The sequence below is a fragment of the Coregonus clupeaformis genome, unplaced genomic scaffold, assembly GCF_020615455.1.
Source record: "Coregonus clupeaformis isolate EN_2021a unplaced genomic scaffold, ASM2061545v1 scaf1477, whole genome shotgun sequence".
Classification (NCBI taxonomy): Eukaryota; Metazoa; Chordata; class Actinopteri; order Salmoniformes; family Salmonidae; genus Coregonus; species Coregonus clupeaformis.
The window spans coordinates 63,260-135,348 of NW_025534931.1; the positions used below are offsets into that span (position 1 = coordinate 63,260).

The 72,089-nt window shown below is 44.5% G+C and overlaps 1 protein-coding gene and 1 pseudogene across 1 annotated transcript; both read left to right on the forward strand.

Moving 5' to 3' along the window:
* The first annotated feature begins 11,633 nt into the window (after window positions 1–11,633).
* LOC123487130 lies at window positions 11,634–49,993 on the forward strand (annotated as a pseudogene).
* An 8,400-nt stretch (window positions 49,994–58,393) lies between these two features.
* On the forward strand, window positions 58,394–59,386 carry LOC123487131 (A disintegrin and metalloproteinase with thrombospondin motifs 5-like; the record flags this gene model as incomplete). The annotated part of the gene is made up of 1 exon (XM_045218286.1): window positions 58,394–59,386. A coding segment is annotated over exon 1 (993 nt), but the record flags the coding sequence as incomplete, so codon positions are not given.
* Between the last annotated feature and the right edge of the window lie 12,703 nt (window positions 59,387–72,089).

Consider the following 72,089-nt stretch of genomic DNA (forward strand, 5'->3'; position numbering starts at 1 on the left):
AACCAAATAAAATGCTTTTGGTTTTAGATGTATTTAAGACCAGTTTATTGTTAATTATCCATTCTGACACTGACTGTAACTCTTTGCTAAGAGTCTCAGTGAGCTCAATGGCTGTAGGTGCTGATGTGTAGAGTGTGCAATCATCATCATACATAGTGATTTTAGCTTCGTGTAAGACAAGTGGCAAATCGTTTGTAAAAATAGAGAAGAGTAACAGCCCAAGGCAACTGCCCTGAGGGATACCACACTGTACATATCTGATGTTAGAGAAGCTTCCATTGAAGAATCCTCTCTGAGTTCTACTGGATAAGTAACTCTCCAACCATGTGATGGCAGGTGATGCAAAGCCATAACAAGTGAGTTTTTTTCAATAACAAATTATGATCAATAACATCAAAGAATTGAAATCTAACAATACAGCTCCAACTATCATCTTATTATACAATTCTATTAGCCAATCATCAGTCATCTGAATCAGTGCAGTACAAGTTGAGTGCCCTTCTTTATATGCATTCTGAAAGTTATGTTATGTTATGTATGATGATTGTGAGGCGCTATACAAATTCCACAGTCACAAGACGGGGACTTCAAATTGGCCTATGGCACATCAAAGGAACTGTAGCCTACTGTTCAGATGGGTTAAATTGAAACTGAAATCTGGACACTGACTGTAGGTCTATAACCTCTCACATAGCCATAATATTAACTCATGCAGAATTAAGCATTTGTTGCAGTAAAATGATACAGCACACCAAATTTAGGCTACATTTTTACTCGAGAATAGCAGTGGAGAAATATTATTTTTTTCAGCATCTTGAGAGAATGCAAATGCACAGTTAGATACTGTCTGTAGAGATGCTATCTTTACCAGCATCATAAAAGCTGATAGTATTTCAACAACATAAAATACTGTAATGACAGAAGAGAAGCTGCATGTATCTAATTATAGACAAGTTGACTGACAAATAGCCTACCAAAATGTCGGAAGTTATAAGCAGAAACATAGCCTATCTATATCAGGCCAAAATAAATCCTGCACAGGTTGGAGGATTCCAGATTTCCTGCTTATTCCCTCATGATTCCGGGAAACATCCAGCCGTGATTTTGGGAAAACCAGGGAATTTATTGAAAATTCCAGGAATTTTGCAACCCTAAGTGTGTTTGCATGTCTGTAGTCTATATAGGAGCTCTAGTACCAGTAATATACGACACTCATGTTCTTTCTTGATAGTCCATGCATTAGTTCATGATTTAGGCATCTACAATGCCTTCAGAAAGTATTCATACCCATTAACTTATTCCTAATTTTATTGTGTTACAGCCTGTAAATGTATTGAAAATGAAATACAGAAATATCTGATTTACATAAGTATTCACACCCCTGAGTCAATACATGTTAGAATCACCTTTGGCAGGGATTACAGTTGTGAGTCTTTCTGGGTAAGTCTCTAAGAGCTTTGCACACCTGGATTGTACAATATTTGCACATTGTTATTAAAAAAATTATTCAAGCTCAAGATGGTTGTTAATCATCGTTGGACAGCCATTGCAAATGACTAGGTGTATCGATACACCATCCAAAGTGTAATTAATAGCTATACTTATGTAAATTAGATATTTATGTATTTAATTTTCAATACATTTGCAAACATTTCTAAAAACATGTTTTCACTTTTTCATTTTGGGGTATTGTGTGTAGATGGGTGAGAGAAAAAAAATATTTAATCAATTTTGAATTCAGCCTGTAACACAACAAAATGTGGAATAAGTCAAGGGTTATATATAATTTCAGAAGGCACTGTATATATACTCAGTCAAGGCAAAGAAAGAACCTTGAATAATTTTTTGTCTCACAAAAGTAGTGCACTGGGGCTTTACTAGTACTGTATTAGCGGACAGATATAGCGGTATGTAGCGCTGGCAAAAAAATACATCTGCACCGCCGCAGGGAGTTGAGCCGAAAGGTGGCTGTTATAATTGCTATTATAAACAGGTTACCAACTTAATTAGAACAGTAAACAATACGTTTTTGCGTCATACCCATGGTATATTGTGTCATATACCACGGCTTTCAGACAATCAGCATCCAGGGCTTGAACGTCGCGGAATATAATTAAGCAATAAGGCACGAGGCGGTGTGGTACATGGCCAATATACTACAGCTAAGGGCTGTTCTTACGCACTGACGCAGCGTGGAGTGCCTGGATACAGCCCATAGCCGTGGTACATTGGCCATATACCACAAACCCCCGAGGTGCCCTATTGCTGTTATAAACTGGTTACCAAAGTAATTAGAGCAGTAAAAATAAATGTTTTGTCATAACCGTGGTATACGGTCTGCTATACAACGGCTGTCAGCCAATCAGCATTCAGGGCTCGAACCACCCAGTTTATAATACATTTTATAAACTGGGTGGTTCGAGCCCTGAATGCTAATTGGCTGAAAGCCATGGCATATCAGATCGTATCACGGGTCTGACAAAACATTTATTTTTACTGCTCTAATTGCAAGCGCTAGAACCCTTTTTAGTTCTATAAGGATTTTTTTCTAAGAGTGTAGTGTAAACTAATCTGGCCTCGCTCAACCTCAAGAATGTAATTTTCTGAATGGAGATTTTGAGCAGATTATGGGCAGGAGTCTTGGTTTTACAGTGCCTATAAAAAGCAGGCTGAATGAGCACAGCCAATGACACAGCTTGTTAACTTGTTGAGAATTGCCTGGGATGGCGTAAATGGCAAAGACAGCCTAAACTAGGAGGAATTTATTAAGAATTTCTCAATTTATAGTTAGCTTATACAGTGCATTCGGAAAGTATTCGGACCACTTCCCCTTTTCCACATTTTGTTCCGTTACAAAAAAATCTCATGAATCTACACACAATACCTCATATTGACAAAGCGAAAACAGGTTTTTAGACATTTTTGCTAATTTATAAAAAATAAAAAAACAGAAATACCTTATATACGTAAGTATTCAGACCCATTGCTATGAGACTCGAAATTGAGCTCAGGTGCATCCTGTTTCCATTGATCATCCTTGAGATGTTTCTACAACTTGATTGGAGTCCACCTGTGGTCAATTCAATTGATTGGACATGATTAGGAAATGCACACACCTGTCTGTATAAGGTCCCACAGTTTACAGTGCATGTCAGAGCAAAAACCAAGCCATGAGGTCAAATAATTGTCCGTAGAGCTCCAAGACAAGATTGTGTCGAGGCACAGATCTGGGGAAGGGTACCCAAATAATTCTGCAGCATTGAAGGTCCCCAAGAACACAGTGGCCTCCATCATTCTTCAATGGAAGAAGTTTGGAACTACCAAGACTCTTCCTAGAGCTGGCTGCCCTGCCAAACTGAGCAATCGCAGGAGAAGAGCCTTGGTCAGGGAGGTGACCAAGAACCCGATGGTCACTTTGACAGAGCTCCAGAATTCCTCTGTGGAGATGGGAGAACCTTCCAGAAGGACAACCATCTCTGCAGCACTCCACCAATCAGGCCTTTATGGTAGAGTGGCCAGCCACTCCTCAGTAAAAGGCACATGACAGCCCGCATGGAGTTTGCCAAAAGGCACCTAAAGGACTCAGACCATGAGAAACAAGATTCTCTGGTCTGATGAAATCAAGATTGAACTCTTTGGCTTGAATAACAAGCGTCACGTCTGAAGGAAATCTGGCACCATTCCTACGGTGAAGCATGGTGGTGGCAGCATCGGTTTTTTTTTTTATGCAGTGGGGATGTGTTTTCAGCGGCAGGGACTGGGAGACTAGTCGGGATCAAGGGAAAGATGAACAGAGCAAAGTACAGAGAGATCCTTGATGAAAACCTGCTCCAGAGCGCTCAGGACCTCAGACTGGGGCGAAGGTTCACCTTACAACAGGACAACGACCCTAAGCACCACGACCAAGACAACGCAGGAGTGGCTTCGGGACAAGTCTATGAATGTCCTTGAGTGGCCCAGACAGAGCCCGGACTTAAACCTGATCGAACATCTCTGGAGAAACCTGAAAATAGCTGTGCAGCGACGCTCCCCATCTAACCTGACAGAGCTTGAGAGGATCTGCAGAGAAGAATGGGAGAAACTCCCCAAATACAGGTGTGCCAAGCTTTTAGCGTCATACCCAAGAAGACTCTAGGCTGTGATCGCTGCCAAACGTGCTTCAACAAAGTACTGAGTAAAGGGTCTGAATACTAATGAAAATGTAATTTTTCAGTTGTTGTTTTTTTATACATTTGCTAAAATTTATAAAAATCTGTTTTTGCTTTGTCATTATGGGGTATTGTCATGATCGTCATGAAAAGTGGACCAAGGCGCAGCGTGATAGGCGTACATCTTTTTAATGAGTACTTTTACATCAACAAAACGAAACGTGAAGTCCTCGGTTAACAAAACACAAACCTACACGGAACAAGATCCCACAAAACACAAGTGCACAACAGGCTGCCTAAGTATGGTTCCCAATCAGAGACAACAAGCAACAGCTGATTCACGTTGCCTCTGATTGAGAACCACCCCGGCCAACATAGAAACACATAACCTAGAACAGAACATAGAAAACAAAACATAGACACTACACAAAGAAACTAACACCCTGGCTCAACATACAAGAGTCCCCAGAGCCAGGGCTTCACAGGTATTGTGTGAAGATTGATGAGGAGGAAAAAACTATTTAATCAATTTTAGAATAAGGCTGTAACGTAACAAAATTTGGAAAAAGTCAAGGGGTCTGAATACTTTCCGAATGCACCGTAGCTAGCTTTGTCTTCACAGATGGATGACTTTTTATTCTCAACCCATCAGATTGGAGATGGCGTTCCTCTCTCATCTATTTGGCTTCTCTCCAGTCCTATTATTTTGCTTAATTTAATAGGAATGGAGACAGTTTTAGCACTGAGGCTAGCAATTAGCATCCCAGGCAATCTGACAGCTTGGGATGGTGAGACGATAACAGCTCAGAATGGTGAGGGCCCCATATGACAGATCCCTGTTGTAAACAGCCAATGATAAAACCGTGTATTAAAGAGTAGATGACAGACTTGTAACAAGGAGCCGATGATAGATCAGAATAGTGATGTGAAAGAATGATTGTGTAACACATCTAAGGTGGTCAGTGGCTCGTGTGTGTGTGTGTGTGTGTGTGTGTGTGTGTGTGTGTGTGTGTGTGTGTGTGTGTGTGTGTGTGTGTACGTGTGTGTGGGTGCATGTGTACGTGTGTGTGCATGCGTGTGTTACAAGCAAGTCCACCCTCACAGTACAAACAAGTCCACAAGCCTGAGCAGGCAGATGGAATTTATGAAGCTATGTGTGCTTTTCTAAAATAAGACCAACTGACATGGAAATAACAACTGCAGTCGAAGTTGGAAGTGCATTTTGGTACATTGGTTCTCTCTCTCTCTCTCTCTCTCTCTCTCATGTTCCTTCAGTCCCAGGAGGAAGGAGGCCAGTGTTGACATTGGGGATGGCGGTGGCGGGAGGCCGTGACAGCTAGGCTGCTAAGGTCACCTGTGTTTGATGTAGCTGTGGCATGTTATGCTAGGTGCACTAGGGATGGAATGTAAGATCACACTGAAGCTAGTATAATGAACACCAGACATGACTCAGCTTAGAATCATCATCAGCAAAAAAAGCATGACCAATTCAGCAGAGAATGTATGCAAAACTTGGAAAGGCAGATATTTATGTTGTTAAAAACTAAGTTTTTTGTTCTACTCAAATGGGTAATGGGTGTCTCGGAAGTCTTACACACAACTGGGGATACCTGCAGGAGAATGCCGTTGACACTAAAAATGTCTAGGCACTATCTAACCTACAACACCATAGTCTAGTCAGAACCTTTTGTTCATTTCCTATGCAGGTGCCCAAAGTGGCAAAAACTGGATAAAGCTACAGGCGGCAGCGACATTTACATTTACATTTACATTACATTTTCGTCATTTAGCAGACGCTCTTATCCAGAACGACTTACAAATTGGTGCATTCACCTTATGATAGCCAGTGGGACAACCATTTTATAATATATTTTAAAAAACGTCCTTTTAGCCTTAACACTTCGTTCAGCTGTTGCTTAACCTACATCCATCCACCAAGATTATTGTACTTTTGTGATGGCTTTTGGGTGGGCTATGATCTATTCTGAATGAATAGAAAGGTTGTCATATATGGTTACTTTAATATTGAATAAACACACTTTATTGCATGTGGACTTTGAGTCAAGAAACTAAGTAATCAATTTAAGGTCTTCATCGTGGATGAATAAAATGGGTAAGGCTATGCACTGGTCAATACATTTTAGAGCCTACAAGGCTATAAGCTTTGCATTCTTGGGGAATGGGGGAGGAGTGCAAATACAGAAATGTTTGAGGCTTATACTTGAATCTACTCAGTGCACAGTTATACAGGCCTTTTCACACTGCATTGTTCTTAGCCCCTGGCTTGCCTTAGCCCTAGGCTAAGACTGGCCCTGGGCTAGCTTAGCCTGTGTTCACACAAGCAGGGCTAACTGAAACCGACTGTCACATTTCTGGGTAGAATATTGAAATTAGGTGACTGTGATTGGCTAGCCCTGGGTTAAGGTTGGTCCTATCCTACATTAATATGTGCAAGTGTAAGCATCGCTTAGCACTGGGCTAAAAGCTCTCTTAGTCCAGGGAATAAGTGCACAGTGAACAGTATTGACAATTGCATGACAACTGGAAAAAATAGAAAAGTGAGAAGAAAAAAAACATTTACACTACTGGTCAAGGTTTTAGAACACCTACTCATTCAAGGGTTTTTCTTTATTTTTACTATTTTCTACATTGCAGAATAATAGTGAAGACATCAAAACTATGAAATAACACATATGGAATCATGCTAGTAACCAAAATAGTGTTAAACAAATCAAAATATATTTTATATTTGAGATTCTTCAAATAGCCACTCTTTGCCTTGATGACAGCTTTGCACACTCTTGGCATTCTCTCAACCAGATTCACCTGGAATGCTTTTCCAACAGTCTTGAAGGAGTTCCCACATATGCTGAGTACTTGTTGGCTGCTTTTCCTTCACTCTGCCGTCCGAATCATCCCAAACCATCTCAATTTGGTTGAGACGGGGGATTGTGGAAGCCAGGTCATCTGATGCAGCACTCCATCACTCTCCTTCTTGGTAAAATAGCCCTTACACAGCCTGTAAGTGTGTTGGGTCATTGTCCTGTTGAAAAACAAATTATAGTCCCACTAAGCCCAAACCAGATGTGATGGCATATCGCTGCAGAATGCTGTGCTAGCCATGCTGGTTAAGTGTGCCTTAAATTCTAAATAAATCACAGACAGTGTCACCAGCAAAGCACCCCCACACCATAACACCTCCTCCTCCATGCTTTACAGTGGGAAATCACATCGTAGATCATCCGTTCACTCACGCGTCTCACAAAGACACAGTGATTGGAACAAAAAATCTCCAATTTGGACTCCAGACCAAGACAAATTTCCACCGGTCTAATGTCCATTGCTCGTGTTTCTTGGCCAAGCAAGTCTCTTCTTCTTATTGGTGTCCTTTAGTAGTGGTTTCTTTGCAGCAATTCGACCATGAATGGCCAGGTCGCAGTTGTAAATGAGAACTTGTTCTCAACTGGTTACCTGGTTAAATAAAGGTGAAATAAAAATAAATAAAAATGAAGGCCTGATTCACATAGTCTCCTCTGAACAGTTGATGTTGAGATGTGTCTGTGACTTGAACTCTGTGAAGCATTTATTTGGGCTGCAATTTATGAGGCTGGTAACTCTAATGAACTTATCCTCTGCAGCAGAGGTAACTCTGGGTCTTCCATTCCTGTGGGTCCTCATGAGAGCCAGTTTCATCATAGCGCTTGATGGTTTTGCGGCTGCACTTGAAGAAACTTTCAAAGTTCTTGAAATTTTCCGGACTGACTGACCTTCATGTCTTAAAGTAATGGTGGACTGTCATTTCTCTTTCCTTATTTGAGCTGTTCTTGCCATAATATGACTTGGTCTTTTAAATAGGGCTATCTTCTGTATACCCCCTACCTTGTCACAACACAACTGATTGGCTCAAACGCATTAAGAAGGAAAGAAATTCCACAAATTAACTTTTAAGAAGGCACACCTGTTAGTTGAAATGCATTCCAGGTGACTATCTCATGAAGCTGGTTGAGAGAATGCCAAGAGTGTGCAAAGCTGTCATCAAGGCAAAGGGGGCTATTTGAACAATCTCAAATTGAAAATATATTTTCATTTGTTTAACACTTTTTGGTTACTATGTGATTCCATATTGTTATTTACATTTTAGTCATTTAGCAGATGCTCTTATCCAGAGCGACTTACAGTTAGTGCATACATTTTTATTTTTATACTGGAATCGAACCCACAACCCTGGCGTTGCAAACACCATGCTCTACCAACTGAGCTACATCCCTGCGGCCATTCCCTCCCCTACCCTGGACAACGCTGGGCCAATTGTGCGCCGCCCCATGGGTCTCCGGTCGCGGCCAGCTACGGCAGAGCCTGGATTCGAACCAGGATCTCTAGTGGCACAGACCACTGCGCCACTCGGGAGGACATATTTCATAGTTTTGATTTCTTCACTATTATTCCACAATGTAGAAAATAGTAAAAATAAAGAATAAAGAAAAACAATTGAATGAGTAGGTGTTCTACTTAGTCTTGTATGTATTGGGGGTATTACTAGCTCTGTGTGTGTGTGTGTGTGTGTGTGTGTGTGTGTGTGTGTGTGTGTGTGTGTGTGTGTGTGTGTGTGTGTGTGTGTGTGTGTGTGTGTGTGTGCGGGTGCGGGTGCGGGTGTGCGTGCGTGTGTGTTTTAATGTCTACAATTAAAGTATCGGACTAGTTGTGCATTCACTTATGGTCCATCGAAGATCACCTGTGCTGTCTACTGCAGTAAGTTTGCAAGTCAACTGTACTTTAACTGTGGTTATTTTGCAGTTAGACTGCAATTATACTGTAGTCATATTCTGTTACTGAGCTTAATACCTGCAAGATTTTTCTTTGAGGGGAGAATTTAAAAATGTCGTCTGCTGTGCACTGTCTTCGGGGATTTAGCAGGCAAAAGGACCCCCAACAAGACTCATTATTCCCTTTGTAACACATACCTATCCATTGAATGGCAACCTAATATCGCCTTGAATGATTTCTAGCATTGGCGACTGTTGCTTTGTGACAGAGGTGTACGCGCTTCTATTGCCGTGTTCAAGTCCTAGTCGGAACTAGGAAACTCAGACAAACCCCGACTTGCTCCGTGTTTGAACGCGGCGCGTGTATAACTACAACCGGTTAGCGAGTCGGACATTTATGTGTTTCCTAGTTCCGACTAGCGTTTGGACGCGGCAAACGTCTAGGCTACTCTTCGGAATTCCATTGGCTAAAATAACCGCGGTTGTTATACACGAAGGGAACACTTGGCGAAAGGGACTTCAAACCTGCCGTAATCGTTGTGCAATGCTAAATGTTGTGCACGAAAAAACGCATTGTTTTTAAGCTATTTATTTGTGTGGTTTCATTCGCGCCGTGCTCTGTTGAATGTCATAGGAAAGTTTTTGCTTACCCTACCAAATTAAACCTGATTATTATAAATATATTATAAACCTAATAATTCTAAAGTTCACCGTTTACATTCGTTCGCATATGCTCACATAATTATTTGTGTTGCCCATGAGGTGTGCTATGAAAGGCACAAGGAAGACCATGTTCCTCAATCTAGGCAGTGGAGATCCGTCATTGTAGGCTATCATACCAGGTATCGTAGGCAACGTTGTTTTCACTTACTACTTTTGCACTTGATAGGGAAGCTAAGCAAATGTCATCTTTGTGTATCGTTAACGGTAAAATGCGAACTGTTACAGATAATAGTGTAGCTCGGCGGCTACACTGTAGTCCAAAATAATTGCAAGCCAAACCTCTATAGCCTAGCTACAGCGGCTACACTGTAGTCCAAAATAATTGCAGGATACGCCTCTATAGCCTCCTGCATCTGGGTTGTAAAAATGGGACCTTGTCTTCTGGCTAGGCTACTGCATAGTCCATTGTAAGCGGTGAAAAGCCTCCTAAAGTTGACATGTGTCTTTGCTCTCTCTGTCCCTCAGTCTATATGATTCCTGGAAAGGTTATATCAGAGACCGTAAAAAACAGGGTTATATACGTGAACTTGACTTACATCACTATCTCCCGAGACACACGTAACAACCAAAGACTGTGGTAACAACACCTAGTAGTCACATGACAGTTGCAGTTTGAGTAACCCAGCTGACAATGAAAGCAATAGTAATGGTGTCTTGTCTAGGCATTAAGTCTGCCATGGTTCGTTAAACAAAGCCTATTGGAAAATGAATGGAGTTTTTTGTAGGGTTTTTGGATAAACGCTGAAAATAAGGTCTGTGGTAAACACAGGTTTAGGAGATCTTACGTTTTGTTCTATGAGATTACCTTCATCAGCTAACATAACTTTTTGTGAATTTTGAAGCATTTATTTAATACAAAAAACAACGCACATAAAGGCTTTATAATTATTAAAGATCATGCTCTGGCTGATATTTTCTCACAGAACAAAACGTATAAGATCTCATATGCCTGTGTTAATATTATAATATTTCACATTTAGCGGACGCTTTTATCTAAAGCGACTTACATTCATGCGTGCATACATTTTAAGTATGGGTGGTCCCGGGAATCGAACCCACTACCCTAGCGTTACAAGCAGCATGCTCTCTCTACCAACTGAGCTACAAAGGACCTCAAACCGTGTTTTTGGCATTTATTCCAAAACCATTTTGCCAATAGGAATGGCTGATCGAAACCAGAGGTAAATCATTTCCGTTTTTCTTGGGCTACAGTCCAAAGTGAGCTCTAAGGTGTCGATGGGGTGGGATGGGATAGGAGGAGGGGGTTTAGGAATGGAGTTGCTCACGTTTAATACAAACAGACTGCAGAATTGATGTGTGGCACAGGAGCACCAGTCTACGACTTGTACGAGTATTTAAATGACGATTTACAGTCCCGCCCTTAGTTGTTGACACCCCGAAACACCAAACACACATACACACACACCTTCTAGACCTTGGTGCGTCCCAAATGGTGCCTTATTTCCTACTTTTGAACAGAGCCCTATAAGGAATAGGGTGCCATTTGGAACGTAGGCCTTGCGTAGACCTTGCGTAGCCTGGGGGAAGTCAGATAGCAGACACACACCCCCACACAGGGCTGGCCCTGAGAAGGGGCGGTACAGATAAGTTACGCAGGCAGGCCAACTGTCAGGGAAGCACCCTACTAAGGTAGTTGGTCACTCCATCGCAAGCTGCAGAGATGTAAGCACTCGTGTAAACCCTCTCTCTCGCACGCTCTCTCTTTCTCTCGCTCTCTCCCATTGTGTAGCCAAATTCATATTTTTCCTTTGTTTTTCCCCCCTAATGGCTCCTCAATTGTCATTCATCTTCGCTGTTACAGAGATGCAAGCTCCCTGCCACTCTCTCTCTCTCGCTCTCTCTCTCTCTCTATCTCTATCTCTATCACTATCTCACTCTCACTAACTCTAGCCTGATTCATATTTTTCCCTTATGACTGCCTTATTCTCATCCATCCCCCTCTCTTTCTGTAGGGGTGTGTGTGTATCCTTACAGATCCTGTCATGTCAGCCCAGCCTGCTCCGGAGCAGGGTGGTGTGTTGCTGAACGGTGGCCTGCACGTGAAGAGCAAGAAGGGGCTGGAGGCCGGGGAGGTGGAAGGCCTGCAGGCCCCGGGGCCAGTGGGCCAGCAAGGCAGAGTTCCTGCTGGCTGTGGCAGGACAGATCATAGGCCTGGGCAACGTGTGGAGATTCCCCTACCTGTGCTACAAGAACGGAGGAGGTGAGAAACTAAATTTGAAGGAAAGCGCTACCACAGATGTCAGAGCTAACTGTACTCTTTTAATCATAACATTCAACATTAAGTTGAATGCACCAATTGTAAGTCGCTCTGGATAAATGATGTAAATGTAAATGTATAGCGTCAATGGAACAATACAGAAAGTGGGCGCCATAAATTAACCCTAGGGTCAACCACTGTAACAATAACATCTTGCTTGACTGTCCTACTGTACAAGTATTGTTGCAAAAGTATTCACCTTCTGTTCTTTTGTTTAGGCAGGCCCTAAATTAGTTCAGGAGTACAATTTGGCTTAAGAATCACATAATAAGTTACATGGACTCAATCTGTGTGAAATAATAGGGGTTGACTTGATTTTTTTATGACTACCCCTTCCTCTGTCCCCCATACATTCAACATATGTAGGTCCCTCAGTCAAGTATTGAATTTCAAGCACAGATTCAACTACAGACCAGGGAGCTTTTGAAAGCCTCAAAAGAAGGGCAGTTTTGGTAGATGGGTAACGATAACAAATCAGACATTGAATATATTTTTAAGCATGGTCAAGTTAATAATAATGCTGTGGATAATGTATGAAACCACACAGACACATCAAAGATACAGGCGTCCTTCTGAACTGAGCTGCAGGACAGGAAAGAAACTGCTCAGGGATGTCACCATGAGGCCATTGGTGATTTTAAAACAGCCACGGAGTTCAATGGCTGTGATGGGAGAAAAATTAGGATGGATCAACAACATTGTAGTAACTTCACAATAATGACCTACACTTAGAAAAAAGGTTATATCTACAACCTTAAAAGGGTTCTTCGGCTATCGCCATATAATAACCCTTTTTGGTTCCAGGTAGAACCCTTTTGGGTTCAATGTATAACCTTTTCCATAGAGGGTTCTACATGGAACCAAAATTGTTCTATCTGGAACCAAAAAGGCTTCTGTTATGGGGACAGCCAAAGAACCCTTTTGGAACCCTTTTTTCTGAGTGTAAATGACAGAATGAAAAGAACAATACAAATATACAGAATACAACGCACTAAAGTAATACTGAAAAAAAAAAACACGGCAAATTAATACACTTTTTGGCCTAAATGCAAAGCCTTATGTTTGGGGCAAATCCAACACAACACGTCACTGAGTAACTGCCTTCTTATTTCCAACCTCCCGAGTGGCGCAGTGGTCTAAGGCACTGCATCCAGGCTCTGTCGTGGCCGGCGCGACCGGGAGACCCATGGGGCGGCGCAATATGGCCCAGGGTCGTCCAGGGTGGGGAGGAATGGCCGGAAAGGATGTTGCTCAGTTAGTAGCATGGCGTTTTGCAACGCCAGGGTTGTGGGTTTGATTCCACGGTGGGCCAGTATGAAAAAAATAATGTATGCACTCACAAACTGTGCGTCAGCTCTGTATAAGAGCGTCTGCTAAATGACTAAAATGTAAAATGTGGTGGCTGCATCATGGTATGGCAGGTTTTCTGCATAGAAAAGTATTGGGCGGGGCCGCCTAAGTGTTTTGGGCCCGCCTATGTCCAAACAGTAAAATCTAAAGAACATATTATTATTTTTGGAAATACTTTTTCAGAATTGAAGAACGTTTTCAGTGTAAAGTTAAACGACTAAAACTAGACATCAAGTACGTAGAAAAGATAATGGACTTATATATATTTTTTATATATTTGTTATATAATTTTAAGATCATCTAGCTAAAGGCTAGAGCTGCCACTTTCAAGTTGCGGGACAGTAATCGAACGCTTATAAGACGAACCATCAAACAGGCGAAGCGTCAATACAGGACTAAGACTGAATCCTACTACACCGGCTCTGATGCTCGTCCGAATGTGGCAGGGTTTGCAAACTATTACGGACTACAAAGGGAAACCCAGCCGCGAGCTGCCCAGTGACACGAGCCTACCAGACGAGCTAAATGCCCTTTATGCTCGCTAAGGCAAGCAACACTGAAGCATGCATGAGAGCATCAGCTGTTCCGGACTACTGTGTGATCACGCTCTTCGTAGTCGATGTGAGCAAGACCTTTAAACAGGTCAACATTCACAAGGCCGCAGGGCCAGACGGATTACCAGGGCGTATACTCAGATCATGCGCGGACCAACTGGCAAGTGTCTTCACTGATATTTTCAACCTCTCCCTGACTGAGTCTGTAATACCTACATGTTTCAAGCAGACCACCATAGTCCCTGTGCCCAAGAATGCGATGATAACCTGCCTAAATGATTACCGCCCCGTAGCACTCACGTCGGTAGCCATGAAGTGAATTAAAAGGCTGGTCATGGCTCACATCAACGCCATCATCCTGGAAACCCTAGACCCACTCCATTTCGCATACCGCCCCAACAGATCCACAGATGATGCAATCTCAATCGCACTCCACACTGCCCTTTCCCACCTGGACAAAAGGAACACCTATGTGAGAATGCTGTTCATTGACTCAGCGTTCAACACCATAGTGCCCACAAAGCTCATCACTAAGCTAAGGACCCTGGGACTAAACACCCTCTCTGCAACTGGATCTGGACTTTGACCGGGCCGCCCCCAGGTGGTAAGGGTAGGCAACAACACATCTGCCACGCTGATCCTCAACACCGGGGCCCCTCAGGTGCAACCTCTGAGGGTTGCACCCCTCAGACCTCAACCTCTCCCTCAATGTGAGCAAGACAAAGGAGATGATCGTGGACTACAGGAAAAGGAGGGCTGAACAGGCCCCCATTAACATCGACGGGGCTGTAGTGGAGTGGGTCGAGAGTTTCAAGTTCCTTGGTGTCCACATCACCAACGAACTATCATGGTCCAAACACACCAAGACAGTCGTGAAGAGGGCACGACAACACCTTTTCCCCCTCAGGAGACTGAAAAGATTTAGCATGGGTCCCCAGATCCTCAATAAATTCTACAGCTGCACCATCGAGAGCATCCTGACCGGCTGCATCACCGCTTGGTATGGCAACTGCTCGGAATCCGATCGTGGGCGCTACAGAGGGTAGTGCGTACGGCCCAATACATCACTGGGGCCCAGCTTCCTGCCATCCATGACCTATATACTTGGCGGTGTTAGAGGAAGGCCCAATAAATTGTCAAAGACTCTAGTCACCCAAGTCATAGACTGTTCTCTGCTACTGCACGGCAAGCGGTACCGGAGCGCCAAGTCTAGGTCCAAAAGGCTCCTTAATAGCTTCTACCCCCAAACTATAAGACTGCTGAACAATTAATGAAATGGCCACCCAGACTATTTACATTGCCTGCCCGAATCCAAGATGGATCGGACCGAGTACGCCGGAGCCCCCTCAATGTCCAGTGGGGGCGGAGGAACCTCCCGTACCTCAGACTCCTGGAGTGGACCAGCTACTACCGGCCTGAGGGGTTAATACGGTAATTAATAGGAAGCTGTAACCTATAACAAACCTCATTCAATCTCCTCAGGACTTTAAATGGCCCCACAAACCGCCCGGACCAGCTTCCGGCAGGGCAGGCGAAGGGGGCAGGTTTGAGTCGAGAGCCAGACCGGTCCACGGTGCATACAGGGGCCTCACTGCGGTGGCGATCGGCGCTCGCCTTTTGTCGCCTGATTGCCCGCTGCAGGTGTACATGAGCAGCGTTCCAGGTCTCTTCCGAGCGCCGAAACCACTCATCCACCGCAGGAGCCTCGATCTGGCTCTGATGCCAAGGTGCCAGGACCGGCTGATAACCTAACACACACTGAAAAGGCGTAAGGTTAGTAGATGAGTGGCGGAGTGAGTTTGGACCATCTCTGCCCAGGGGATATAACCTGACCACTCCCCTGCTGGTCCTGGCAATAGGACCCTCAGAAACCTACCCACATCCTGGTTAACGCTCTCCACCTGCCCATTACTCTCAGGGTGAAAACCTGAGGTAAGGCTAATCGAGACCTCCAGACGTTCCATGAACGCCCTCCAGACCCTTGAGGTGAACTGGGGACCCCGATCGGGATAGCTGTATTTTACAGTGATCTGATTTAGACCACGGTAGTCAATGCACGGGCGTAAGCCACCATCCTTCTTCACAAAAAGAAACTCGATGACACGGGATGTGGACGGCCGAATGTATCCTTGTCTCAGAGATTCGGTGACATATGTTTCCATAGCCGCCGTCTCTTCCTGTGACAGAGGATACACGTGACTCCGGGGAAGCGCAGCGCCTACCTGGAGGTTTATTTATTTTATTTTTATTTATTTTTGGTCATTTAGCAGACGCTCTTATCCAGAGCGACTTACAGGAGCAATTAGGGTTAAGTGCCTTGCTCAAGGGCACATCGACAGATTTTTCACCTAGTCGGCTCGGGGATTAGAACCAGCGACCTTTCGGTTACTGGCACAACGCTCTTACCCACTAAGCTACCTGCCGCCCGTTTATCGCACAATCCCCCTGTCGATGGGGTGGTAATTGAGTCGCCTTCTTTTTACAGAAGGCGAGAGCCAAATCGGCATATTCAGGCGGAATGTGCATGGTGGGAACCTGGTTTGGACTTTCCACCGTAGTTGCCCCTCACGGAAACACCTACACACCTCCCCCAAGCACTGAGCTTGACCATCCCTTGAGAGCCCTCTGTTGCCATGAAATAGTGGGGTCATGAGAAGTTACCAGGAAGCCCCAACACAACTGGGCAGGAGAATCAATCAGATATAGACTAATTATTTCCTCATGCTCCTCCTGTGTCTTCATCCAGAGTGGCGCTGTGACCTCCCCTAATCAGACCTGACCCTAAAGGGCGACTATCTAGGGCATGTATAGGGAAGGGCACATCAACTGGCACAATATGAATCCCTAACCTACGGGTAAACTGATGATCAATAAAGTTCCCATCTGCGCCTGAATCTACTAGCGCCTTATGCTAGGAATGAGAAGAAAACTCTGGAAATACAACATTTATACACATATACGCAACAGGGAGCTCTGGGTGAGTTGGGTGCCTACTCACCTGAAAGCGGTTCACCAGTGCGCTGCCTACTGCCTCGACTCCTAGAAGGCCCTCCCCAGCACCCGACCAGCAGTGTGTCCTCTGCGGCCACAGTTGGTGCAGGGGCGGCCCCTCACCGGTCTCCCTCATACAGCACCTCCGGGCGCCATGGGGTAGGGTCGGAGGTGCTGGGGGGATGGAATGGACGGCCCCTGATCCGGACGTCCGCGGGTGGCCAACAGGTTATCCAGTCGGATTAACATATCCACCAGTTGGTCCAGGTTTGGTTGGTGTCCCTGCAGGCCAATTCCCGACGAACGTCCTCCCTTAAGCTGCAACGGTAGTGGTCGATGAGGGCCCTCTCATTCCATCCTGCGCTGGCAGCCAGAGTCCGAAAGTCCAGTGCAAATTCCTGCACGCTCCTCTTCCCCTGTCTGAGGTGGAATAGACGCTCATCCGGGAGGAACAAACCCGCACACTAATGACAACTAAAACATGAACAAACACGCACAACACACAGTGTGAGACAGAGGGTTAAATAGGAAGACATAACTACATGATGGGAAACAGGTGTGACCAATTAACACAAAACAAGTCGAACATAGATACATGGATCGGTAGCAGCTAGTACTCCGGTGACGGCGAGCGCGAAGCCTGCCCGAGCAAGGAGGAGGGGCAGCCTCGGCTGATCCGTGACAATAGGGGGTTGTAGATATTCAAATTAAATCTCTCTGTGTGTGTCTCTCTTTCTCTGTCTGTCAGTATGTCTACTTGTCTGTCTCTCTCTTTTTCTCTCTCTCCCTTTTTTTTCTTTCTTTCTTTCTTTCTTTCTTTCTTTCTCTCTCTCTCTCTCTCTCTCTCTCTCTCTCTCTCTCTCTCTCTCTCTCTCTCTCTCTCTCTCTCTCTCTCTCTCTCTCTCTTTCTCTCTTTCTCTCTCTCTCTCTCTCTCTCTCTCTCTCTCTCTCTCTCTCTCTCTCTCTCTCTCTCTCTCTCTCTCTCTCTCTCTCTCTCTCTCTCGTCTCTCTCTCTCTGTGTCTCTCTCTCTCTCTGTGTCTCTCTCTCTCTCTCTTGCTCTCTCTCTCTCTCTCTCTCTCTCTCTCTCTCTCTCTCTCTCTCTCTCTCTCTCTCTCTCTCTCTCTCTCTCTCTCTCTCTCTCTCTCTCTCTCTCTCTCTCTCTGTCCACCCACTCTCTAAGCTCTAACACACCTGATTGTGGACAGCAGATTCCTATAGCTTAAAGACGACTATAGTAGTATTATACCCAAGGGGAAAAACAGTACATACATGACATAGTTTCTGGGCTATAAATAGGAGACCAAGTCAAAGTGCTATTGTGTACTTATGTCTCTTTCTCTCTATATCTGTGTTCATCCCCCTCGCACTCTCCCAGGTGTGTTCTTTGTGCCCTACCTGTTGTTTCTGGTGCTGTGTGGTGTTCCTCTCTTCCTGATGGAGACCTCTCTGGGTCAGTATACCAGCCTGGGAGGGGTCAGCGCCTGGAGGAGCATCTGCCCACTGTTCGGAGGTACACACTCACACACACACGCACACTCCTCAAGGTATACACCCATCCACAAATAGGGCTGTTACGGTGACCTTATTACCGCCACACCGGCGGTCACGAGTCATGATGGCAGTCAAATTCCACGTGACTGTTTAGTCACGGTAATTAGGCTTCCCAAGCTCTGATGCTGCTGATGGTCATTAGTAGTCTACCAAACTTGCTAACTGCCTGGTACTCAGCACTCTATTGGCCCTCTAATCACTCTGACATCAATACAAATGTAATCGAAAATCGAATCAAACACTTCATGAGCGCCCATGGGCTCATGTTGAGCAACATTTCTATAGGCTATGCAATTGCGTGAGTGATGGCCTCTATTAAAAACAGTAGGATCCCATCAGCTTTCTAATGGCTAGGCCTACTATATTTATTTCTCAACTTTCCTAATTTTAAGCACATTGCTTCTCTTTACAACAGGAGGATAGCCTACCTGGCTGGCATGAAAATAAACCTTGGGAAAAGCATCCTCCATTCGCTATTTAAGTGCATAGATGACATGTATTTCTTCCCCCTGTTTCAAGACAGGTGCATGATAATGGCCCATTCTAAATCAGAACAAATTTCACACTTATATTATTTAGTATATGTAAAGACAAGATTAAATCAGGAATAGTCTGATTGGTACAATATTATCCTATCACTTGTGAATTTTATACTGTATTATCACTTGTGAATGATGCCCAGCTTGTGTGCAGTAAGGCAAGAAACAGTGCATGCATTTTTTGTGTGACTTTTTCAAATCATAGTCGCACACCTTATGTAGCCTAGCCCATAGACCTATATGTTTTGATAAGGTTTGTATCACAATTAAAGAGGCCAAATAACTTCTTAAAATTAAGCACATTAATCCGCTTTACAACGGGTGTAGAGCCTAACTGGTATACATACGCAGCGCGTGAGTTTCAAGTTTGAGAAGATAATTTTCACCATAAAATTCAACTTTATAATAAAAGTATTACATGCATAATCGCATTTGCGGTCACTTTTGATAATGGTGTTTTTCAGCTAATTGATTGCATTTTGGAACATTTGCACTTCTAGCCTTCTGCTGTGTGCGCATTGCTACACTTATAATGTGAAAATAGACTAGTAGTTTATCAACATTTTAAGCTAAACGTTCTGATCTGTTCGTCAGCCTCATTGCTTACTAAATGTTTTTGAGTGCTAATGGTTGTATTAATTTGGGATCTATCTCATCCCACAACTGTCCCAGACTATGTCTGGAATATTTATTTCTGGCACAGAATAGAATAGGTCAACTTTTCTACTATGGGGGATAGTGCTTTTGCTGTTCGTTAGGCCTACTCATCTTGTTGGCTGACGAAAAGTACATGTGGACAGTTCTTCCAACATCTTCAATATGCACCTCAGAATTGGATAAGGATGCACGCAGTTGCGTCCCCAATGTGTCTGTCTTCACTTGTAGCCTGTGAGAAAGACCTGATCATTGGCCAATCGTAGTCACCTTTCAGTGGCAATCACAGGTGGCGGTGGCACCGTAATTGGGGAGGACTGGCTCATGGTAATGGCTGGAACAGTGTAAATGGAATGGTATCGAATACATCAAACACAATGGTTTGATACCATTCCATTGACTCCATTTCAGTCATTGGAAGGTTTGCTCTTCTGTTCTAATCTATGTGGAATATTTTTTTGCTTGTTAACTTTGTCTCTCCTTGGTGGCTTTCTACAGGAAACCTTTTAAACCAAAAAACTGAAGTCAGACCCCTACTTAATGAGAACTGAATCATCCCAAATTTCATCAGGATCTTTGTGTCAAAATAAATTGTTTGATTTGTCAACACAGCTCCTTCCTGTTCACTTCCTAGTGGGATGACACACATGACAAGTCATCAGTTTACTCAGCTACGTCTCTAGTTTCAGTGAGGGAAAAGTACACTAAAATCTTTGTGTTTTTGCAAACTTTGAATAGTCTACATCTGGCTAACCAATGAAGTAATCCAAAAGTAATCAGATATCATTACCTCATTTTGAAAATCCAATGGATTATGTTATTAGCACGTACACACACATATACACACACGCACCTTTTATACATGCCGTACTTGCGAATACAATTTGAATTGATTTTAATACATTGTCATGCTGACAATCTGTTATGCTGACACATGCCCTGATTAGATCGATGTGTGACCATTCCCTGGAGTGGACACTTAACTCCTATATTTCCCTTAATGACTTACACACACACACATGTTCAAAGTCACACACACTCTCACTCATCTGTGGTGCCATGTGTTATTGTTTGTTTTGACAAAACAGTGAGAGGGTTTAGGTTATGTTTAGTTGGATTGGATTGGACAGTTTGAAATTAATGAGTTAAAACCAAATTCTTGATGATGATATCTACATCTCTAGATTGAACCATAAACTGTTCAGGTGTTGTCACGACTTCCGCCGAGGCTGCCCCCCACTCCTGGTTCGGGCAGGCTTCGGCGTTTGTCGTCACCGGAGTGCTAGCTACTGCCGATCCCATTCTCATCACTCCACTGGTCATGTCTTGTCAATCACACACACCTGGTGCTCATTCCCCAAATTAGTATGTGTATAAGTGTTCCCTCTGTTCCCCTTGTCTTTGTGAGTGATTGTTTTGTTGTGAGAGCGTGTAGCTCGGTTGAGCTACATTTCATTGTGTTTATGCCAAGGTGGATGTTTTCCCTTCTAATAGTTTTGTTTGACGCTTGGGGCATTTGATTTATGCAAAGCGGATTAAACTCTGGACTTGATTTTACCTCCTGCACCTGACTCCTTCTTTCACACCTCGTTACAGGTGTAGCAGAGGTAACTTAGTATAACATAGGTACAGTAGCTTGGTGGAGCAGAGGTATAGGTAAGCTAAGCTACACCCAACCCTCTCGTTGGATCATATTCTCAATAGTCTCTCGTCTCCCTCAGACATTTTTAGAAGGAGATGAGTCTAGGAAATACTTTTCAGTCTCACCCACTGTATTCTACTACTCCAACTGCATTGTCTCAACCAGGCATAGTCATTGCACGTCTCCACGAGACACATGCATCTCTCAGTGACTTAATTGGTGGCTCGCGGCAATAATCTGAAAGAATGTGTTTTCCTCAGTCAGCTGAATACGCCGCTTAGTTCAGAGAACCGTAGTATTAGTGGCGGTTTCAAGAATACATTTTGGCTCTAGATTTTCAACATTTTGAGCTATTACCATCCCTGAAAGCTAAGACTTTCAGGAACAAGTATGTCTTCTGTTTCCATCTAAGACACAAGCTGTGCAGGACTTTTTAGAAAGGGAGAGTGTTGAATCTGCACAGGATAACTGAGGGAAATGAATTGATTCTCCATAAACGATCATACATAAGATTGTTTGATGATCATCCCTGATGTTTTCCTGAACATTACAATACCTTTCTGATGCATTTCAATCATTCCAAGACTGCTTCCTTCAGACTGAAATTTGCCATTACCTGATTTGACATAGCTTCTGCTAGATAACTTTTATTGAGATAATGGCAATAAGGTCAAATTCTAACGATTCATCACATTTGTTTCGATACCCCCAAGTGTCCTAAAGTAGAGAATCAGGTAATCAAACAGCTTGATGGTCCATGTTAATAAATAGGAATATAATGTATAAATCCATTTAATATCATGAATGAATCAATTTGACTTTGTGACCCCCCTCCAACCCCCGTTCTCCAAACGCAGAGTGATTTTGTTTTACAAAGTGGTTCCCTCTGAAATATTAGTGACTAGCACTGGTCTAAACTGTTCAACCTGGGACATGTTCACGAGGGAACACCGTAGCAAACATTTTACAACTGAAAACAAAAACATCTCTTATTAAGTTCAGATATTGCCTACCCGTTTTCTCTGTTTTGTGCTGTTCTGTCCGTTTCGTAACCCGGGTACCAGTCTGTTTGTGCCATCATGCCACGCCTTGCCACTCCTTGTCATGCAAAACATGTTTGGCATGACAAGGAGTGGCATGGTGGCTCAAATAGACTGGTACCCGGCTCTCTGCTTGGTGCCTGCTGAACACAACCCGGGTTTGGTACTTCCTACAGGTGCAGCCTGTCAGATGACTGTAGCTTCTTAGCGAAGCCACCTGGTCGACACACTGTAAATGTTGTCTATCTTGTAAACAAGCTGGTGTTAGAACTATCTGCCTCTGGATAGCTTTCCGTTTCACGTAAACTTGCCTCTTCCTCCTCCTCCTCCTCCTCCTCTCCCCCTCCTCCAGACAGCTGCTGTTCTCTGTCCATATGGCCCACAGCTGCACAGACGCACTCACATGCTCGTACACACACACACACACACATACAGTGCATTCAGAAAGTATTCAGACCCCTTCCATTTTTCCACATTTTGTTACGTTACAGCCGTATTCTAAAATGGATTAAATACATTATTTTCCTCATCAATCTGCACACAATACCCCATAATGACAAAGTGAAAACAGGTTTGTAGAAATTGTACAAATGTATAAAAAAATAAATATATATATATATATATATATATATACTTTATTTACATAAGTATTCAGACCCTTTGCTATGAGACTCGAAATTGAGCTCAGGTGCATCCTGTTTCCATTGATCATCCTTGAGATCTTTCTACAAATTGATTGGACATGATTTGGAAAGGCACACACCTGTCTATATAAGATCCCACAGTTGACAGTGCATGGCATAGCAAAAACCAAGCCATGAGGTCAAAGGAATTGTCCGTAGAGCTCCGAGAGAGGATTTTGTCGAAGCACAGATCTGGGGAAGGGTACCAAAAAATGTCTGCAGCATTGAAGGTCCCCAAGAACACAGTGGCCTCCATCGGCAGGGACTGGGAGACTAGTCAGGATCGAGGAATGATAAACAGAGCAAAGTACAGAGAGAGATCCTTGATGAAAACCTGCTCCAGATCGCTCAGGACCTCAGACTGGGGGTGAAGGTTCACCTACCAACAGGACAACAACCATAAGCACACAGCCAAGACAATGTAGTAGTGGCTTCTGGACAAGTCTCTGAATGTCCTTGAGTGGCCCAGCCAGAGCCCGGAATTGAACCCGATCGAACATCTCTGGAGAGACCTGAAAATAGCTGTCAGCGACGCTCTCCATCCAACCTGAGAGAGCTTGAGAGGATCAGCAGAGAGAATGGGAGAAACTCCCCAAATACAGGTATGCCAAGCTTGAGCGTCATACCCAAGAAGACTAATCGCTTCAACAAAGTACTGAGGAAAGGGTCTAAATACATTTACATTTTAGCAGACACTCTTATCCAGAGCGACTTACAGTTAGTGAGTGTATACATTATTTTTTCATACTGGCCCCCCGTGGGAATCAAACCCACTTCCCTGGCATTGCAAACGCCTTGCTCTACCAACTTAGCTACATCCCTGCCAGCCATTCCCTCCCCTACCCTGGGCCAATTGTGCGCCGCCCCATGGGTCTCCCGGTCACGTCCGGCTACAACAGATCCTGGATTCAAACCAGGATCTCTAGTGGCACAGCTAGCACTGCGATGCAGTGCCTTAGACCACTGCGCCACTCGGGAGACACCCGTAAATGTGATATTTCAGTTTTTTATTTTTAATACATTTGCAAAACTTTCCAAAAACCTGTTTTTGCTTTGTCGTTCACACAACTCGCGTGTAAACACACCTGCTGACTTTCCAAATGCACTGTACACGCTCGTACAGACACACACAGAGCCCAGATCAGTCAGCAGGTGTGTTTACAGCAGTTGTGTGAAGGGCAACAGACTCATGTGTTAGCAGATGGACAAACAGATGGGCTCCCGAGTGGCGCAGTGGTCTAAGGCACTGCATCTTAGTGCTAGAGGCGTCACTACAGACCCTGGTTCGATTCCAGGCTGTATCACAATCCGGCCGTGATTGGGAGTCCCATAGGGCAGCGCGCAATTGGCCCAACGTTGTCCGGGTTTGGCTGTCATTGTAAATAAGAATTTGTTCTTAACTGACTTGCCTAGTTAAACAAAACAAACACATCTGTGTTTTGGTACATGTAGTACTAGCTACTAGTAGACGTGTGTGTTCGTGTTTGTGTGTCTGTGTGTGCATGTGTGTGTGCTCTTTAGTGTGTCCTAAGTTTTAAGGGTGAAATCCTATCTTGAAAGCTATGCATGCATGTAACTCAAATGTATGTCCACATTTACTGTACCCTTGTTAATCTATGATTTAGTAACGACCACTCAATGTGATTGGTTAAATTCACGAAATAGCACAGCAAATGCACACTAACTGTTCTATTTGAATTAAAACTGTGTATCCATGAGAATGTATGTCTTTTTTCCTGTGCCTCGCGTGTGTGTTGTCTGTGTGCCTCTGCCTGTGTTTGAGTGTGTGGGTGTGTAACTGCCGTTATTAATGCAATAAAGGTCTGACAAAGTTTTAGACACTTTTTGGTACTTTTGTATCCATGAGTGTCCATGTGACTTTGAAATGTTTGAATCCTTCTTGAATGTATTGTTATATTCATGTATTTAACCTTTATTTAACCAGGTTAGTTTCAAGAGAGACCTGGACCTGGAATGTGATTTTTTGATTTAAATAAAGTATTTGAAATGTGTTTCCACAGGTCTGGGCTTTGCCAGTCAGGTGATGATCCTCCATGGGTGTGTGTACTACATTGTGGTCCTGGCATGGGCTCTCTTCTACCTGGGCCACAGCTTCCAGTCAGAGCTGCCTGGGCCCACTGCAACAACACCTGGAACACAGGTACATCATGAACTGATACCCTTTTCACACTACTGAGTCAAGCTGAGCCAAGCTGTACTTTGCTGTACTTTGCTGGCCTGGTTACGCATCCAAAATAGTTGCTGGAACCTTACTGGAAGTTGGGGATGTTGATGGGTTATCTTATTTTCAAAGAGGTCATGTCAAATAGGCCTACATATGTCAACTACAGTCAAATATTTGAAAGCATTGGAGGTGTACTTGATTAGGTTGGAGTTTGCATTTTTGGGACTATTCCAATGGTTCCATTGTACTGGAAAAACTAAATCAAGTGCAGCTCAATTAGCCGGTCCAAGTATTTGAAAGTATTTGACCTATAGGAGCCTATGTACCTATTTGACCCAGGTTTTTTTTGGCAGTTGCTATTAAACCACTTTTTTTTTCCTTTGGAAGAGAAAGAGGTATGTGATGTGATGTTATGTTATGGATTATGAGTTGAGTTGAGCTAAGTTTAGTTTAGTTGAGTTAAGGTGATCATGTGTTGAAGTTCTGTCTATGTCTTGTAGATGCCTGTGTGTTGTTTGACTGTCAGAACCTAACCTCTGGGACCAGCCTACCAGAGAATGCTACCTCACCTGTCATCGAGTTCTGGGAGTGAGTCTCAGCCACATTCCTTACAACACTACTGCATTTTGTTTTCTTAAAAATTAAGGTAAAGGGGCTTAATATGCAGCTGTGGGCTGGCATTTTAAAATGTGAGGTATTAACAATGGTGTGTTCGTGAATAGCCAAAGTACATATTAGGGGACATAGAGAAGATTGGAGAGGAGAAGGACATTGCAGACGAGGTAGGGTCCCATTTCCAACAGGGGTTTGGTTTTAGGGGTTCAGCTTTACCAAGAGTAGAGTGATCATAATCTACCTGTGGCATTACAGTGGCTCTAATCAGGCTCATGCTTAGTCTTGTATGTATTAGGGTTATTATTAGCTGTGTGTGTGTGTGTTTGTGTCCAGGCGGGAGGTCTTGCAGTTGTCCAGTGGACCAGATGAGCTGGGGCCAGTCAGCTGGAGGCTGGCTCTGTGTCTGCTGCTAGTCTGGGTCGTCTGCTACTTCTGTGTGTGGAAGGGGGTCAAATCCACTGGCAAGGTGAGCACAAATACACATACGTACAGTGGGGTCTGAAATTATTGACACCCTTGACAGAGATTAGCAAAAAATACTGTATAAAATAAATAATTCAAATACTGACCTATATTGTATGACATTTTTACTTAGAGAAAGATATTTTGTTTACCAATTAATATATTTGGTCCTCAAAAAGGTAGGGTTCAAAATTATTGACACCCCTGTTTTCAATACCTTTCAATACCTCACCTTATTTTTTGAGATTGGAGGACACATTGGGAGTAATCTTAGACCATTCCTCCATATGGAATCTTTCCAGATCCTTGATATCCTTCGTCTGCGCTTATGGACTGCCGTCTTCCATTCAAACCACAGGTTTTCAATGGTGTTCAAGTCCGGAAACTGAGATGGCCATTGCAAAATGTTAATTTTGTGGTCAATTAACCATTTCTTTGTGGATTTTGATGTGTGCTTGAGGTTATTGTCTTGCTGGAAGAGCCACTTGTGGCCAAGTTTCATCCTCCTGGAAATATTCTGTATGGGGGAATGGTCTAAGATCACTCCCAATGTGTTCTCCAATCTTACTAATATAAAATATGAGTTGTTAAAAAATATATATTTCTCTGAGCAATTGTATTAGTATAGAATAATATCATTTTCCAATTTATTGAACATACAATATAGCTCAGTGTTTGAATTATTTATTTTATACAGTCATTTTTGCTCATCTTCATCAAGGGTGTCAATAATTTCACTGTACATACAGTGGGGAAAAAAAGTATTTAGTCAGCCACCAATTGTGCAAGTTCTCCCACTTAAAAAGATGAGAGAGGCCTGTAATTTTCATCATAGGTATACGTCAACTATGACAGACAAATTGAGAAAAGAATTCCAGAAAATCACATTGTAGGATTTTTTATGAATTTATTTGCAAATTATGGTGGAAAATAAGTATTTGGTCAATAACTAAAGTTTCTCAATACTTTGTTATATACCCTTTGTTGGCAATGACACAGGTCAAACGTTTTCTGTAAGTCTTCACAAGGTTTTCACACAGTGTTGCTGTTATTTTGGCCCATTCCTCCGTGCAGATCTCCTCTAGAGCAGTGATGTTTTTTGGGCTGTCGCTGGGCAACACGGACTTTCAACTCCCTCCAAAGATTTTCTATGGGATTGAGATCTGGAGACTGGCTAGGCCACTCCAGGACCTTGAAATGCTTCTTACGAAGCCACTCCTTCGTTGCCCGGGCGGTGTGTTTGGGATCATTGTCATGATGAAAGACCCAGCCACGTTTCATCTTCAATGCCCTTGCTGATGGAAGGAGGTTTTCACTCAAAATCTGACGATACATGGCCCCATTCATTCTTTCCTTTACACGGATGGTTCGTCCTGGTCCCTTTGCAGAAAAACAGCCCCAAAGCATGATGTTTCCACCCCCATGCTTCACAGTAGGTATGGTGTTCTTTGGATGCAACTCAGCATTCTTTGTCCTCCAAACACGACGAGTTGAGTTTTTACCAAAAAGTTATATTTTGGTTTCATCTGACCATATGACATTCTCCCAATCCTCTTCTGGATCATCAAAATGCACTCTAGCAAACTGCAGATGGGCCTGGACATGTACTGGCTTAAGCAGGGGGACAGGTCTTGCACTGCAGGATTTGAGTCCCTGGCGGCGTAGTGTGTTACTGATGGTAGGCTTTGTTACTTTGGTCCCAGCTCTCTGCAGGTCATTCACTAGGTCCCCCCGTGTAGTTCTGGGATTTTTGCTCACCGTTCTTGTGATCATTTTGACCCCACGGGGTGAGATCTTGCGTGGAGCCCCAGATCGAGGGAGATTATCAGTGGTCTTGTATATCTTCCATTTCCTAATAATTGCTCCCACAGTTGATTTCTTCAAACCAAGCTGCTTACCTATTGCAGATTCAGTCTTCCCAGCCTGGTGCAGGTCTACAATTTTGTTTCTGCTGTCCTTTAACAGCTCTTTGGTCTTGGCCATAGTGGAGTTTGAGTGTGACTGTTTGAGGTTGTGGACAGGTGTCTTTTATACTGATAACAAGTTCAAACAGGTGCCATTAATACAGGTAACGAGTGGAGGACAGAGGAGCCTCTTAAAGAAGAAGTTACAGGTCTCTGAGAGCCAGAAATCTTGCTTGTTTGTAGGTGACCAAATACTTATTTTCCACCATAATTTGCAAATAAATTCATTAAAAATCCTACATGTGATTTTCTGGATTTTTTTTCCTCATTTTGTCTGTCATAGTTGACGTGTACCTATGATGAAATTTACAGGCCTCTCTCATCTTTTTAAGTGGGAGAACTTGCACAATTGGTGGCTGACTAAATACTTTTTTTTCCCCACTGTACATGCATACATACACACACATACAGCACCAGTCAAAAGTTTGGACACACTTACTCATTCAAGGGTTTTTCTTTATTTTTTTACTATTTTCTACATTGTAGAATAATAGTGAAGACATCAAAACTATGAAATAACAGATATGGAATCATGTAGTAACCAAATAAGTGTTAAACAAATCAAAATATATTTTATATTTGAGATTCTTCAAATAGCCACCCTTTGCCTTGATGACAGCTTTGCACACTCTTGGCATGCTCTCAACCAGCTTCACCTGGAATGCTTTTCCAACAGTCTTGAAGGAGTTTCCACATATGCTGAGCACTTGTTGGCTGCTTCTCCTTCACTCTGCCGTCCGACTCATCCCAAACCATCTCAATTGGGTTGAGGTCGGGGGATTGTGGAGGCCAGGTCATCTTATGCAGCACTCCATCACTCTCCTTCTTGGTAAAATAGCCCTTACACATGTGTTGGGTCATTGTCCTGATGAAAAACAAATGATAGTCCCACTAAGCCCAAACCAGATGGGATGGCATATCACTGCAGAATGCTGTGGTAGCCATGCTGGTTAAGTGTGCCTTGAATTCTAAATAAATCACAGACAGTGTCACCAGCAAAGCACCCCCACACCATATCACCTCCTCCTCCATGCTTTACGGTGGGAAATACACATGCAGAGATCATCCGTTCACCCACACCGCGTTTCACAAAGACACGGCGGTTGGAACCAAAAATCTCCAATTTGGACACCAGACCATAGGACAAATTTCCACCAGTCTAATGTCCATTGTTCATGTTTCTTGGCCCAAGCAAGTCTCTTCTTATTATTGGTGTCCTTTAGTAGTGGTTTCTTTGCAGCAATTCGACCATGAAGGCCTGATTCACGCAGTCTCCTCTGAACAGTTGATGTTGAGATGTGTCTCTTGAACTCTGTGAAGCATTTATTTGGGCTGCAATCTGAGGTGCAGTTAACTCTAATGAACGTATCCTCTGCAGCAGAGGTAACTCTGGGTGTTCCTTTCCTGTGGCGGTCCTCATGAGAGCCAGTTTCATCATAGCGCTTGATGGTTTTTGTGACTGCACTTGCAGAAACTTTCATAGTTCTTGACATTTTCCTGATTGACTGACCTTCATGTCTTAAAGTAATGATGGACTGTTGTTTCTCTTTGCTTATTTGAGATATTCTTGCCATAATATGGACTTGGTCTTTTACCAAATAGGGCTATCTTCTGTATACCCCCCTACCTTGTCACAAAACAACTGATTGGCTCAAAGAAGGAAATAGATTCCACAAATTAACACCTGTTAATTGAAATGCATTCCAAGTGACTACCTCATGAAGCTGGTTGAGAGAATGCCAAGATTGTGCAAAGCTATCAGCAAGGAAAAGGTGGCTATTTGAAGAATCTCAAATATAAATTATATTTTGATTTGTTTAACACTTTTTTGGTTGCTACATGATTCCATGTGTTATTTCATAGTTTGATGTCTTCACTATTATTCTACAATGTAAAAAATAGTCAAAATAAAGGAAAACCCTTGAATGAGTAGGTGTCCAAACTTTTGACTGGTAGTTTATATACAGTTGAAGTCAGAAGTTTACATACACCTTAGCCAAATACATTTAAACTCAGTTTTTCACAATTCCTGACATTTAATCCTAGTAAAAGTTCCCTGTCTTAGGTCAGTTAGGAACACCACTTTATTTTAAGAATGTGAAATGTCAGGATAATAGTAGAAATTATTTCTTTCAGCTTTGATTTCTTTCATCACATTCCCAGTGGGTCAGAAGTTTACATACACTCAATTAGTATTTGGTAGCATTGCCTTTACATTGTTTAACTTGGGTCAAGCGTTTCGAGTAATCTTCCACAAGCTTCCCACAATAAGTTGGGTGAATTTTGGCCCATTCCTCCTGACAGAGCTGGTATAACTGAGTCAGGTTTGTAGGCCTCCTTGCTCACACAAGCTTTTCAGTTCTGCCCACACATTTTCTATAGGATTGAGGTCAGGGTTTGTGATGGCCACTCCAATACCTTGACTTTGTTGTCCTTAAGCCATTTTGCCACAACTTTGGAGTATGCTTGGGGTCATTGTCCATTTGGAAGACCCATTTTGCGACCAAGCTTTAACTTCCTGACTGATGTCTTGAATGTTGCTTCAATATATCCACATAACTTTGTCCTTCCTCATGATGCCATCTATTTTGTAGATGCACCAGCCCTCCTACAGCAAGCACCCCCACAGCATGATGCTTCCACCCCCGTGCTTCACGGTTGGGGATAGTGTTCTCCGGCTTGCAAGCTCCCCCTTTTCCTCAAACATAACGATGGTCATATGGCCAAACAGTTCTATTTTTGTTTCATCAGACCAGAGGACATTTCTCCAATGTCCCCCATGTGCAGTTGCAAACAGTAGTCTGGCTTTTTATGGCGGTTTAGGAGCAGTGGCTTTTACTTCCTTTGCTGAGCGGCCTTTCAGGTTCTGTCGATATAGGACTCGTTTTACTGTGGATATAGATACTTTTGTACCTGTTTCCTCCAGCATCTTCACTAGGTCCTTTGCTGTTGTTCTGGGATTGGTTTGCACTTTTTTCAGCACCAAAGTACGTTCATCTCTAGGGACAGAGAAGCGTTTTCCTTCCCTGAGCGGTATGGCGGCTGCGTGAGTCCCATGGTGTTTATACTTACGTACTATTGTTTGTACAGATAAATGTGGTACCTTCAGGCGTTTGGAAATTACTCCCAAGGATGAACCAGACTTGTGGGAGGTCTACATTTTTTTCTGGGTCTTGGCTGATTTCTTTTGATTTTCCCATGATGTCTGCGAGAGGCACTGAGTTTGAAGGTAGGCCTTGAATCCACAGTACACCTCCAATTGACTCCAATGATGTCAATTAGCCTATCAGAAGCTTCTAAAGCCATGACATCATTTTCTGGAATTTTCCAAGCTGTTTTTAAAGGCACAGTCAACTTAGTGAATGTAAATTTCTGACCCACTGGAAGTGTGATACAGTGAATTATAAGTCAAATAATCTGTCTGTAAAAATTGTTGGAAAAATGACTTGTCATGCACAAAGTAGATGTCCTAACGACGCTTGCCAAAACTATAGTTTGTTAAAAGAAATTTGTGGAGTGGTTGAAAAACTAGTTTTTTAATGACTCCAACCTAAGTGTATGTAAACTTCCGACTTCAACTGTGTGTGTATATATATATATATATATATATATATATACCACACACACACACACACACACACACACACACACACACACACACACATACATCTCCCACACCAACCCTCAAACACACCCCTGAGCAATTCCAGACTCAGATACCACACATAGAAATACTTTTTCAGAAACCACCTCAAGAAAACACTCACCAATGAGCTTAACCAAAAACCATCACACAATACCCATTCTGGCTTATTCCTATGGTTTTCATGCACTCCTTCTAATCAGGGACTGATTCAGACCTGGGACACCAGGTGAGTGCAATTAACTACCAGGTAGAAACATAAAAGTGTTTCAGCCCTCCAGACCGGAATTGAACAGCCCTGCTATAGACCTACAGTAATCCTACCTCCTATGCTATGGGAAGTACTGTACATGAAAGATTCCATTAACCCTTCATGGCCAATGGATTTGAAATGTACAGTATATATATGTAGTTGACATAGAAGGTATCATAGCTGTACAGTTAAATATGTGATTGATATAGAATCTAGATTTTAGAAGGTATCATGCCATTTTCGGTTGGATTTGGATGTACAGTACAAGATATGATTGATCTAGAAGCTTTATCCTACTGTTGTTCCAGGTGGTCTACCTTACCGCCACGTTCCCTTACGTGATGCTGGCCATCCTGCTGGTACGTGGCATCACCCCCCGCCTGGCGCATCCCAGGGCATCGTCTACTACCTCAATCCCAACATCACCCGCCTAGCAGACCCCACAGTACCCTCATACCCCCCCTCATACCCACCCACCCTACCCACGCCTATACCCGCCAACATACTGGGTCTTTTTCATTAGGCACAAAACTGGAGAAAACTGACTGAAACAGGGGAGAGACTACCAGGACTTGTCCAATAAGAAACTTACATTGTGAAACCTTTTAGACGTTTTCCAATGTGTGCCTAGTAAACACAACCCTGGTAACCATGCCTAATGTCTGAGAGGATACTGGTTGTGCTGGCTGCTTTCTAGCCAGTCCCAAGCGCCCCTCTGTTGGAGTAGGTCTAGTCTGAATCAGTCTATGTGGGTGTCCACCCACTCCGCCCAGAGTGGGTAAGCACTCCTGATGATGACACTTCACTTTCTTATGTTATAAGTACATTTTACCAAGACAAATATGAATATTCGAACTTGGGCGACATACCATATATACCAGTGGCTGGGTCGGTGCCGTTTAAGATTAGGGAACGTTTGTTTTCTTTGAGCATGGCCTTATTTCTATTACAGCATATTGGATGACTGTCGTTCATATTCCATTTACCCAGCTCAATGTAACATCGATAGGTTTAGGCTACTACATGATACTTGAATTTGCCCTATACCCATCTTGAGGTTGCCCACAACCTAGCCTACAAGTTTCTAACGTGGTGCACAGGTCGAGAGACAAATTGGAGTAATCAAGGTGACAGACAGTGACACATTCAATACCGTCTTGCACACTCTTGCCTGCATCTAGCTGATCTGGGGTGTAATCATTTGTCGAAACAGTTGCAAAACCTTCAGTTTCGCAACTAAAACAAGAGTTTCTATTGGAAATAATTCAGCTCGGTTCGTCCCTGTTTCGTTGCATTTGCTTCCATTTAAGAAACATTTTGCAACAGAATCGGCAGAATAAATATACCCCTGATCACCCACGCACACAGTTCACTTTCTTAGCAGCCACATACAGCATCATCACTTTCCTCATTGTATAAATCCTTCTCGCATCTATGCGCTCTCCTCCTCACCTTCTCCCTTTGTTTGTGGACTTCAGTGCACAACACAACAGCTGTCTGTGACCAAGTGAAAAAACCTCTCCAAGCCAAACCTTCATACCATAACCATTAACCACAACACAGCCTACATCAGGGGTGTCAAACGTACGGCCCTTGGGGAGATCAGCCATAAGCGGGTTTAATCCGGCCCGTGAGATGTTTGAAAAAAAATGAAATAAAACTTTTTTTTATTTTTTTTAAGTATAAAAATGCGCTGCAATTTTTCTATAAAATAAACTGCTGTTCCAATTGCGTCCACTGGATGGCGCAATAGCAATTGTGTTAAGCAAGCAAACTGTTTATACCGGGGCAGAGCAAGTAGGTCAAGCACGTGCAGCCAATGAGCTACTTTGTTTTGCCGCGATATTTATTACGGCTTCTACATTTAACATTATGTGCTTTGGCACCCTCATTGCCCCAATATGTCTCTGTCAAAAAAGAGAAAAGTGGACGCAGAGTGCAGAGTGTTCCAAGAAAAATTTTCATCCTATTTAATCACGGAATTGAATGGGAAAGCTGTATGTTTGGTGTGTTCAGAGCATGTTGCAGTGCTGAAAGAATATAACCTTCGTCGCCACTATGTGAGTCTTCATGCCGACAAATATGACAACTTTCAAGGACAGCGGAGATGAGAGAAGGTGAATGAACTGTTGGCGGGTCTGAAGAAACAGCAGTCTGTGTTTACTCACAGCCGAGACCTCATTGCTAGCTACCTCATTGCTAATGAAATCGCAGTGGCTTCAAAACCATTGAGTGAGGGTGAATTTGTAAAAACATGCATGATGAAGGCAGCGGAGATTGTGTGCCCTGAAAAGCGGCAGGCTTTTGCAAATATCAGCCTGACAAGAAACACAGTTGCAGACAGGATTTCCGATCTTTCAGTGGATTTGGACAGCCAGTTGAAGCAAAAAGTAAAGTCATTTATTGCGTTTTCGGTTGCAATTGATGAAAACCACGGACATTACAGATGTTGCACAACTGGCCATTTTTTCATCCGCGTAGTTGATGACACATTGACCGTCACCGAGGAGTTAGCGTGGGAGTTGGTGGCGATGACAGATACAACGACAGCAGCTGATATTTTTACCGCGTTGGGCGGCTGGACAGGGTCGGAGTGGACTGGTCCCGCACTGTCAGCCTGGCTACAGATGGTGCGCCCTCAATGATCGGGGAAAAAAGCAGGCGTTGTGACAAAGTTCAGAGAGAAAGTGCAATCTGCAAATGGAGGACGTGATTTTTGACTTTTCACTGTATTTTTGCACCAGGAGGCTTTGTGTTGCAAGTCATTAAAGATGGATAACGTCCATGAAGGTGGTCATCCAAACTGTTAATTTCATCGATCCAGAAGCCTGAATCACCGTCAGTCAGTTTGACAGCCTTCTCAGAGAAAGACCACATCTATGGCCTGCCATACCACACTGAGAGTAAGATGGTTAAGCCGAGGTGCTGTGCTGGAGGCGTTTCTTTTGATTTACGAGAAGAAATTGAGACAGTTCATGGAAGAAAAGGGCAAACCAGTGTTAGAATTTCATTCCGCAGAATGGATGCCGGACCTTGCATTTATGGTGGATGTTACAGAGCACCTGAATAACTTGAACAAACAGCTGCAAGGGGCGCAACAAAGTTGTCACGCAGTATTATGACAGCATACATTCTTTCAAGTTGAAAGCTGTCATTGTGAGAGACGCACTTGCCGGTGGTGATGCAGCTCACTTCCCCTGTCTGAAAAATGTGTGCGCGACCCAACATGTGGCAGACATGAAGCGGTTCAAAGATAAAATAACTGGACTGTTACGGGAGTTTGAGCAACGCTTTCAGATTTATGTTTATATGTTTTTATGTTGATGTGCTATTGTTTTTAATTGATTTTATTTTATTTGTATATTTAACATATTCTTGACTCTGTGGTTCTTGCACTTGTTTGGGGAACAGGATTTCATTATTTTTATCTACATTTCTGCCTGAGAAATGACACCCTGATATAGTTCTGTGATCTGTGATATACTTCTGTGAATCACTGAGGCATTGTGTGTTTGTGTGTTCTTTGTCCTCAGAACTTTCAAATAACTTGAGGTGTTTTATGATTAATAGTGATGTTGTGCTTTTGGACACTGTCCTCAGGCTCCAGCTTTATGTTTATATGTTTTTATGTTGATGTGCTATTGTTTTTAATTGTTTTTATTTTATTTGTATATTTAACCTATTCTTGACTCTGTGGTTCTTGCACTTGTTTGGGGAACAGGATTTTATTATTTTTTATCTACATTTCTGCCTGAGAAATGACACCCTGATATAGTTCTGTGATCTGTGAAACAGTTCTGTTAATCACTGAGGCATTGTGTGTTTGTGTGTTCTTTTTCTTTAGAATTTTCAAATAAACTTGACGTGTTTTATGATTAATAGTGATGTTGTGCTTGTACTATTTTGGACACACTGTCCTCAGGCTCCAGCTTTATGTTGTATGTTGATCGTATTAAAACAAAGAAAACAATCTGAAGTTGTTGTTTTTAAGTTATATATACCATGATTTTTCCGGTCCGGCCCACTTGGGAATAGATTTTCCTCCATGTGGCCCCTGAGCTAAAATGAGTTTGACACCTGGCCTACATAGTTGTCACCATATTATCTAACGTCATAGTCAACATAGCTACTAGAACTAACTCGTTAGTAAACCCACAATCCAATCCATATGTACAATCACACAATACAGTGTACAGCAAGCTGTTTAGCAGTTACACCGGCCAGCCCCGGTGGTAATAAATTAATAAAACCAAAAGCTTACTTTCACTTGGAAGAGTTGCAGTGTTGAATAGCCTTAGCCAGCTAGCTAACATAAATAGCATTTGTCTCACTGTTTGAGTCAGGTTGTTGAGCAGGCTAAAGTAGCTGCATTAGCTGGCTAAGTAAGTGAAAGGTAAACTAAGTAGAATAAAAAAAATACAACAAAATATAGCTAGCTCTCTCTCTCTCAGCTGCTTCTCCTTTATTTTTGAAGAAATTAATTTGTTCAAAACTGTTCAACTATTGTCATTCAGCTACTCACCACACACTGCAGTGCTAGCTAGCTGTAGTTTATGCTTTCGATACTAGATTCATTCTCTGATCCTTTGAGTGGATGGAAAATATGTTTATTCATGCTGCAAGAGCTCTGATAGGTTGGAGGACGTCCTCCGGAAGTCATCATAATTAGGCCTGTGGCGGTCACAAAATTTTGCCAGCCGGTGATTGTCAAGCAAATAACTGTCGGTCTCACGGTAATTGACCATTAATTAACATAAACACATTTAGCATCTCCTGGCTTCCACACATAGCCTACAAGCCACTGATGCAGACCTTTGGAACATCTACATTTTAAAAAGTCGTATGAAATCCATGTAATATAGCCTACACCTTCACAATAAATCCATTTTTTATTTTAGACAGGTCTAAAGAAACATGATATGAAGAAAATGTAGTCTATTTCAGAAGAAAATAATAGCATACTCTGAGTTGTCCTTATGTTAGGTCCTGATCTGGCTATGCCATATGGCTGTGGGCTACACTAGTTCATTTAGCAGACAAGATTTGGCTAGAATTCTGCTGCATTATTTTATATTATTTTGTAGTATGAAGAATACAATTGAACAAAGCTGAATAAAATAGAAAGGATATTTTCTCCAATCGATTTGAGGGAGTTCTGTGTTGTGCGGTTAGCAAAGAAATAGGTACTCCTATGTGCTTAATTTAGAGTTATTAATGTAACTTTAGTTGTTCTACAAACTTTGGGCTATATGTTTTGATTTTTAAAACATTGTAAGGCTACATGATGCGAATCTAATGATGATTTGAAAAAAGTTGCTTGAAAGGCATGAGCTTTGTTTTTTTGCGCAGGCAGTACACACTTCATCAGTTTCTAATTCACAATTTGACAAGCACTTGATAATGCCTTGAATTTCCAGCGGCAACCCTTTGTGTGGCCATAATGCACCCTAAAAAATCCACGCCTTGTGTGGCCGTTGTTCCCTTCTCCCTTTGTGCTGCGTGTCCCCCGAAGGACCTCTCACTTACATGCGTGATCGGGTCTTTCTCACAGGCTACCACTTCGGGGACGCAACTGCGTGCATCCTTATCCAATTCCGAGGTGCATATTGAAGATATTGGAAGAACTGTCCACATTTACTTTTCGTCAGCAAACAAGATGAGTAGGCCTAACGAACTGCAAAAGCATTAGCCTATGTCAATCTACTATCCCCCATAATACAAAAGTTGACCGATTCTATTCTGTGCGAGAAATAAATATTCCAAATATAGTCTGGGACAGTTGTGGGATGCGATAGATCCCAAATTAATACAACCAGTAGCATCCCACTTTTTTTTTTTTTACGCAATGAGGCTGACACAACAGATCAGAACGTTTAGCTTAAAATGTGATAAACTATTAGGCTATTTCTTCAAATTATAAGCGCAGCAATGCACACACGGCAGTAGGCTATAAGCGTGAATGTTCCATTAGTGGGAAAATACCATTATCAAAAGGGACTGTTAATGCGATTATGCATGTAATGCTTTTATTATGATGCATTTTTATGGTGAAAATTATCTTCCCCAAACTTGAAACTCACGTGCTGCTTATGTATGCCAGTTAGGCTTTACACCCCTTGTAAAGCGGATTAATGTGCTTAATTTCTAGAAGTTATTTGGCCACTTTAGTTGTGATACAAACCTTGTCAAAACATATAAGCATATAAACATATATATGGGCTAGGCTACATGAGGTGTGTGACTATGATTAGAAAAAGTCGCTAAAAAAAGGCATTGTATCTTACCTTACGCTGGGAATCATTCACAAGTGATAATATATAATTCACAAGTGATAGGCTAATATTGTCACCCATCAGACTATTCTTGATTTAATCTTGTCTTTACATACACTACCAGTTAAAAGTTTGGACACACCTACTCATTCAAGGGTTATTCTTTATTTTGACAATTTTTTACATTGTAGAATAATAGTGAAGACATCAAAACTATGTAATAACACATATGGAATCATGTAGTAACCAAAAAAGTGTTAAACAAATCAAAAAATATTTGAGATTCTTCAAATAGCCACCCTTTGCCTTGATGACAGCTTTGCACACTCTTGGCATACTGTGGCTATTTGGTTACTACATGATTCCATATGTGTTATTTCATAGTTTTGATGTCTTCACTATTATTCTACAATGTAGAAAATAGTCAAAATAAAGAAAAACCCTTGAATGAGTAGGTGTGTCCATACTTTTGACTGGTACTGTATATATATAGGGGTGCGTGTTACGCCACTGTTTATAACTATAAGTTAACTATATAAGATGTGCCAAATAAATTATATCCAGCTCAGGGCTCCAGCTTTGCATTTGGTTATAATAACTTGCTAGCTAAGTGTCTAGATGGCGAGATCAAGTTTCTTGGTTACAGCAGAGACAATCAATTCCCTCCTGAATCAAGATCCATGTTGCCTAAATTGTCTTTAGCGTTTATTTTATTTTTTATAGCTGCCCTTGTGTGTACTTCCGGTAATACTGTATGAAAATATGGATACCGCCTAACCCTAATGATTATTGTGGTGAGTGATTTTGAAGGAGTCAGGCGCAGGAGAGTAAATCAGAGAATAAAGGTTTATTCCGAAAACACAGCGGTGCGCAGCAAGGCGTCAAACAACTCCAGTGCGGAAATCAGACGCACTGGAAACAACAAGGCACACGGGTGAAATATCCCGACGATACGACATACACAGAGCTCCACCGAGCTAATATAACCTTCACAATAAACAATCACACACAAAGACAAGGGGGCAGAGGGAACACTTCTACAGGTACTGATGAGGGGATATGAACCAGGTGTGTGTAATAAACAAGACAAAAAAAATTGAATGATGAGATGAGGAGCGGCAGTGGCAAGAAGGCCGATGACGACGAACGACGAAGCCTGCCCGAACAAGGAGAGGAGGCCGCTTCGGAGGAAGTCGTGACAATTATTCATGTTCTGAATCGTTCAGTAGGGTCTTTCTCTGACGTTTCATTAACAGTACATCCAAAAAGTTGGATTTCGTAACCTAGTACAGTTGAAGTCGGAAGTGTTCATACACTTAGGTTGGAGTCATTAAAACTCGTTTTTCAACCACTCCACAAATTTCTTGTTAACAAACTATAGTTTTGGCAAGTCGGTTAGGACATCTACTTTGTGCATGACACAAGTCATTTTTGCAACAATTGTTTACAGACAGATTATTTCACTAATAATTCACTGTATCACAATTCCAGTGGGTCAGAAGTTTACACACACTAAGTTGACTGTGCCTTTCAACAGCTTGGAAAATTCCAGAAAATGATGTCATGGCTTTAGAAGCTTCTGATAGGCTAATTGACATCATTGGAGTCAATTGGAGGTTTACCTTTGGATGTATTTCAAGGCCTACCTTCAAACTCAGTGCCTCTTTGCTTGACATCATGGGATAATCAAAAGAAATCAGCCAAGACCTCAGAAAAAAAATGGTAGACCTCCACAAGTCTGGTTCATCCTTGGGAGCAATTTCTAAACGCCTGAAGGTACCACGTTCATCTGTACAAACAATAGTACGCAAGTATAAACACCATGGGACCACGCAGCCGTCATACCACTCAGGAAGGAGACGTGTTCTGTCTCCTAGAGATGAACGTACTTTGGTGCGAAAAGTGCAAGTCAATCCCAGAACAACAGCAAAGGACCTTGTGAAGATGCTGGACGAAACAGGTACAAAAGTATAGATATACACAGTAAAACGAGTCCTATATAGACATAACCTGAAAGGCCGCTCAGCAAGGAAGAAGCCACTGCTCCAAAACCGCCATAAAAAAGCCAGACTACGGTTTGCAACTGCACATGGGGACAAAGATCGTACTTTTTGGAGAAATGTCCTCTGGTCTGATGAAACAAAAATAGAGAAAAAAGCAACATCTCAAGACATCACTCTCTTTTTGTCTTGCTCCCTCCTTCTTTCTCTCTCTCGCTCTCTCTCTACTTTTACCCTTTCTCTTTCCCTCATTTTTTCTCTTTCCTTCCTTCCATCCATCTCTATCTATCTGTCCATCTCTGTTTAGGTATGGATGGATGCGGGGACTCAGATCTTCTTCTCTTATGGCATCTGTCTGGGGAGCCTTACCGCCCTGGGCAGCTACAACAAATACAACAACGACTGCTATAAGTGAGCCTCATACACGCACACACACACAGTAGATGATACAACAAACCAAATTCACAAAGTGGTACTAATTTCATCAATTTAGCTCACCAAGACAAATAAAGCAAAGGAATAATTTAACCTTTCAATTTTCATCTCATGACTTGGCAAAATTAACCGTAGAACTTGAAGTTGATGAACATTTGCTTTTGAAGGGACTCCCTGGCTTTGTTCCAAATGGCACCCTATTTACTATGTAGTGCACTACTTATGACCCAGTAATAGGGAGACATTTAGGAGGCAGACCCCGACTCCCAGTCCCCCAGTCCCCAGATGTTTTACATAAAGAATGCCTGGAATGACAGGGAAAACACAGAGAACGTACCCCAACTAGAACAAAATCCCACACTGCCTGTTTCCCACACTGACACACAGGTCTTGGCAATTACAAACCCAGGGTCGTGTTCATTAGGGAACATAATGGAAAATGTTTTAAAGCATTTTGTTTTATTGAATAATTCTTCTTTTTTATAGATAGTTTGAAGTCAGTGATTGATTGAGATTGTCTGTTCCCTATATTTACTCAGTGATTGATTGTGATTGTCTGTGTTGTTTGCCAGGGACTGTTATTCCCTGTGCCTGCTGAACAGTGCCACCAGCTTCCTGGCAGGCTTTGCCATCTTCTCTGTGCTGGGCTTCATGGCTCAGGAGCAGGGCGTGGACATCGCAGATGTGGCCCAGTCAGGTACATTACAGTTTTCTATGCCAATATACAGTACCAGTCAAAAGTTTGGACACACCTACTCATTCCAGGGATTTTCTTTATTTTTACTATTTTCTACATTATAGAATAATAGTAAAGACATCAAACTATGAAATAACACATGGAATCATGTAGTAACCAAAAAAGTGTTTTATAAAGTTTTTTTTTTTTTTAAGTTAAAAAGTATATTTTATATTTGAGATTCTTCAAAGTAGCCACTCTTTGCCTTGATGACAACTTTGCACACTCTTGGCATTCTCTCAACCAGCTTCATGAGGTAGTCACCTGGAATGCATTTCAATTAACAGGTGTGCCTTGTTAAAAGTTAATTTGTGGAATTTATTTCCTTCTTAATGCATTTGAGCCAATCAACTGTGTTGTGACAAGGTAGGGGTATACAGAAGATAGCCCTACTTGGTAAAAGACCAAGTCCATATTATGGCAAGAACAGCTCAAATAAGCAAAGAGAAATGACAGTCCATCATTACTTTAAGACATGAAGGTCAGTCAATCAGGAAAATGTCAAGAACTTTGAAAGTTTCTTCAAGTGCAGTCACAAAAACCATCAAGCGCTATGATGAAACTGGCTCTCATGAGGACCGCCACAGGAAAGGAACACCCAGAGTTACCTCTGCTGCAGAGGATACGTTCATTAGAGTTAACTGCACCTCAGATTGCAGCCCAAATAAATGCTTCACAGAGTTCAAGTAAGAGACACATCTCAACATCAACTGTTCAGAGGAATCAGGCCTTCATGGTCGAATTGCTGCAAAGAAACCACTACTAAAGGACACCAATAAGAAGAAGAGACTTGCTTGGGCCAAGAAACACGAGCAATGGACATTAGACTGGTGGAAATCTGTCCTTTGGTCTGATGAGTCCAAATTTGAGATTTTTATTTCCAACCAATGTGTCTTTGTGAGACGCAGAGTAGGTGAACGGATGATCTCCACATGTGTGATTCCCACCATGAAGCATGGAGGAGGTGTGATGGTGTGGGGGTTTGTAACAAGGCACTTTAGTAATACTGCAAAAGATGTGGTAAAGACATTAACTTTTTGTCCTGAATACAAAGCGTTATGTTTGGGGCAAATCCAACACAACACATCACTGAGTACCAATCTTCATATTTTCAAGCATGGTGGTGGCTGCATCATGTTATGGGTATGCATGTTATGGGCGAGGATTAAGGAGTGTTTTAGGATAAAAATAAATGGAGTACAGCTAATCGCAGGCAAAGTCCTATAGGAAAACCTGGTTCAGTCTGCTTTCCAACAGACACTGGGAGATGAATTCACCTTTCAGCAGGACAATAACCTAAATCACAAGACCAAATCTACACTGGAGTTGCTAACCAAGACGACATTGAATGTTCCTGAGTGGCCGAGTTACAGTTTTGACTTAAATTGGCTTGAAAGTCTATTGCAAGACTTGAAAGTGGCTGTCTAGCAATGATCAACAACCAACTTGACAGAGCTTGAAGAATTTAAAAAAGAATAATGGGCAAATATTGTACAATCCAGGTGTGCAAAACTCTTAGAGACTTACCCCAAAAGGCTCACAGCTGTAATCAGTGCCAAAGGTGTTTCTAACATTCGCAGAGTACGACCCTGCCTTACACAGGAAGCAGCACAGGTCCTAATCCAGGCACTTGTCATCTCCCGTCTGGATTACTGCAACTCGCTGTTGGCTGGGCTCCCTGCCTGTGCCATTAAACCCCTACAACTCATCCAGAACGCCGCAGCCCGTCTGGTGTTCAACCTTCCTAAGTTCTCTTACGTCACCCCGCTCCTCCGCACACTCCACTGGCTTCCAGTTGAAGCTCGCATCTGCTACAAGACCATGGTGCTTGCCTACGGAGCTGTGAGGCGAACGGCACCTCCGTACCTTCAGGCTCTGATCAGTCCCTACACCCAAACGAGGGCATTGCGTTCATCCACCTCTGGCCTGCTGGCCCCCCTACCTCTGCGGAAGCACAGTTCCCGCTCAGCCCAGTCAAAACTGTTCGCTGCTCTGGCACCCCAATGGTGGAACAAGCTCCCTCACAACGCCAGGACAGCGGAGTCACTCACCACCTTCCGGAGACACTTGAAACCCCACCTCTTTAAGGAATACCTGGGATAGGATAAAGTAATCCTTCTACCCACCCTTACCCCGCCCAAAAAAAAAATATATATATACAAAATATAATAAAGTGGTTGTCCCACTGGCTATCATAAGGTGAATGCACCAATTTGTAAGTCGCTCTGGGTAAGAGCGTCTGCTAAATGACGAAAATGTAAATGTAACATGTATTGGCATAGGGGGTTGAATACTTATATAATCAAAATATATTAGTGTTTAATAAATGTTATTTTTTATTCTTCCACTTTGACATTACAGAGTCTTTTTGTGACAGAAAAGTACAATTAAATCCATTTTAATCCCACTTTGTAACAGAACAAAATGTGGAAAAAGTCAAGGGGTGTGAATACTTTCTAAAGGCACTGAATGTGTCTGACTGTGTTGTATGGCTGTGCTTGTCTGACTGTATGTCTGACTGTGTATGGCTGTGTGTGTCTGACTGTGTGTGTTTCTCTCCAGGCCCTGGGCTGGCCTTCATCCGCGCACCCTCGGGCTGTAGCCATGATGCCTCTCCCTCAGCTGTGGGCTGTGTGCTTCTTCCTCATGATCATCATGCTGGGGCTGGACACACAGGTGTGTGTGTGGCACGCACACACACACACTCACACACAAACACACAGGGTCTCTTCCACTCATGCATCCAGTATATAACAAATAATTACAATGTAACAAGCATCGTATCGACATGCACACGCAGACACACACACAGTATGCAACAGACAAGCATTGCAATGTAACAACCATCTTACACATACCAACCTACCTCGTTCCCCTCCCCCTTCCACCCCCTGTCCAGTTTGTGAGCCTGGAGGCCCTTATGACCTCTGTGACTGACCTCTACCCTACGGTGATCCGGCTGGGTTATCGACGTGAGCTGCTGCTGCTGATGGTGTGTGTCGTCTGCTTCCTGGTTGGCCTGGTCATGGTCACCCGGTGAGTCTGGTTGGATGGATGAATGGGTGGATGGATGAATGGGTGGGTGGGTGGATGATTGCCTGGCTACCCAGACTCCTTGCTCCGGCCAAACGCTACGCCATGCCCATTGACATTAGTTTCTTCTCTGGAAGTCTGAATCTGAGTACCTCCCCGACCATTCACCGAATGCGAACACGTTCAGGGCTGTCTGATTGGTCCAGAAACCAATGGGTTGGGCCAGAGCAAGAGCACACGTGGGTAAAGCGGCGGTTAGAAAATGTGTCTTTGGCTTTGATACTCTGATTGGTTAGAGACGATCCAATCGCTGATTACTTTGTAATTGTACAATGCCCCTTGTGTCCCTCCTCACCATAAACAACTTCAATGATGGCAGTCCCAGACTAAAGTATGTAGCGAACGACAGAGCAGCAGAAGAACTTAGTGTGAGTCGTCAGTCTAGGTGGATGGATGGTTGTCTGTTTTACTGGACACATGACTGGCTGGCTAGCTTGGGGGGCTGTCTACATGACTAGCTACATGGCTAGCTGGGTGGCTGGCTGACTGGCTGGCTGGCTGGCTGGCTGGCTAGCTGGCTGTCTGTCTGTCTGTCTGCTTGCCTGTCTGTCTATCTGTCTACATCAGTGTTTCCCAACCTTGGTCCTCGAGTACCCCCAACAGTACACATTTTAGTTGTAGCGCTGGACAAACACACCTCATTCAACTCATTGAGGCTTATCCAGGGCTACAATGAAAATGTGTACAGTTGGGGGTACTCTAGGACCAGGGTTGGGAAACACTGGTCTACATGATTGGTTGTCTGTTTGTCTGTCTGTCTATTTGAACTAATGTCCAACTAGTTGACATATTCACATACCGCTAGACACTCTGTTACAATTAGTACATTATCCAAATGTATTCTCCCAATTAAATAATATCCCTCTATCTTTTTAATTGTATAGATCTATGACGTGGTGATAAATCTGTGATGTAATGTTCTCTCACTCTCTTTGGATAGGGTGGTCTCTATGTGTTCCAGATCTATGACCACTACTCCTGCAGTGGGGCCAGTCTGCTGCTCCTGTCCATCTTCCAGTCAGTGGCTGTGGGCTGGGTTTACGGTGAGTCCAGAGGTTGTGCACAATAAATACCTTATCACAACCTTAACACAACATCATTCACCCTAATGTACACTTAACATTGAACACACCCTCTGATGGGTGCCTCGAAACACAGTAATTTCTTTCTTTCTTACTTTTATCTATATATCTCTCTATGGCTGTCTCTCTCAATTGTGCAATTACACACAAAGTGAGCCGCCGGTGGTGTTGTTTAACTATGCACAAATCTTGTACGTCCCTCTCCCTTACCTTCCATATTTCTATTCAGGTCAACAGTATATGAATCTGGAGTAGTCTATTGTGAGCTGCAGACATTCAGTGTGAGCTGGAGTGTAGTGGAGACAGAGCCAGCGCCAGCCCTATTAATTAGTCACTGTCTCCCCAGCCCCTAAATCTTCCCGCTGAACGTGTCGCCACACAGTCTCAGCCATGGGGCCCTGGGAAGCCCACAGTAGCTGCCTCAGATACTAACATACAAAAACATTAGACAAAGAAAAGCTCAGGCATGAATCTCCCTTAGATGCTAACGCTAAGTCGCTAACACAGAAAAACTCAGGTGACAGAAAAACCTGAGCATCAATCTGCCTCGAACGCTAACATACTAACGTTCTAACGCTAACATCCCAAAAACTCCAGACACACAGAAAAGCCTGTGCATAGATCTGCCTCAAATGCTAACACTAATGCTAACACTAAGTCTCTAACATAGACAAGCCAGGGTGTAAATCTGCAGATAGTCTACAGTGGAGCTGTAGAGGGATTTTGGGTGTTCTACTTTAATTTGTTTCCATGTAAGTTGAGAGTGTAAGAGGCAATTGTTGTTTTACGATAAGGGCCAGAGCCAGGAGGTAGAGACACAGGGGCTGTAGATAGGAATGATGATGGGGACTGGCGCAGTCTGTGTGAGGTGGGAACCTGTCTGCTCTGGTGGATTCCTAAGCAGTGGGAACTGTGTGTGTGTGTGTGTGTGTGTGTGTGTGTGTGTGTGTGTGTGTGTGTGTGTGTGTGTGTTGTTGTGTGTGTGTGCGTTTAGCGTCAAACATGCGTGCCTACAGTGCATTCGGAAAGTATTCAGACCCCTTCACTTTTTCCACATTTTGTTATTTAACAGCCTTATTCTAAAATGGATAAAATTGTGTTTTTCCCTCATCAATCTACACACAATACCCCATAATGACGACGCAAAAACTGGTTTTTATAGAATTTTGCTAATGTATAAAAAATAAAAAAAACAGAAAGATGACATTTACATAAGTATTCAGACCCTTTACTCAGTACTTTGTTGAAGCACCTTTGGCAGCGATTACATTCTTGCTACAAGCTTGGCACACCTTTATTTGGGGAGTTTCTCCCATTCTTCTCTGCATATCCTCTCAAGCTCTGTCAGGTTGGATGGAGAGCGTCGCTGCACAGCTATTTTCAGGTCTCTCCAGAGATGTTCGATCAGGTTCAAGTCCAGGCTCTGGCTGGGCCACTCAAGGACATTCAAAGACTTGTCCCGAAGCTACTCCTGAGTTGTCTTGGCTGTGTGCTTAGGGTCGTTGTCCTGTTGTAAGGTGAACCTTCGCCCAAGTCTGAGGTCCTGAGTATTCTGGAGCAGGTTTTCATCAAGGACCTCTCTGTACTTTGCTCCATCTTTGCCTCGATCCTGACTAGTCTCCCAGTCCCTGCCGCTGAAAAACATCCCCACAGCATGATTCTGCCACCACCATGCTTCACCATAGGGATAGTGCCAGGTTTCCTCCAGACGTGATGCTTGGCATTCAGGCCAAAGTGTTCAATCTTGGTTTCATCAGACCAGAGAATCTTGTTTCTCATGGTCTGAGAGTCCTTTAGATGCCTTTTGGCAAACTCCAAGTGAGCTGTCATGTGCCTTTTACTGAGGAGTGGCTTCCGTCTGGCCAGTCTACCATAAAGGCCTGATTGGTGGAGTGCTGCAAAGATGGTTGTCCTTCTGGAAGGTTCTCCCATCTCCACAGACAAACTCTGGAGCTCTGTCAGAGTGACTATCGGGTTCTTGGTCACCTCCCTGACCAAGGCCCTTCTCCCCCGATTGCTCAGTTTGGCCGGGCAGCCAGCTCTAGGAAGAGTCTTGGTGGTTCCAAACTTCTTCCATTTAAGAATGATGAAGGCCACTGTGTTCTTGGGGACCTTCAATGCTGCAGACATTTTTTGGTACCCTTCCCCAGATCTGTGCCTCGACACAATCATGTCTCGGAGCTCTACGGACAATTCCTTCGACCTCATGGCTTGGTTTTTGCTCTGACATGAACTGTCAACTGTGGGACCTTATATAGACAGGTGTGTGCCGTTCCAAATCATGTCCAATCAATTGAATTTACCACAGGTGGACTCCAATCAAGTTGTAGAAACATCTCAAGGATGATCAATGGAAACAGGATGCACCTGAGCTCAATTTCGAGTCTCATAGCGAAGGGTCTGAATACTTATGTAAATGTGCAAAAATCTCTAAAACCCTGTTATCCCTTTTTCATTATGAGGTATTGATGAGGAAAAAAGTTAATTTAATCCATTTTAGAATAAGGCTGTAACGTAACAAAATGTGGAAAAAGGGAAGGGGTCTGAATACTTACCGAATGCACTGTATATAGGCCCAGGGAGAGTTGAGGTAGGCATGCTTTACATCCCTGTGGAGAGCTGTGGAAATTGGGTTTGACCAAGGTCGTTTAGACTGCGGTCAGGTCTCCAGTGGGTCCTCTATGGTCGTTACGACCGTGGGATTTAAAGGTGGTCTATTTAGGACCTTAGACAATATCCTGTTCTACGGTTCTACGGTCTTATATGGGTTTGTGCTCTGATTTAAGTGGTTTGGCGTCTCTAGGACCATTTTCTAGCTTTCAATTACTGGTCTTCAAGATTGTGCCTGGACTTCAGACTGACCTTGTATGGTCCTTTCAATTCAGAACCATGGTTCAACCATTGTTGTGGTCAGAACCAGGCCTTGACCACAGAACCACGTAATAACCCTCGCCCTGTTCCTTAGGGCCTGACAGGTTCAATGACAACATTAAGCACATGATTGGCTACAGCCCGCTGCCCTTCTTCAAGCTGTGCTGGCGCTACCTGACACCAGCCATGTGCACGGTGAGTGACCTTTAACCCTTGACCCCTGTGTGTGGGAGGAGTCCTGTGAACTTCACATATCCCAATTGTGTCTGTCATTGGATATCTGTGTATACATGTGAGCAATTGTGTGAATTATTTGGTTACCTTTTTTGCAGAATCTAGTTGTTGTGACTTTTCTCTATACATTTCTTACCCTATAAATGGATCAATTTTGAATCAGACTGATACACTGGTCCAAGATGAATCCATTAGGTCATATTCAGACAAGCAATGTGTGTGTGCAACTCTCTTTCTCTGTCTCTCTCTCCAGGCAACGTTTGTGTTCTCCTTGGTGTGCTGGTCCCCTCTGTCCCTGGGGAAGGGCGTAGTAGCCCCGGGGTGGGCCACAGCCCTAGGCTGGCTACTCACCCTCTCCTCTGTTTCCCTGCTGCCCATCTGTGCGCTCTACGCACTGGCCACCACCCCCGGCAGCCTAACACAGGTCAGTCACACAGTGACATTTTTTACACCAACAACCAACTACTACACTTGGCCTTACCATAACCCTGACTCTCACATTAACTGTTACTCTTGCCCCTACCGTCCAACACTGCACTATGTGGACTGACTCTACACTTACTTACCTCCATCTCCCCTGTGACTTACCCTATGATTATACAAGACATTAGTTAGTGTGCCTTGAAAATAACTTGTACCTTCCCATCATGCTATAGTGACTAGGTTGGCCAGTAAGTCAGTGCAGAAGACTGTACTAAGCATATAAGACATACTGTACAGTGCATTAAGGCATATGTTGTGTGTGACTAACAACCCGTCCATCTCTCCTGTTGCCTGTAGCGTTTCCGCCGGCTGTGTCGTCCTGCCCCCAACTCCAATTTGGCCCTGGACCACCGGACCACCTCTCTCACCTTTGACACCTGTCTGGCTCTCACCGCCGAGAAACCCAAGGAGCCAATCGCAGACGTGATCTAGGAATGACCTCCCTGGGTTTAGCCAATGATACGGTCTCACGGTTTCTGCGCACCAATGGGACAGATCGGAATCGGGGATCAAGGGATGTTTCTATGGAGATGGGAAGGCCTCTGCCCCTCTGTTGTGTCCTCACAGATAAATGGAGACAGGATGGTGGTTGAAACTGTGATGGAATCCAGTTGTATGCTATTGGGCCTGGGATACGTGGACTTGGCTTAGTGACATGCCCCTGACTGTGTGTGTTTTTGTGAATGAAGGAGAAGGGGAGGGGGGAAAGAGAGGGAAAGGGAGGGAGGGATAAAAGCCAGTCCCAAATCGCTCCTATTCCCTCCACCTTGGCCCTAACCCCTCATCTGAAGGTTCTGGATAGGTGTAAGCAGTGTAGTAATAAAGCTTCCGCCATATTGCTTCCACCTTACACATCTGCAAACGTTGGGGCCAATGGGAAGGTTAGGGATCGAATTGTGACCGGCTGACTGTGTAGAGAAGGGATGGGAGTGAGGGAGGAGTAGAGCGAGACAAACACTTTTATATTTATATGTGATCATGGGACTGACATTAATGAGCTGCTGTGTGACACAGATCATTACCTCATCATAATTTCAGTCAGACTAGCCAATGGTTTCTGACTGGACTATTTAGATCAGACTGATTGGGTCTGAAATGGCACCCTATTCCCTATATAGTGCACTACTACTTTTAACCAGGGCCCATAGGGCTGGAAACTGTTTACAGAAAATGAGAAATCTCCTCTGGATTGGAAGTAGTGAAAATAAATAAAAAATATCATACCGTAAGGATATTTTCTCCTTTTTGCTATTTATTGTGTTGAACAATGAAATAATGAAACAAGTAAAATGAATGCAATAGTACCATGTTGAAAACATAAGTAATAATCAGAGACATATTATACACTGAGTGTACGAAACATTAGGAACACCTGCTCTTTCCATGACATAGACTGACCAGGTGAATCCAGGTGAAAGCTATGCTCCATTATTGATGTAACTTGTTTAATCCACTTAAATCAGTGTAGATGAAGGGGAGGAGACAGGTTAAAGAAGGATTTTTAAGCCTTGAGACAATTGAGACATGGATTGGGTATTTGTGCCATTCAGAGGGTGAAAGGGCAAGACACAATATTTAAGTGCCTTTGAACGGGGTATGGTAGTAGGTGCCAGACGCACCGGTTTGAGTGTTTCAAGAACTGCAACGCTTCTGGGTTTTTCACGCTCAACAGTTTCCCGTGTGTATCAAGAATGGTCCACCACCCAAAGCACATCCAGCCAACTTGACACAACCGTGGGAAGCATTGGAGTCAACATGGGCCAGCATCCATGTGGAATGCTTTCGACCCCTTGTAGAGTCCATGCCCCGACTAATTGAGGCAAAAGGGGGTACAACTCAATATTAGGAAGGTGTTTTGTACACTCAGTGTATAGTAGGAACTCCGACATACGAACATGTCTGGAATGGAGGTTGTTCGAACACTGAAATGTCCGTAACTTTGAAATTCACTTACAAAACGCATTATAGAATATATTGATTTTATATATTTTTATAGAAAATATTTGTTCCAGAAAATATATATATATATTTTTTTTACATGTGTTTTCTAATCATTTATCCAGATACTGTAATATCTGATGTGTTTTTTAGACCATGTAAGCAACATTTACGTTTTACAGAAGTTCCCAGTTTCATATTGCCTGTTTGGTTGATTGGTCTATCTGTAATTCCGAGGCTCGTATCTTTGAAGTTCTACTGTATATAATCTAATTGCATAATGTAAGAGCTTCACAATCATGTGAAAAGCGCTGGGACTATTACTTGTTCTACAGTATGTGACAACTGTGACTAATCATGATCCAATGTGTTCTATTTTACTTCTCAAAGCTGCTGGAAACGTACACTGTCATCTCGGTTTACAAATTGTGAGCCATGGATATGGCTCTTTATTTCATTAAGATGTTTCTTTGTTTACTTTCTCATTGAAATCATGATTTTTTTTAAACATGCTTGTGTTGTATTAAACGAGTGTGTGCATACATATGTGTTTGTGTGTGTGACTGCCTGTGTGTGTGTACAGAAGGCTGTGTTCCTCCACAGAGTATCAAGTTTTAATGTCACACGCACAAGTACAGTGAAATGCCTTTCTTGCTAGCTCTAAACCCAACAATGCAGTAATCAATAACAATGTAATACTAAAAATAACATAAGGTAGAACAAAAACACACAATAAATAGAAATAAGAAGAACATGAGAAAGTGAGTAAGCATACTATATACAGGGTCAGTCAGTTCCAGTACCATATTTACAATGTGCAGGGATAATGGAGTGTTAGATATGTATAGGTCAAGGGTGGCTAGGCATCAGGATATATGATAAACAGAGTAGCGGCAGAGTATATGATGATTGTATGTGAGTGGGTGTGTGTGACCATATTATGTGTGTGTGAGCAAATGATGAAGTGAGTGTTACGTGTGTGTGTTGGAGTGTCAGTGTGCGTGAGTGTGAAGGGCCCTGTGAGTGTGCAAAAAAGGGTCAACTCAGTGTGTATAGTCATTTTGTTAGCTATTTAGCAGTGTCATGGCTTGGAGATAGAAGCTGTTCAGGAGACTGTTGGTGTTAGACTTGATGCACCGGTTCCACTTGCCGTGCGGAAGCAGAGAGAACTGTCTATGGCTTGGGTGGATGGAATCTTTAACGATTTTCAGGGCCTGCCTTTCACCACCTGATATAGAGGTCCTGGATGACAGGGAGCAAGGGCCCCAGTGAGTCCTATTTCACTGGCGTAGGTACGTTACCTCTGTGACCTAGGTCCTAGGGGACATCCTGTACTTGTCACCTACCCCCCCTTGCTGCCACAGCAACAGATGACAGAAGAGAGAGCGCCTCTGAACAGGCACACCACACTTCAGAGCGAGAGAGTGAGAGATAGTCAGGGAGAGAGAGAGAGAGCGCGATGAAGAGATGGATGGGCTCCTTTAGAAAGGATCAAAGCCAACTTGTCATCTATCACTCGAGAACAAATGTTGTGATTCTCATTATTATGCCAACGTTCTTTATCTGATTTATTTTTATCCCAGCGGGCATTAGTAGTCTATTATGCATGAGAGAGGGAGAGCGTGTGTGAGGAAAAGAGAGTGTGTGCAGCCCTAATGGCGCCCTATTCCTTACATAGTGTGCTAAGTAGTGCACTATATAGGGAATAGGGTGACATTTGGGACACAGACAGAAAGTCATCGAGATGAAGAGCTGTGCCCGGGGAATTCTGGAACCATCCACCATCACTTAGCCAGTTGGTTATGTAAAAGAGTCCGGTGTCAATTAGCTGTATTGGATTCCCCCACAGCAGGCGACCATAGAACTGGGTTGTCCCTGCTCCACACGTGTCTATGCACGCGTGGTAATGCACATGTTGTTTTAGTGGTGAGTATTTTAGATACTCTGGGACTCCTGTGCACAACGTGCAATCTATCACTATTTCACTGGGCCATTGAACTGTATATGGTACTAGTGTGTGTGTGTGTGTGTGTGTGTGTGTGGGGAGATGAGGGGGTGGTTAGTTCCATATGATTCCCTGGCATACATCTTCTGTTTCAGCTGATCAGGATTAGAAATGATCCAGTGTGTGTGTGTGAGATAGAAGGAATGAAAGAGAGAGAGAAACATATTGGAGGATGTGTGGCAGATGCAGTTTGTCCATGCCCAAGCGCTATACTGTATGAGTGTTTAGGTTGTCTTTGTAACCCACCCACCTCCTTTTCCTTTTCTATCCCTTTCCTACCCTCTCTCCCCTTCCATATAGTTTTTTTGCCATTATCACCAGTTGCTTTATAAGTTGTTCTTTGTGTAGCAAATCACACGATTTTGTGTAAGCAAACACAAAAAAATATTACCTGCAGCAGCATTGACTGTCGTTGGTTTACATGTAGTTGTAAAATGCACATGTATTCTGAATTCACCTCAGTGGTTTACAATGTATTTATACTTTTTTTTTTTTCATTTGTCAAATGTGTTGCTTGTGAAATCACCAGAAATATTTTAGTCATTTAGCAGACACTCTTATCCAGAGCAACTTACATGAGCAATTAGGGTTAAGTGCATTGCTCAAGGGCACATCGACAGATTTTTAGTCGGCTCTGGGATTCAAACCAACAACCTTTCAGTTACTTTCCCAACTCTCTTAACCGCTAGCGTACCTGCCGCCATCCAGGGTTTATACACATCATTGGGTCTGATACACCTCAGCTGTCAGGGGAGGAGAAAGTTGTGATTAACTCAGGAAATGTATTATTCATAGAATTCAAATTCATTACAATGCATTTATTTTTGTTTGTTTATCATCGAGAGGGCATAACGTGACAGTTTTCTTTGTTGCTTTTCTGGATTAAGTACACTTCCGGAATGGACCCTTTCATTTTCCATGTAATGTGGCAGGTAGACGTTTATTAGTCTTGTCCTTGATGCAGAACAGAGCAATTTCTGCTAGATGAGCCAGCTGCAAAGTCAAAATTGGCTAAATTGTAAAAATTCATGAAAACAAACATTTGCTTTGTTTATTTTTTGGGGTTTAAAATTCGATGTAATGACTTTGTGGCTGTGTCAGCTAGTGACCACTCTGCAGAGCTGCCTCCAGAATAAGATTCATTAGGAAAAAAGCTAACCTGCTGTAATGCGGGGGGCATTGGTTGTGTCGGTCATGCATGTGGAGGTGTGAGAGGGGGAGAGGCTTAGGGTGGCAGTCAGCACATGGTGTTCTGTTTAATGTTTTGGCCATGCTTAGAAGTCCACCCACACACACCCACTTTCTCGCTCTCGCTCTCTCTCTCTCCCTCTCTCTCATACTAGGCCACAGTATTACTGGATTAGTACAACAAGGGACATCTCAGGATTTTAGAGGGGGAGGATGGGCGCTCGGGTTCACCCACACAAAAATGCACATTTATTGATAACCTAACGTTTGCCCTTTCTCAAGCGGACAAATGGGGACTGGTGGGTTGGAGGGAGTGTGGTTGTGTGGGACCAGAAGTCCCCACAAGAATAGTAAATGAACAACATTTGACCAACTGGGGACATTTTGTTGGTCCCCACAAGCAGTGGTGTAAAGTACTTAAGTAAAAATACTTTAAAGTACTACTTAATAGTTTTTGGGGGTATCTGTACTTTACTTTACTTTACTATTTATATTTTTGCCAACTTTTACTTTTACTCCTAAAGAAAATTATGTACTTTCCAGTCATTTAGCAGACGCTCTTATCCAGAGCGACTTACAGTTAGTGCATACATTATTTATTTTTTCATACTGGCCCCCCGTGGGAATCGAACCCACAACCCTGGCATTGCAAGCGCCATGCTCTACCAACTGAGCTACACGGGGCTACACGGGACTTTTACTCCATACATTTTCCCTGACACCCAAAAGAACTTTTGACAGGAAAATGGTCCAATTCACACACTTATCAAGAGAACATCACTGGTCATCCCTCCTGACTCACTAAACACAAATGCTTTGTTTTAAAATTATGTCTGAGTGTTGGAGTCTGCCCCTGGCTATCCGCCAATAAATAAATAAAATAAAATGTTGATTAATATAAGGAATTTTAAATGGTTTATACTTTTACTTTTACTTTTGATACTTAAGTACATTTGAGCAATTCCATTTACTTCTGATACTATATTTAAACCAAATACTTTTAGACTTTTACTCAAGTAGTATTTCACTGATACTTGAGTCATTTTCTATTAAGGTATCTTTACTTTTACTCAAGTATGACAATTGAGTACTTTTTCTACCACTGCCCACAAGGTCAAATGCTATTTCTAGGGCGTTTAGAGTTAAGGTTAGAATTAATGTTAGGGTTAGAATTAGGTTCAGGGTTAGGAGCTAGGGTTAGTTTTAGGGTTAGGGTTAGGGTTAGGAGCTAGGGTTAGGGTTAGGAGCTAGGGTTAGGGTTAATGTTAGGGTTAGGATTATGGTTACGGTTAGGGTTAGGGTTAGGTTTACGGTTAGGGGTTAGGGAAAATTTGATTTTGAATGGGACTGAATTGTGTGTCCCCACAAGGTTAGCTTTACAACACTGTGTGTGTGTGTGTGTGCGTGTGTGCGTGTGTGGGTGCTTGTGTGTGTGTGTGTGTGCGTGTATGGGTGCGTGCGTGGGTGTTTGCGGCTAAACAGAAGGAAGTTTCCATATCTCCTTCCCTCTCTCGCTCTCTCTCTCTCTCTCTCTGTGTGTTTTGATGATGGGAAAGCACTGTTCTGTGACTCAGCCACCAGTAAACTAGTAAACAAACACAGAGCTGGAGATGCATGAAGAGTCACACTTCCCCTCTGAGAGTTTGGCCCTAGACTGCTATGTATGCATCAGCTCTCTCCAAACACACAGGCATGACACCCCTGGCACACACACACTTCCCTGAAGACACAATCTATTGCCAAGACACACACACACTGACAGTCCCAAAACAGTCCCTCCTCATGGACCTGGGACTGAACTCTTCCCTATACAACTAAGTCCTAGACTTCATGAAGGGCCGCCCCCAGGTTGTGAAGGTAGGCAACATAACCTCTTCGACTCTGATTCTCAACACAGGTGCCCCACAAGAGTGCATCCTCAGTCCCCTCCTGTACTCCTTGTATACCCACGACTGCGTGGCCTCACACAGTTCCCCGGGGGCGAGGAGCACAGCAGAGCGCACAGCAGAAGATGGTGAACGCAGTTCTCCAAACGTGCCTCTCCACCCTCACTGGGAAGTCGGCGCAAGAGGTCGGTTTCGCGCGCCAGGCACGTGGAGCTCCTGCTGGTCGCAAACAAGTCCATGAGAAGGAGAAGGGGCTGGAGGTGTCCAAGAACGCAGCCGCCATCCGCTCAAGAGCTTCTGCAAGTGGCAGAACCAGCAGAACCCACTGGACGACGACAACCAGCACCACCACGATGCCACCATCCTCTTCCCCTCCTGTACTCCTTGTATACCCACAACTGCGTGGCCTCACACAGTTCCCACTCCATTATCAAGTTTGCTGATGACACAAGAGTAGTAGGTCTGATTACCAACAATGACGAGATGCCCTACAGGGTGGAGGTAGGCACTCTGATGGCGTGGTGCCAGGTAAACCACCTCTCCCTCAACATCAGTAAAACAAAGGAACTGATTGTGGACTTCAGGAGGAACCAGGCTGGGCATGCCCCCATACTCATCAACGGGGCCGCCGTGGAGACAGTCAAGAACGTCAAGTTCCTCAGCGTACACATCTCAGAGGAGCGGAAATGGTCAAACCACATGGACACCGTGGTGAAGAAGACACGACAGCGACTCTTCGACGTCAGGATCCTGAAGAAATACCTCCCGCACAGAAAAGAGAAAGACGTGTGCTCAGCATTGTGAACATGGGACAGGACACACACACTTTTTTGAGACAGTTGAACTGTGAGAACTTCTATTCTGAAAATGCCATAAATTATCCATCTCTACAGTTGTACAATTCTGACTTCAGACACTCTCCAGCCCACTGTTACAGTTTCCCCTTCAATTATTAAAAGAGCCACACTTAGAACCTTTAAAAATAACAGGCAGGTGTTAAATACACCATTTAAATGCTGAGATAGAGTGCTATTTTCTATTTGGCCTACTATAACAAGAACGGAAGCTTATGAGTTGTGGTGGTGGCTGGTGTTGTTGTTATTGTTGACATTGTGTGGCTGCTAGTAGTGATGATGTCACGCTTGAGTGAAATGACCTCCAATAGACCCACACAGAGACCAGAGTGAATGCCCCTGCTCCCATCGCACAAAAGCCGTTATTCTGTACAGTGAGTAGGCTAAACCCGCGGGCGACTGGGGTATCTGGAGCGTTGTAGCATAGCGCTGGTTTTCTATAGCAGTCCATAGAGTGACTCCTTGTGACTGTAAATGACGGCACGTTTTTTTTTTTATATCTCCTTCCAAAACACGAGTGTATTTTTTTCAATCTCACAAAGGAAGAAGATTTTGAGGGATGACCCCTTCGAATTGAACCCTTGCGCGCGATCATATTTAGACGACACACATGCTCGCGCGTTTAAAAAGGCACACGACATACACTGCTACGCTCTTGCTGTCCCAACTAGTGGGAAGGCTGAAGATGGGTGACATTACAGAAAAATGCTTTGTTCTAGTACTCCTTTACACTCCTGTTTGCGTCTCGGCGCCGGGGACAGGGCCAAAAAGTGGAGTTGAGTGGGGCGGCAGACTCCGAAGCCTCCTGCACTTGACTTTGCTTTGATTTCGGCAGACACGAGAACGCAGCAGAGAGAGAGACGATGGGGGTGGTGTGGAGAGTGAGTGCAAAGGGGCAGGACTTTTTTTCTCTCCTCTATTAAGAGGAAACTTTGTGTTTTGTTCTCCAAGTTCAGCTCAGTCCTCAAGCCGGTTTCTCCGCTGGTCCTTTCTTCCATCTCCGCTGTGTATTTTCTTCCATTCCCTCCGATGCCTTAATTTTTCTGCGTTTTTACACTTTTCATGGAAATTCTGGATATCGAGACCATGCGCATTCAAACGGGACCTGTTCTGAAAATTGTTTGTTCTTCGTTTCCATGACTGTTTTAGTTGGAATATAAATGTTTCACCGTGCACTGCTTGTTTTGGGGTAAAGATGACCGGTGTCTTTTGTGCTTTTGCTGGAGGCATGTTGGTGTTTCTTTTGCTGTGCATCGTGGAGTTGCATACGGGCTGCGATGCCGTGCTCGCCGCGGGTCTCACCACTTTCAGGGCTTTCGCTCCACCTGCAAAAAGAGGGTGTTATGCAGAACGTCGATCGGATTTACCATGGGGGTGGGAAGGTTGGTTACCTGCTCTACATGGATGGGAGAAGGTTTCAGTTAGATATGGAGAGGGATGAGTCCATTTTGTCACATCACTTCAGTCCGAAATATGTGATGAACCTGATGGGGGCGGGAGAAGGCGCCGCGCCTTTGAACCGGGAGTGTGTTTACCGGGGAACCGTGGACTCCAACCCCGAGTCCCTGGCGGTTTTCAGCCTCTGTGGTGGGGGTCTAGAGGGCTTTTTCGCGTTGAAACACGCGCGCTACACAATCACACCCCTCATCCGAACCAAGGGACACGATAACGACGAGCGTTCGCTGCAGGACAAGGCTGCGGAGAGCGCCCTCCACTACTTCACGCGGGAGAGCTTCAGCTTCGAAGCCATGCCTGTGAGCGAGAGCTGTGGGACCAAGGGAGGGCGCGGGCGCATGGATGCATCGAGGAAACACCATCGTAAGGGCCGAGGGAAAGGGAAACGCGACCGGCACGATGTCACCCTGGACGGGGGCAAGGAGCGCAGAAGATGGTGGACACAGTTCTCCAAACGTGCCTCTCCACCCTCACTGGGAAGTCGGCGCAAGAGGTCGGTTTCGCGCGCCAGGCACGTGGAGCTCCTGCTGGTTGCAGACGAGTCCATGTCCAAGAAGTATGGCAAGGACCTGCACCACTACCTGCTCACGCTGGCCTCCATCGCTTCCAAGTTGTACAGCCATGCCAGCATCGAGAACCCCATCCGTCTGTCCGTTGTGAAGGTGGCCATCGTCACGGAGAAGGAGAAGGGGCTGGAGGTGTCCAAGAACGCAGCCGCCACACTCAAGAGCTTCTGCAAGTGGCAGAACCAGCAGAACCCACTGGACGACGACAACCAGCACCACCACGACGCCGCCATCCTCTTCACCAGGCAGGTAAATAAATAAAGAAACCCATAGAGTCCGACTCGCACTCCCCCCCATCACCTGGCCAACACACACATACCACTGCGCGCCAGGGCCATTCCCTTCCCACTCACCGGACTAGAGCGCATTTTACACTCAGGTGTTACGCCAAGCATGACGCCAGTGTTTGTTGTTATTATGGTACTGCATGCGTTTCTGTACTCGTACCTGTTATTCAGGAGAGTCATTTGGAACCAAAATATGTTTATTACATTGTTGTTATCAAGCGGAAATCTGCTTCGGTTTAGTGTTACCAAATTGAGGGCGTGTGCCTCTCTCTCTCTATTTCTCTCTCTGTGTCTTGCACACCCTCCCTCCTCTCTGTGGGCTCTCGCGCGTGTCTTATAAAAGAGCGTTTCCTCCGCTTGTGTTTTTCTGGGCAGCCTCCTCTGTCTCAGACTCTCCCAGTCCCCTGACAACCAATGTCTCGAGCCCTTGTGATCTCTCGCACCAGCTGCGCACGCACATTCTTCCAGGGTTGAAGGGATGTAGTTTAAATCAGCTGCTGGTTAGAGTTCAGAATGTTTCTCTCAACCAGAAACCGCAGCGACTTCAGCCCTATGTATTTCTTCCTTCATTTTTTCCTTCAATTTTTTCCCCCTACATTTTTTTCTCTGAGCAGAGCTGGGGCTGTCAAAAAAGCAACCACATCTACCCCTCTGAAAACCAATAGCCTACATTGACCAAGACCACACTCGTTTATACAAGATCTCATGGTTTTACCAATTTAACTTCAGATTCTGACCTATATCCAAGCTTCTCCAAACATCAAATTTCGAAGTTGCTCCAAATGTCAAATTTCGAATTGTTTTTGGCACCCTGAGTTGACTCCTCCTGCTCAGCATCTTTCCATTTCTGCAAACATTACATTTCGAAGTTAATGGTTTTGGATAGGGTTAAAACATTAGGCCTTCATTCCAAATTGTTAAATTAAGGGTTAAAATTAGTGTCTACCACAGAGATTGAACATATGACCAATGGATCCAAATCATGGGATTATGATGGTAATAGCGCTCACTGTTGCCCCTAGTGGCCAGTTGTGAAGGCATTTCGGAAGTCCTCAGGACATGGACATACCTCCAATTTCGAAGTCAATCTTGAGCACACACACACATATATCTAAAAACAACTAAGCTCTGTGCATTTTTCACCCCTCTGGTGTGGTTTCTTGGTCCGTCGGCTGTGGTTGAGGTGTCAGGTGTCTTTCTTGCCTCAGGATTGTGGTGCGTGTAATGAAATAATGCAAGGTCTTGTGCTAGAGACGGGTGCCAAAACCAGGGAATACCGAGGTAACTTATGTTGGCACCGGTGCCCGGGTGGATCCTGTTGCCAGCGCCACGTGAGCATACCTGGGCTTGGCAGGTTGGCAGAGCACGGTGTGCCAACTATTACCACCACCACCTGCATGGTCATGGACCTCCCACCCACTTGGCAGTGCATCCCCTCTGTGTCACCTGCGGGGGTTAGGGTGGCATGGTTGGCACAGTGGTTGGCACAACGGGCACGGAGATACCTGGCGCTGGCACTACCCAGGGGCAAGTGTCAGGTCATAACAACAGTAACAACTCCATAGCATAACAACATAATAACACCTGCAAGGTGTTTGGAGTGGGTCATGACTTATCAAAAGGTCAAAGGTCAGTGAACCCCCTCAGCCAATAGGATTTGAACTCTGATTCCGTGATTGGCTGTAGTGTTAGATCACTGTATCTTTAAAACACAACCCTTCCATTCAGTTGTCTTTCATTGCTGTAGCTTGTTATCAAAGAAGTCAGTGTCGTAGTTTGGGTGAGTCACGCTCATTCAATGGAAGTCAAATCCATAATCAGACTGCATTCTCACAGTCAGAGACGAGACCCATCCATTCTTTAGCGATGTAGAGGGGGGGAGTTTATTGGAACATGGGGTTATTCATGCATGGGTCCAATTACTCCAGTCCCAACACCCCCCGTGTCCTGAGTGAGCTGACCCGTGTGCCATTGTCACCGGGCTCTTTGCATGCCGCACCAGGACAGAACAAGAGACACATTGAGGGGACTCTGTGTGTGTATGCATTTATATGTGTGTGCATTTGTGTGTGCGTGGGTGCGTGCATGCGCGTGTGTGTGTATGTGCGTGCCTGTGTGTGATTATTAGGTGTTACGTCACAGTGTGACCGGACGCATGACTGCTCTTGCCAGAGTCCAGGACAGTACACAAAGCCTCACTGTGAGGAGAAGAGCTCTCTACTGACAGAACATAGAGCAGGGATCATCGACTAGATTTAGCAGCAGGCCAATTTTTTTCTTGAGCGGATGGTCAGGGGGCTGGGACATAATTGTAAATAATTTGTCAACTGCAAATTGACCGCAAGAAGCCCAAACAGATACAACATTTGACTTAAACATAATCATTTCAAACCTTGCTTACATTTGTATACGATCACATACAGTTGAAGTCGGAAGTTTACATACACTTAGGTTGGAGTCATTAAAACTTGTTTTTCAACCACTCCACAAATTTCTTGTTAACATACTATAGTTTTGGCAAGTCGGTTAGGACATCTACTTTGTGCATGACACAAGTAATTCTTCCAACAATTGTTTACAGACAGATTATTTCACTTATAATTCACTATATCACAATTCCAGTGGGTCAGACGTTTAAATACACTAAATTGACTGTGCTTTTAAACAGCTTGGAAAACTGAAGAAAATGATGTCATGGCTTTAGAAGCTTCTGATAGGCTAATTGACATAATTTGAGTCAACTGGAGGTGTACCTGTGGATGTATTTCAAGGCCTACCTTCAAACTCAGTGCCTCTTTGCTTGACATTATGGGAAAATCAAAAGAAATCAGCCAAGACCTCCACAAGTCTGGTTCATCCTTGGGAGCAATTTCCAAACGCCTGAAGGTACCACCTTCATCTGTACAAACAATAGTATGCAAGTATAAACACCATGGGACCACGCAGCCGTCATACTGCTCAGGAAGGAGACGCGTTCTGTCTCCCTAGAGATGAACGTACTTTGGTGCGAAAAGTGCAAATCAATCCCAGAACAACAGCAAAGGACCTTGTGAAGATGCTGGAGGAAACAGGTACAAAGTATCTATATCCACAGTAAAACGAGTCCTATATAGACATAACCTGAAAGGCCGCTCAGCAAGAAAGAAGCCACTGTTCCAAAACCGCCATAAAAAAGCCAGAGTACGGTTTGCAACTGCACATGGGGACAAAGATCATACTTTTTGGAGAAATGTCCTCTGGTCTGATGAAACAAAAATAGAACCGTTGTGCCATAATGACCATCGTTATGTTTGGAGGAAAAAGGGGGTTGCTTGCAAGCCGATGAATACCATCCCAACCGTGAAGCACGGGGGTGGCAGCATCATGCTGTGGAGGTGCTTTGCTGCAGGAGGGACTGGTGAACTTCACAAAATAGATGGCATCATGAGGAAGGAAAATTATGTGGATATATTGAAGCAACATGTCAAGACATCAGTCAGGAAGTTAAAGCTTGGTCGCAAATGGGTCTTCCAAATGGACAATGACCCCAAGCATACTTCCAGTTGTGGCAAAATGGCTTAAGGACAACAAAGTCAAGGTATTGGAGTGGCCATCACAAAGCCCTGACTTCAATCCTATAGAAAGTTTGTGGGCAGAACTGAAAAAGTGTGTGCGAGCAAGGAGGCCTACAAACCTGACTCAGTTACACCAGCTCTGTCAGGAGGAATGGGCCAAAATTCACCCAACTTATTGTGGGAAGCTTGTGGAAGGCTACCCAAAACGTTTGACCCAAGTTAAACAATTTAAAGGCAATGCTACCAAGTACTAATTGAGTGTATGTAAACTTCTGACCCACTGGGAATGTGATTAAATAAATTAAAGCTGAAATAAATCATTCTCTCTACTATTATTCTGACATTTCACATTCTTAAAATAAAGTGGTGATCCTAACTGACCTAAAACAGGGAATTTTTACTAGGATTAAATGTCAGGAATTGTGAAAAACTGAGTTTAAAGGTATTTGGCTAAGGTGTATGTGTCACGAGTTGCTAAGCCAGAACCCAGAAGCAGACCAGGACAAGGTAAGTTGAAACGAAGGTGAGTGTTTATTACAAATTCAAGAGTGATGCTGAATAATCCAGGGAACAGAGCGGGCGGCGTTGATTAGTTGTTGGGGGTGCAGTGGTTGATCCCATCCTGGGTCGGCAGCCGCCGACCACCAGGCAGAGGTTGGATGAAGGTTCCGGACGGGTGACTGCAGATGGAACAAAACGGGGGTAAGTAAGCAACAAACCAACACGGTGCAAAAACAACAAAACTAACGCTAGGCTCTAAGACTGATACTCTGGTAAACCTACTGTTCATGGCTAACGATCCGGCAGGGACTGGATGTTAGGCCAGAGCCTAAGAAGGGTGATGATCAGGACCAGGTGTGCAGATTGCTGATGGGATGCAGGTGCGGAAATCAAGAGAGCTCCCCGGAGCGTTCCCGAACCCTCGGGAAACTGGAGATCACGAACAGAAAAACTAGTCACCAGACAGGACCCGACTCAGACTGCCGGGATCGTTACAGTACCCCCTCCGACGAACGCCACCGGGCGGACTCCCCGGAGCGCCAGGATGGAGGCGGTAGAAGTCACTGATGAGGTCAGCATCTAGGACCTGTCGCCGCGGAATCCAACTCCTCTCTTCAGGACCATACCCCTCCCAGTCCACGAGATACTGGAAACCCCGGCCCCGCCGTCTGGAATCCATGATGCGACGCACCGTGTAGGCAGGACCACCTCCGATCATCCGAGGAGGAGGAGGAGGAGGCGGAGGAGGCAACAGAGGACTGAGGAAGACAGGCTTGAGGCAGGAGACATGAAAGGTGGGATGGACTCTGAGCGTCCTCGGTAGTTTGAGTCGAACTGCCACTGGATTGATCACCTTCTCCACCACAAACGGACCAATGAACTTCGGTAACAACTTCCTAGACTCAGTCCGTAACGGAAGATCCCGTGTGGCCAACCAAACCCCTATCTCCGATGGTATAGGTGGGAGCGGGGATCCGGCGACGATTCGCCTGGAGCTGATACCGGTCCGGAAACTCTAAGGAGTGCCTTTCTGGCCCGATGCCAGGTCCGGTGGCAACGACGAATATGGGCCTGAACAGAAGGCACTGAGAGCTCCTTCTCCTGAGAAGGGAACAGGGGAGGTTGGTAGCCATACAGGCACTGGAAGGGAGACATCCCAGTGGCAGATGTAGGGAGAGTATTGTGGGCATACTCAACCCAAGGCAACTGAGAGACCCAGGAGGTGGGGTTGGAAGAGACCAGACAGCGTAGCGTGGATTCCATCTTCTGGTTGGCTCTCTCCGCCTGACCATTGGATTGGGGGTGAAAACCAGATGTGAGACTGACTGTAGCTCCAATGGCCAAACAGAAGGACTTCCAGACAGCAGAGGTAAACTGAGGACCACGGTCGGAAACGATATCACTGGGCAAACCGTGGACCCTGAAAACCTCCCTAACCAGGATCTCGGACGTCTCGAGGCAGAGGGGAAGCTTGGCAATTGGCACAAAGTGGGCGAACTTGCTGAATCTGTCCACGATAGTCAGAACGACCGTGTTCCCCTCAGAAGCGGGCAACCCAGTGACGAAGTCAGGGCCGAGATGCGACCATGGTCGCCGGGGAATAGGAAGGGGGTGAAGTAGTCCAGAGCTGGGCCGATTGGTACTCTTATTCTGCGCACACACTGGACAGGCAGCAACAAAACCCCGAGTATCCTCGGCCATGGCAGGCCACCAAAAACGTCTGCGAAGAAACGCCATTGTCCGAGCCACGCCAGGGTGACAAGCCATCTTGCTGGCGTGGGACCATTTGAGGACAGCAGGGCCGAACCGACTCAGGCACAAACAACCGACCGGGTGGACCGTTACCGGGACCGGGCTGAGTCGAAGGGCCGCCAGCACCTCCTCCTCAATCTTCCACATAACTGCTCCCACGACGCAGTTCCGGGGGAGAATTGTCTCGGTCTTGGACCCACTCTCCTCCGTCTTGGAGAACATCCGGGACAAGGCGTCCGCCTTGCCGTTCTTAGATCCAGGTCGGAACGTCAGGGAAAACTTGAATCGTCCGAAAAACAACGCCCACCTGGCCTGGCGGGGAGTTGAGGCGTTTAGCCGATTGCACGTAAGCAAGATTCTTGTGGTCAGTCCAGACAATAAACGGTTGCTCCGCCCCCTCCAACCAGTGGCGCCACTCCTCCAAGGCAAGTTTCACCGCGAGAAGCTCCCCGGTTACCCACATCGTAATTCCTCTCCGCAGGCGAAAGGCGACGGAGTAGTAGGCGCAGGGATGGAGTTTACTGTCCGTGGAGCATCGCTGCGACAGGATGGCGCCAACTCCCACATCAGACGCGTCCACTTCAACGGCGAACTGGCCGGGCGTGTCCGGTTGAGAGAGAATCGGTGCGTTGGTGAATCGCCTCTTCAAATCCAGAAACGCTCGATCCGCCTCCGGATTCCACTTGAAGGTCCTGATACTGGAAGTCAAGGCAGTTAACGGAGCGGCCACACGGCTGTAATCCCGGATGAATCTGCGGTAGAAATTCGCAAACCCCAAAAATCTCTGGAGCTGCAATCTCGTACCGGGCTGGGCCCATTCCAGAACCGCTCTAACCTTCTCCTGGTCCATCCTAATCTCTCCCCTGGAGATGATGTACCCGAGAAAGGATGTCGTGTGGGCGTGAAACTCGCACTTCTCGGCCTTCACGAACAGGCGATTCTCCAACAATCGCTGCAGAACCTGCCGGACATGCTGGACGTGGGTCGGAAGGTTCCTTCGAGAAGATCAGAATGTCATCCAGGTAAACAAACACAAAGAGACCGATCATATCTCTCAGGACGTCGTTCACCATACTCTGGAATACCGCTGGAGCATTGGTCAGTCAAAACGGCATCACCTGATACTCGAAGTGACCCATCGGTGTATTGAAACCCGTCAACCACTCGTCCCCCTCTCTGATCCGGACCATGTGATACGCATTGCGTAGGTCTAGCTTGGTGAACACCGTAGCACCCTGTAAGGAGTCGAAGGCAGAACTCATCAAGGGCAGGGGATACTTGTTCTTGACCGTGATGTCATTCAACCCCCGATAATCAATACACGGTCGAAGAGAGCCATCCTTCTTACCCACAAAGAAGAATCCTGCCCCCAGGGGTGATGACGAGGGACGAAACGAGACCAGCAGCTAGGGACTCCTTGATGTAGGTCTCCAAAGCCTCACGTTCAGGTCGGGAGATACTGTATAACCTTCCCTTGGGGTAGACAGCTCCAGGGAACAGGTTGATGGCACAATCATATGGTCGGTGGGGAGGGAGTGACAGAGCCTTCTGCTTACTGAAAACTTCCCCCAAATCGTGATATGTCTCGGGAACCAGGGACAAATCTGGGGGTTTAGCCTCAATCACCTGACTGGGAACCGAATGGGGGCAGGCAGTCTTGAGACAGTTAGCATGACAATCAAGGCTCCAACTCGTTACCTTGCCCGTCACCCAATCGAACGTGGGATTGTGTTCCTTCAGCCAGGGGTATCCAAGGACCAGAGGAACATGGGAAGACGGCAGAATGAAGAATGAAATCATCTCAGAATGATTCCCGACAACCGCATCTTAACCGGTTCAGTCCTCATCGTGATACGTGCCAGACTACTGCCGTTCAGAGTGGTCGCTTCAATGGCTTCCGGCAATTGCTCCTTGGAAAGCCCCAGCTGTTCCACCAACTCGGCATCAAGAAAGCTTCCATCGGCACCTGAATCGATAAAAGCGTTAATCGCTAAGCTCTGATTCCTGTTCACAAGGGTAGCCGGAAACGGGGTCTGACAGAGGTACTGAGAGGTTGAAACTGGCTCGCTAAAAGTCCTCCCAACTTTAGCGAGCCGGGCAGTTTGACGACCGCCGGGAACAAGTGGAGATGTAATGTCCCGAGCTACCACAGTAGAGGCAGCAGTTGGTCTTACGTCTATGTTGACGCTCCTCCTTGGTTAACCCGTGCCGCCCCACTTGCATGGGTTCAGAATCGGGAGAGAGGACCTCTCCACTAATCCTTTGTGGTGGAGAATGATCGACGTGTTCTGGTCCACCACCCGACCCGACTGGGAACTGAGAAGCTGATCGATTGGGCCGGACCCCATTGCTTCTCCCTCCTTCGCTCTCGGACTCGATTATCCACCCGAATAGACAAGGCTACCAAGCTGTCCAGGTCACTAGGCTCCGGATAGGAGATCAACTCATCCTTGAGCTGCTCCGACAGACCCTGGTAAAAGGCCGCTTGCAGAGACTCCTCGTTCCACCCACTCTCCACAGCCAACGTCTTGAACTCGATCACGAAGTCGGCCACGCTGCGAGTTCCTTGGTGAAGCGAAAACAGGCGCCTAGCTGCGTCCCTCCCTCGGACGGAATGGTCGAAGAGCTTCCTCATCTCGGCCGTGAACCCCCTGGTATGAAGCCATGCAGGGGTCTTGTCGTTCCCAAACGGCTGAAGCCCACTCCAGCGCTCGACCACGCAGCAACGCAATCACAAAGGCTATCCTAGCCTTGTCTGTGGCATAAGAGTAGGGCTGTAGATCGAACACTAATCCACACTGCATAAGGAAGGAACGGCATCTTCCCAGCTCCCCCCTCATATCTATCCGGCGTCGGAACCTTGGGCTCACGGAAGGACACAGCTCCAGAAGCGGCAAGGCGAGATGGGTGAAACCGGTAGTGGATCCTCCACCGAAACTTGCGTTGGTTCTGGACCTCCGTCAGACCGGTAGAAAGGTTCCGAACGACAACGCGATCTCCTGTAGTACCGTGCTATGATGGCCCAACATCTTCTCCTGATGGGTAATGGCATGGCGAACAGAGTCCAGGTCCGCTGGGTTCATTACTGGCCGGATCGTTCTGTCACGAGTTGCTAAGCCAGAACCCAGAAGCAGACCAGGACAAGGTAAGTTGAAACGAAGGTGAGTGTTTATTACAAATTCAAGAGTGATGCTGAATAATCCAGGGAACAGAGCGGGCGGCGTTGATTAGTTGTTGGGGGTGCAGTGGTTGATCCCATCCTGGGTCGGCAGCCGCCACCACCAGGCAGAGGTTGGATGAAGGTTCCGGACGGGTGACTGCAGATGGAACAAAACGGGGTAAGTAAGCAACAAACCAACACGGTGCAAAAACAACAAAACTAACGCTAGGCTCTAAGACTGATACTCTGGTAAACCTACTGTTCATGGCTAACGATCCGGCAGGGACTGGATGTTAGGCCAGAGCCTAAGAAGGGTGATGATCAGGACCAGGTGTGCAGATTGCTGATGGGATGCAGGTGCGGAAATCAAGAGAGCTCCCCGGAGCGTTCCCGAACCCTCGGGAAACTGGAGATCACGAACAGAAAAACTAGTCACCAGACAGGACCCGACTCAGACTGCCGGGATCGTTACAGTATGTAAACTTCCGACTTCAACTTTATATCTCTCTATTATGCGTGATAATAATATTTCCTAAATTAAAATCACTTGGAGTTGATTTGCTGGTGTTTTTACAGTTCATGTCCAACAATAACAAAAGTAATACAAAAAAAACGTTAGTTTTTTATTCAGAAAACTTGGGGGGCCTGTCACGCCTTGACCTATAGAACTCTAGTTAGTTTGGTCAGGGCGTGCATGTTTAGTATCTATGTTATGTTTTCTATGTGTAGAATCTAGGTATTGGTTTTCTATGTTTGGCCGGGTGTGATTCCCAATCAGAGACAGCTGTCGCTCGTTGTCTCTGATTGGGGATCATACTTAGGTAGCTCAGTTGCCTACTGTGTTTGTGGGCTCTTGTTCCGTGTATAGGCTTGTATTGTGTTTAGCCTGAGGACTTCACGTTACGTTGTTTTGTTGTTTTTGTTCGTGTGTTTATTTTATAAAATAAACATGTATGCATTTCACGCTGCGCCTTGGTCTGACCCGTCCTTCAACGTCCGTGACAGGGCCAAATAAAATTGGCCTGCGGGCCGCCAGTTACGGAACCCTGACATAGAGAGAGATAGAAAGAGCCCAGAAAGAATCAACTTGAAATAGCCAAGAAAACATAACTAATTACATGAATATGCAGCATGGAAATATTCAACATAAATATTACATCCTAGAGATGATCATGTTTATTGTAGACTCTTACTTTGATTGTTCCCTCAGGCACTAGGACATACATGTTTAAGGTTTCCTTATTGCCAGAGAGAGAGGGAGAGAAAGAAAGATAGAGGGGGCTAGAGTGATATAGAGAGGAGAGAGGTAGAGAGGACACCGAGAAAGAGAGAGGGAGCGAGAGTGTGTGTGGACTCTGAGAAAGAGATAGGTAGAGAGAGATGGACAGAGGGAGAACTCTGAGAACGAGAGAGTGTGTATGCAGAGAGCCAAGAAAGCATAGAAATGCTAGGCTACATCTCCTTTTTGTTGAAGGTTACGTATTTGTTGAAGATTAAGGGCACATATTCGCGAAAACGTCCCAAGTAGCACTACTGATCTAGGATCAGATCCGCCCTCTTATTCTTTATGTGAATAATGAGAAGTTCAATTATTGTTGTCTCTATGTTAAAGCACAGTACCCTGCAAATGTCCTTGATAGTTTCAACAGACAGACATGTCACCCCAGTGGTGCGCAGCCCAGTGGCTTGCTCAAACCAATAACACCTAGGTCATTATCACTTTATACACAAAACACACATGACAATCACCTTATGCAGGTGCCGGGTCTGAAAAGTTCATTCATGATCTGTGATGCAGAGTAGCCTATCTCACGCTGTTACTAGGTGGCAATGGCACGTAACAAGATGTTCCTGACCAATCACGTGGACCGAGCGATGGGTCGAAAGTTGAATGGCAGAGTTTATATAAGCATGAAATATAGGACCTGTGAAATACCCCAGTCTGTTATAACAAACAGGGAGCTATAGCCTACCTATGGGAGGAGAGGATCGAAACTCAGACACCTTAAACACATACGCGCATGTTCGCACACATGCATACACACACACACACACACACTTTAAGCAGACACACAATGTACACACAGTACACACACACAATGTAAAAGCACACACACACACACACTGAATGCAGAAACACTGTAGCAGACACGCACACACACATACTGTAAACACACCCTCTCACACCTACACACTCACAACAAACATGAGCGAAGAGGAGAAGAGACAGGAGAGCACATAGGGCATGCTCTGTTCAAATCGAATAATACACATGCGTACATACTCAATTCTCCACAGCAAATATGATATGAGTGTGTGCATGTGCACTGGAGTTGGAATGATAGAGTATGGATATACGGATGTTTTGGAAGGGGGTCTGTCTGTTGCTATCTGATTTGTTCAGTAGACAAAACAATGCCATGAACTTAAATGACCAGCTAGCAGTTAAGGTCTGGGACGGTATTCACAAAGCATCTCAGAGAAGAACTGGAATGACAATCACAGTCTCTCTGATAGGCTGATATGGTTGTATATGAAGGATACTATCATGTTACTGTAAAGGTAACCGCTTAAATGTGTGTCATAGGTCACTGGGCCAGGAGTTTTGTCGGGACCATCGGGGCCTGACTAGCCTAGTACCATTGCCATTTAATAGGCTAATGTCACTCTCACCGATGATTGGCAGGCCATTCATTTCACGGATAATTGACTCTTACATTGTTGACCCTGATTTCTGAGTGACAAGTTGTTGTGGTTAGTCTCTCTGGACTCTCTCCATGATACAGTATTAGCGGTGTTTGTGCGTGCGTGCATGCGCGCTAACGCTACAAACTGACAGTGTGTGTGTGTGATTGACACTCTCCTTTACTCAGAGTGGCAGTGTGTTTTTCGAACGCAGCTAGGGTGTGTTCCCCTGGTTGACCCGAGACTCACACACACACATGCGCGCAGGTGCATGTCACACACACACAAACACACCCTTACTCTCTTTCTCACACAGACACACGCAGTCTTCTTATATGATCATCTACTGACCTAAATACCTTACCACCAGTGCTGAGGTTATTTTGCTCATTATTTCCAGAACTGCCCAATCCCTCCATTCTTTCCTCCTCTCTTTTCATTTCCTCCATCCTCCCATCCCTTTCCCCAGGTGTCTGATTCCATAACTTTATTTATCTTGCTCTCTCTTTCTCGCCCTCCCTCTTTCTTTCTCTCGCTCACGCTCTCATATGTCTCTGAAAGCCCCTTAGGAGAAAAGGGAAAATACCAAGCTGAGAACACACTGGAGAACGGGAGGGAGAGGAGAAAAAAGAGAGACAGAGGGAACATGAGAGAGACAGGGACAGAGTGAAAGTGAGAGAGACATAGGGAACATGAGAGAGAGGGACAGAGTGAAAGTGAGAGAGACAGAGGGAACATGAGAGAGACAGGGACAGAGTGAAAGGGGGAGTGGGAGGCAGAGAGAGTTTGGGACAACAAGTTAAAGTGAACAAAAGAGAGTGAAAGTGAGAGAGAAAGAGAGACAATGTCCCTCCTGATTGGCTATTGAAATTAACTCTTTCTACAATGTCCCTCCCGAATGGCAAGTGAGATTAACTCTTTCTACAACAGCGTCCTCGGGACCCCAAGGGGTGCACATTTTGGTTTTTGCCCTAACACTACACAGCTGATAAAAATTATCAAAGCTTGATGCT